General features: G+C 31.0%; 1 protein-coding gene across 5 annotated transcripts; it reads left to right on the forward strand.

The window, feature by feature from the left end:
* Positions 1–7959: 7959 nt before the first annotated feature.
* Positions 7960–47452, forward strand: LOC125077773 (venom dipeptidyl peptidase 4-like). 5 transcript variants are annotated; one of them, XM_047689819.1, is made up of 18 exons: positions 7960–8287; positions 33376–33448; positions 34235–34553; positions 34723–34817; positions 35731–35808; positions 37541–37802; positions 38050–38219; positions 40622–40713; positions 41051–41171; positions 41743–41835; positions 42250–42383; positions 43156–43363; positions 43908–44092; positions 44230–44424; positions 44773–44930; positions 45301–45386; positions 45960–46085; positions 46809–47452. In XM_047689819.1, exons 2-18 carry the CDS (start codon positions 33398–33400, stop codon positions 46896–46898), a joined length of 2463 nt encoding a protein of 820 aa, XP_047545775.1. In that variant the 5' UTR covers positions 7960–8287; positions 33376–33397; the 3' UTR covers positions 46899–47452. The 5 variants fall into 5 exon arrangements, with proteins under 5 accessions (XP_047545775.1, XP_047545776.1, XP_047545779.1 ...); XM_047689820.1 differs by lacking the exon at positions 7960–8287 and adding an exon at positions 29330–29377; XM_047689823.1 differs by lacking the exons at positions 7960–8287; positions 33376–33448 and adding an exon at positions 33769–33851.
* Positions 47453–72089: the final 24637 nt, after the last annotated feature.

Here is a 72089-nt window from a genome sequence, read left to right on the forward strand (position 1 = left end):
ACTAATTTTAATTAATAGTATTTTAATAGAAGATTTTATAAAATGCATAATCATATATTATATTCAAAATCCTAATATATACACCTATATTATTGGAACCGATCATTGTATGTGAATTTTAAATAAAACTTCTCAATGTAATGAGTTCTAGAAACTTCAATAAGTCTAAAAAGTATTTCAGAAAAGCAAAAGAGGTAGTCTAATAATATGTTAGGAATTAAACTCTGAACGCATTAAACTTGCTATATATGCTATAGTTGTCTCCTTAATTTTATTTCATGACTTCTCAACATGCTTATTGAATGGATATTGCTTCTTATATCTTTGTACTCCAAGGGTTACAAATGCTGAAACAATGAAAAAAATCAATGAAGATGCTTTAGCCTACAATATTCTTAAATCCACGTTTAAAAATGTAATATAGCCTAAATATATAACATCTTTGAAGAGTGACAAATTACCTGATATAACCAAATACAGGCCAAATTCTATTAGTTCTAAGTTTACACAATAATGTTCTTTATTGCAAGGATATCATATAATTATTTCGAACTTCGATAAATTAAAAGAAACATTTACCAAAAGAAATTGTTGATATAACCATCTTTCCAGGAAGGGTCTTATTCTTCCAAGCAGTGTTAGCAAGATAAGCACCAATTCCAACGAGACCTATTGAGCTGACTATCCTGCACGCATCACAGTCTTGGGTACGGTTTTCTACGGCAGTCGTCATGTTTAACTATAATTTTCTTTGAGTTATTTCCATGAAAAAGGTAATTAAATAGTACCCGGCTATTTTTGCCTTCGTTTGACTATGCTGTCATTTGCTATTGTCAGTTGTCAAGTATGAATAAATGACATTTTTGTCGGATGACAGTCAATCGTAGTGAATATCTACTCTGTGGTTGGCAAACTAAACATGTCATATTTGTTAGGCAAGAAGCACACTTCCAAAAGTAAAAAAAAAAACACACCGTTCGAAATAAAGTTAAGTGATTGTAAAGTAATATTTAAATTGTTTATTATCACTATTAAATTTTTGATATTCTTAAACTACTAATTACTTTATAGGTACTTATTATTATAACAGAGTTTTTCACTTCGGTTGCTCGAGCCAGCGTGTACTGCGAGGCCTAGGGCTTATTGGAGATACAACACAGAGATAAGGACAAGAATTGCTAAGCAAAGGGGCATGTAGGCTAATTAGGTAAAAAATATTACTGTAAGAAAATGATTACCCAAATAATAAACACTTAATTTACTATTCATTAGTGAAAAATAATATTGAGGATATGACTCAATACCTACGTGAATAATATCATTTTTTTTTTATATACAATTTCATTAAGGGTGTTTATTTTAAAAGGAACCTAGACAGCAGATATGTACCAAGCTGTTGTCAAACAATAATTACAGAGATAGACTATCAGACAGTTATTAATTAAATATTTACATACTATTATATACAAAACATCTCCAGCCTTAATCATCTACTAACAAACCTCTGTTGTGTTTAGTATTTGTTCTATCCCTCTCTTACATAATATCTTATTCCATTTTACTAATATGTAAGGTTTATACCTTAATACATATAAAACATTTAGTCCAGCTTCATAACAAGACGAATAAAAATGTAATAATGTTACATCATAATTATGTCAGACGGATGACATCCCCCCCGTCCCCCGCCCACAAAGGCCTCGAGGATTTGCACCGTTATCTTGTAATTTGTTTAATAAGTATAATCTCAGAGTTATAAAGGCGCCAAGAAGAGTCGCTGCCTGGTAATAAAAACTTGCAGGCACACATAAATAATTAAAAAAAAAAAAAACGAATACAAGATACATATACTAAAGGATGTCTGTGGAGATATAATAAAAAAATAGCCTTAACAAGAAAAAAAGTAGTGTTTATTAAGCCTCAGAGATATATATGAATATTTTATTCGAACAATGTAAGTGGTTCCTATGGCCCGCGGCTACTTTCTATTTCTTTTTATTTAAATTTCCGTTTGCAGTTGATATATCTTATTACCTCCACTGGTGAATGGAGAGATATTTTTATCCCAGTAATAGGTGAAAATTAGAAACATGAACGTCGAACATACAACCTCTCAACCTCAATGGTAAAATCCCGTTTTCCTTTGTAGAAATGTTTAATGGATGACTCACTAAACAACAAACGTTCATATAATATCACAACATACCAAACGCTTACGCATAACTTAACCGTTTCCGGGGATTTACCGAAACTGCGCTCTCATATTAACAGTATTTTTTTTCTGTTGAACAACTATAGCTTTACCACTACATCAATGTGTTATTATTTTTATTTTATCATGTAGGTGACCTAATTTGATTAAATACATACACGTATGACGTATGAATACATACACAATTATCATGTGTGAACTATGAATATATTATATCTACAGTTTTAGTCTTAAAACCGGTTGCGATTAGGCTAAGTATTCGATACATTTATTTTAGTAATTAATTATTTTATCTAGATAGAGAAGCAACAATCGGTCTATTCTGAGTTTGAGCCGATTAAAAAATTATGTTTATTCAAACTAAATAAATAAAAATGGTAGTGCGTTTGACTAAGTATACCTAATTCGTTTTGATAACTCTTCACTCAAACGTATGTACCTATATATACATATGTAACTGTATGTGTATATGATTGATGACTTCGATGATTTATTTTTGTTTGTATTTTAGTAGATTAAAGGATGGTTTGGATTGGACCCGGTTGGTACCGTAGTCTACGATCGGGAAGTAAAAAATATAGTCATTATTTTTTATTTTTGTTGTTTAATACGCGTAATATGTGTTGTTGAGTGTTGCCATTATTTTTAAATCTTATAAAATATATAAATATTTACATGCGTGATTTAAATTTTAGAACCGTTTCTTGTTATTATATTTATTAAATTCCTCTCAAATGTTTTCTTATGTTTGTATTATTTAAACGATATCTACATAATTATTATATAATTACATAAGAATACATATATATACCTATATATTTACATAAGAATTATTGACATCTTAGTTCTCGAGGTTGGTGCCGCATTGGTGACCACTTACCATCAGAAGGGCCACCTGCCCGTTTGCCAATCTATAATATTGACTTTGTTGTAAGTACCACACCTACCCATACGGACACCCACATCAACATTGTACATAACATATTAATCCCCAAGTTGGTGAAACATTGCTGATAAGATAAATGGTATATAGAAAAATTACAATTTGGTTGTGACGGTACAGGCAAAGAAAATGTTTTTACCTTTTCAATGACTTCAAGAGACATCACTGGCAATTGGAAAAAGCTTTGATACATTTTCATCATGTGTATATGAGGCAGCTGTGGTACTTTTCTATTGTACATTAAAGTTACATAAGTTATTTCGTCTTAAGCAAGTAGGATCACCTTGTAGGAACGAGGTTGCCAGCAGTCAAGTAGCGGTTTTATACTTTAAAAGGCTATGAATATTCTATGGGCCGAGCTCCATTCATACAGTTGACAGGTTGGTATTGTAAAGGGCCGTGCATGTCGTATTTCACCAAGTTTATCACTGGAGAAAACAGTTCAGTCTTTAAATACAACCTTCTTTATCGCGACGTTTAAATTATTTTTTATATATTTATAAATAGAAAATACACAGCCTTTTCCTTCGTTCTTCATTGGTATCTTTTAATACTTTTATAATGGAATAAAAAATCTTTTTGTGCGTTTGTTTTATGAACGTGATGTTTAACATAAATTATTATTTTAAATGCAAAAGTCCTTTAACTTTTAGTTGTATTGAATTCGATGCCTTAGCGATATTTTTAGGCTGTTTTAATCCTAGATATTGATTAGGTAACAGTGAGAATCTGAATTATCTTGTGTGTCTTCCACGCGTGATATCTTAATGAAAGTCTAATTAATTATGATAAAAATCATTTGTCAGCATTTGAGTGGGTGAATGGGTGATTTACATCGGATCTATAATAGGTGATACTGCGATTAAGTTCCAGAGTTTTATTCAATAAAAATAAATCGAAATAGACACGGACAGCTATTAATAAATATATTTAAGTTATTAATATTAGTTCTAATATTAATAACGTAAATATATATTATTTTATTTCATATCAGTATAGAGTAACGTATTTTCATGTATAGGGTCTCTTAGACTGTTAGATAAATTAAACTTTAACCCAGATGATATACTTCATATATGTGTCATGAATTATTATGACTATGTTAGTGTCGATTTTTACAAAAACATAAAAGCTTTATATATATTTTAATATAATCAATACATATTATTACTTTAGGATTATTAATACTTATGAGATTATTTTAATTTTATACCTAAATTGATGTTAATTAAGCATTTATAAAGCTTTACAACAACAATGGTGTACACCAAATAATTTAGTATTATAAATATTTATAAAGTTCATAGACTCAAGTGTAGTAAAAATCAATATAATTTTAGTTTTATGAATAGGTACTCGGTACTTATTGTAAATATTTTATATAAATAATTGTTTATAGAAAACTATGCGTACACGAAATAACTTAAATAAAGTTAAGTATAGTAACACAATTACTTAAAGGTAAACTCCTAATAAACAATTATCAAAAAAACAAATAAAGCAGCAGCGACAAATTCACATCATTTTTACAATAATAAAAATATATCACTATACAAACACAATTATCTTTTATTACGTTAGTCATTTATACATAAATTCATAAAAAAATAATTCAGGTTTACTTAGTGGTATGGTTTTATGCAAACCGGTGCCCTTATCCCAATTTTACTTGGGGTCGGCTCAGCATGTCTTCTTCTTCCATATTTATCTGTCGGACGTCATCTCACAAGTAACATTATTTTTAATCATATCGTCTTTCACACGATCCATCCATCGTTTCTTTGGTAGGTACCATCGACTCACCATGTATTCTATCGCAAAGTACTACTTGGTATTCGGTATTTTTGTAATCCGGATAAAAGTCAGTGAATGTAAATACAAGGGACTTAACATCACATTTCCTGACTTTGGTTGATTATAGAATAAATAATTAAAATTTCAAACTGCGTATAGTCTAGGGGCACTGGTGACTTAATATCACGTGGCCCATGTTCCTGTCCACCTACCGATACCGTTAAAATAAAGACTGTAAATTTACAAGATTTTACAAAGTTTTGTGTATGAATAAACCATTTTGTTTAGAGGTGGTCTGAGGTGTGTAGTATGTTATTATTAAGATTGTTACAAGAGTGTAAGCGTGCTTGCACTATATGCAGGGACAGGGAGAAAGCTAGTGAAAGTAAAGATCACATACAATTAAAAATAGGCATAGAGACGTTAACTAATAGCAAGTACGGGCTATACAAGCCTGTCAGTGTTCGCTAGATATAAAATATACATTTTGTTTCCTATTGATTTGTGTTTAAAATTCATCTCGTGCTCGGCGGTGAAGGAAAACATCGTGAGGAAACCTGTATGTGTCTAATTTGAACGAAATTCTGCCACATGTGTATTCCACAAACCCGCATTGGAGCAGCGTGGTGGAATATGCTCCATACCTTCTCCTCAAAGAGAGAGGAGGCCCAGCAGTGGGAAATTTATAGGCTGTTAATGTAATGTAAACTGGTCCACACTACCGATTACTCAAGAGCTAGAGCGTTTAGCTCATATACTGAGTTTAAATATTCGAAAAGTAATAATTTTACTATTTGACTTATTTATAGATCATTAGCATATTTTTTTGTTTAGTATTGAATTTTGTTTACACAATTGGACAACGTCGATTTTTATTCTTTATTAGTTTGGTTGATCTTTTGTTTAATAAGTACCTATTTGTTTTATAGGTACAGTACAGTTAGTGATACAAATGTTAAATGTAGTCGGTAAATTGTCTTTGGGAAAAACTTAATGTATTTGATTAGTTGAGTTAGTGAATAATTAATACGTTTTAAATAAGACCAGACTTTATAGTGACGTTAATACGAATATATATTTAATGCTTGTTGCCCAATAGTTGAATCATTAATAAATATATTATAATAAGGGAAGTACGGACAAAATGACAAGTATGGACAAAATGACATAGTCACCTTATTTAGAAATTGGCGGGTTTTAGTTACGTCTCCGCTACTGTATTACGTGACGGCAGTCATATTTAAAATCCTGTCAGATTTTGAGCGCCATTGTTACAGTCTCGTCGCAGTAATCAGTTCAAACGTGTTTCGCGCCTTTAAAAGTTTATTTTACAGATAGCTCTCTCCTATTTTCTGGTAAGTTATTTGTTGTTGTTTGTAATTATCTCTATTAAAATCAATGAACTATGCCAGTAGTCTATATATATAACTATATTGCGATCATTAGTTGTTAGATAGAACTATGACTATTTATTCGTTTTTGTTTACATTTGGACAAAATGACATACCATGTCTTGGAACCAAGAGTACATGAGTATGGATATTGAAGCATGGAAGCAGAAAAAAATGGAATGGGAATTGGTCGCAAAAACATTTAATGTTCCTCAGGTGAAGCTTAGAAGACATGCACTCAATATAAACAAAACCTTGAATTCTAACTGTACAGGATTAGGAAGATTCAAGAAAACATTTTCGTTCTGAAATTAGGCAGGAGTTAGTAGACCATATATAGTTTTTAGAAACACGACTTTTTGGTTTGACGCGTACATCAATCCAAGAGCTTGCCTTTGAACTAGCCGAAATGCTTTTGATCACCCTTTCAACAAGAAACGTGCTGGACAAGAATGGGTTGAAGGCTTTCTGAGAAGAAATAGAAAGTTGGGTACGATGTATTTCTTGTTTCCTTTGGGCTCATGCATAATATGCTGATGTCCCAACGATTTATCTATGAACTGTGTTCTTAAAAAATAGTATGATACAACGGACAAAATGATATATATGGTAGTCCTTACCATATGGTAAGGACTACCATATATATCATTTTGTCCGTACAACATGGTCAACATGGTTTTTGTAATTAGTTAAATTTTTTCTTAATATATATTTTATTATAGTTTCTACTTCATGAAAAGACTGTGTTACTGATAGTCAATAAACCTAAGACAAATAAAAACGATTGAGACAGATTATAATACCATTAGTTAAATAAATATGATTAAAAAACAAAACACCCTGTCATTTTGTCCGTACTTCCCCTAAGGAATTATATAGAATCATTATTTGTTATACTTCAGAAACCTACAATGGATCTTGATGAATTACGCTTCGATTATTTGTTAAGTCTTGCCCTAGATTTAGTTATTTATGAACTTAATTACCAGTTAATACATATATGTTTTGATGGATAGAAAAGTAAATAATTATGACGTAATTCGAACCAACCTTTAAACTATTTAGTATTTCAAGCAACACATCTTATTCGTCACTAATACCTTGTTTATGTTTTAATATATAACATAAAAACATAGCCCATTATTACGTCATCTACAGCAAACTTTGAACTTATGAACGTAATTTTGATTTTTAAAGTTAAGTAGAAAGTACTAATTCATATCTTTGTTTACAGAACAATAAAAAACATCAATTTCATTTTAATAATTCCATTCAATCATAAATGAGAAGGTTTTTTTTTGGTAATGCCGATCGGAATATCCTTCTAAATCAATATACATAAATACCAGAAGCTTGTTACGGAGTAGGTTTTAGTATATAATATTATGATATTATAATTTGCCTTTCTCAGTTTCGTCCGCTTTAAATATAGATTAATGACGTGTCAAGTGAATTTCGTGTTCCTGTGTTGAGTATTTCAAGTGACGTGAACGACTTACCCATAACAAATACCTACCTTGTTTTCGGATTAATAAATATTTCTGTAAGAAACAAGATTCTGTTACGTCAAGTACGCTAATCATTCTATGAACTATTCGGCTTATTCAGTTACCAGTCCGCGGACGGCAGTGTACGAGTGACTGTCGTACGCACAAGTACTATGTGGTAGCTGATTACAATGTTTATTTACAAACGTACGAACTACGAAGAGTCGTGTAAAGTGGTCAAATGAATTTATCAGCTGTGTGTGAATAAATCGAATGTTTAAAAAATAAATTATTGCCGTAATATGCTCTTGCTTTTTTATAAGAAACGAGTATAAATAATATGTATGTGAAGTATATAGTATACAACTTCTTGTGATTGTAGTACATTTTTAAGTGATGTGTAAAGTTTTATATGGATTGGTAGACTTGATGAACTCGAAGCTGACGCTTTATTATTAAGGTAAGTTGTTCTATATATTATTTTTAGGTTTTGCCACTGATTACTTGTCTGTCTCTGTTTAAGTTTTATATCTAAAAAATAAAGTATTTATGGGTTTATTATTTATTTATAATTACAATCATTATTAGTGAAATATCTGACTCGTATTTTGAGGGTAAAATGTGTTACAAAGACAGAATTTAATTTTCTGACATAAATTAATATTTGAACATTATAAAAGAGATCAAAGAGAAACCACATAATATATATATTTACAAGTATATATGTTGAGTGTTATTGTGGGTCACTCATATAAGATTAAATTTGACCCTCGTGGATAAAGAAATATAATACATCCATATTATAAATTACTATTGAAATAAGGCAAAATTAAATAAAAATTAAATAAAAATTGCTCTCTGTATTAAAGCAGTACTTAAGTTTTGTTGGTCTGTTATTTTGATAATACTAAATATATTCGCATTTCGTTTTTATTATATACATATATTATTAAACGCGTAGTTTTATTGTTGATTGCTTATATTATTCAACAATTTTAATTACTGCTTAACATATTTCTCTGTAAAATTTCTGCAGCTAATTATAGAAAAAAATGTCGTTTATCGATTATTAGGTATTATCTGTACTTGTGTATGATGTCATAAAATAACTTAAAGATACATTTCTATATATTTCAGATATTTGTAGAAATAAAAACAATATCATATATATCACGAAAGGAAATCCATCTCAACATCCGATAGAAAAGGTGAAAAATCTCTATATCGAATAAATCACGACGTAGGATTTTATAAAGGCGTAGTTATTTATTGTTTGTCGTACTCAAAAATAAAAGTATATTTCGTTTGATGTTTACCATAACAATTCAAGTAATAATGTCATAATATATGTTAGTAAAAAATATTGTTTGTAGGATACTATTTAATAAAAAATATATTAACTGCTGAGTTTCTTACCGGTTCTTCTAGTGTAATAATTTGCATTTCGAATATTGTTAACTTTACATTCAATTTTAAACCTAAATGTAACGACCCAAAAATTACATATAAGTAAGTCTACTTTATATTTTTTACGCACGTTCATTGATATTTTTAAACCCATAAAAATACTATTATTTACTAAAAATAAATCGATGATTTTCCCACATTATTCTTAGATTCGTTATGAACTTAAAAAGACTGACTTCTACATTTATTTCATCAAAGTATTTAAATATTTTATTTTAAATAATAACCAATTAAGTATTATATTAATGTATAGTAGGTTATATCAATTGTTTTATAATCTTGAATATATAAAAAAAATCGAGGGTCTAAAATGAGAATACCGTTTTTTATATTAATTGTATCCGTCAACTAATTGATTGAATCATTAATAGTTATCTAACATAAGAAACATCTTACACTGCGGGAATTAAGTAACTCGGTATACTTTTCTCGTGCGCCAACATTGACGCTGCAAGAAAAAATAACAATTCCTTACATCGCCAAAGCGCCACCAACCTTGGGAATTAAAAAAATTATGTCCCTTGTGCCTGTAGATACACTTGCTAACTGACTTATCAAACCGGAAGACAACAATATCAAGTTTTTGTTATTTTTTTAACATTAGAATATATAATAATGAGTGGTATCCAGAAAATATTTTTTTGTCTTTGACTGGTTCGAATATTCAATTAGCATTGAATGTAATCGTTTTCTTGTGTCGTTACAATATCGTATCTAATATCATATAATCGTAACCAGAGTAACTGCAGGCACAAGGGACATAACAACTTAGCTCCCAAGGCTGGTGGCTGGTGTAAAATAAAGAATGGTTATTATTTCTTATAACATCAGGTAGCCCATTTGTCCGCCTACCTATTACACAAAAAAAGAATGTTAATCAGTTTAAGATACAAAATATGAATCGGTCAAGTTCAAGTCATAATTAAAGTCATGTTAAATATTGTTTATGTTTTTATGATAGTTGTCAAATAGCGCATGGTTAGTTGACCTCTCATCAAATCATTAATATCAAGTTAATTCTTATATGCGCTTCAGAATCGTCATTTCTGTTAGTACAGAGTAGTTAGTAGTAGTACTGTTAGTAGTAGTGTTTTAAACGTAAATTTACCATAGTACGAGTTATCAGCACTGCTTAATCCAGTTGTAAGTAAATGGTAACGAGAACTTTTTATTTTAAAATTGAATTGTAGGCAAAATCAAAAGATATTTAATTCAATAAGGCTTTCAAGTACACTCACTTGCACTTAAGCACTTTTGAATTGTCTTTTTACAAAACTGTATTAAGTGTAGTGCTACCATCGGTTTTAAATGTAGATCGACCAAGAAGAACCGGCGAGAAACTCCGTAGTTAATCATTTCCAAAATTTAAAATCACAGTTGTGTTAATTAATTATATATGTAATTAACATATATATAACATTTATTTAACAAATTATATATATGTATTTTGTATATATAGTATATTATATCCTGCCCGAAAGTCAACAAGTATTAGCTCCACATTTTTTATCATCTATATAATCTTGTGTTGAATAATACGCTTTATTTTTTTTTTAATAAATGATTTGTTTTTATGAAAATTTAGTGTAACCGTTTTAAAAATTATCAATCGTTATTATAACCGTACCAATAATAAACGTAGGAAACATAAAACATTTAAAGATTTTAGTAACAAAAAAAAGAGGGAAAATCTCTCTCAATAAAGGAATTTTCTTATTTTCTCTGAAGTTGCTGAACGTACGTGGGAAATAAAAGCGTGTGAACGACGTAGCACCCAATATTGAATGCTGTTTGCGTAAAAGGTATTCTCGAAGAAAGGTTTACATGGAACGACACGAATTGGTTACATACACGTCTTTTCGCTGTATTCATTGGAAAAAGTAGCAACCTGTATATCCTATTTATGTATTTTAATATACAACCTTTCTCTGGCATACATAACTATTATTATTTCTGGTATACTTTCTAATATATGCTTGGTGGTACAACGTTGTGCAAACTTTTGTAGGTACCACTCATTATTATATGTTCTAATATTTAATCCCGGTTTGATTAATCAGTGAGCAAGTATCACTACAGGTACAAGGGACATAACATCTTAGTTCCCAAGGTTGGTTACGTATTGGCGATGTCATGAATAGTTGATATTTCTTTCAGGGCCAATGTTGGCGCATCTATGGGCACTGGTTGTCATCAGGTGGTCCAATAACCAATCCGCTTAACTAAGAATATATCACATAAAAATTAATAGTTTATAGTATCATACTTCACGATATAAGTAGATTCATTGGAGCTTAATTTTATCGGGTTTATCGTTTTGTGTTCTCTCAAGATTTCAATAAAGATTACCTTTGTGATTACAACAGTGGCCATTGTTAATCTGACAATGGTCTATTTATAATTTTATTACGACGATCAAATTTTGAAAAATAAAACGTAATGTACTTAGATATTGTTTTGTAAACTTTTAGTAGTTGTTAAGTACTTAGTATTATAGCTAAGAGATTATTAAAATATTTTCTTCGCATTACTCTAAAAAAAATTGTATGCTTTAGTATATTTACGTTCTTGAAGATTTTTATAACTTTTAATTTGAATGATTTAGATAACTTGAAATTCGAATATACGTAAATAAAACCATTGTTTACATGTATTAACTACGTTATAGGACGCGTAATTCAAATGAGTTAATTATTTTTATCTTAATAAGGTATATAAATATTTAACAAATCCCCGATATTTTAATATAAACTCTTACTATTTATGTGTAAAATAACTTTCTTGTAAAGGCAATGCATTTTAAGTAAAGCGGTTATCCTTGACACACTACTAAGACTGGCCACTTTAAATGAACTGTGTACGATACACGTACGTAAATATGTACGCGTGATCTTTATTAGTACATATTATATTAAAAACTTAGTTAAAATATTATTTTTGGGAGTGCTGTTTGGGTGCGTTTCTATAAATTACGTTTATCATAATAAATTTTCGCCTGAGTCACATGTAGTATTTTATTTTTAACTACTTAGCATAAAGTATTAAAAATTACACGTAAACAGACTCAACTATATGAGTATTTTTGTAAATTATTATTAAAGACTGCTAGTTGACGTGTCATTAATTCGGTGACTAAGATGTAATATTCGTAATTGCCGATAATTGTCATACAGTATTAGCACATGTTGTGTATATATATATTTTTATATATTTTTCCGAATTGTATTGTCAAACAATAGATCAACACTTAATTGCAATTCACTGCTGGACATGGGCCTCTCCCAAGGTGCGATAAAGCTCACGGTTGTCCGTCTTCCGCATTCCGTAGGGTCCACCTTCTTTGGAACAATTTAATAGATCATTGTGAATGTTTAATCTAAAAACACTGTTTAAGATGTGTTTGCACTCCACAGTAGGCTGTATCATAATAAGTAGATATATTCACAATGCTTTCCGTCACTAGCGAGCATGAGATTTATTATTATTAATTAATTTATTAATATACAGTATTCTCGTATGTTAACCTCCGGGGCTGGACCAATCTTGCTCTTTTGTGTGAACGTTCTTTGTTATCAGTATACTGATGAGTTAATGAATATTCCAAAAAGCTTCTTCACTTCATTCGCTTGCGGTCATTCATTAATCTGCAGGCGCAGTACATATGTTATTTTATTTATATGTTATTTCATCTATTTCCTTGCTCGTGCGGTGTGGTGGTGTTAACTTTTTGGTGGCTTGGTGCAAGTCCATCTTAATGGGTATCACCCACTCATCAGATATTCTACCGTCATACGACAGTACTCAATATTGTTGTGTTCTAGTTTGAAGGGTGAGTTAGCCAGTGTAACAACAAGCACACGGGACATAACACCTTAGTTCCAAAAGTTGGTGGCGCATTGGTGATGTAAGAAATGGTTAATATTTCTTACAGCGCCATTGTCTACGGGCAGTAGTGACCAATTACCATCACGTGGCCCATTGGCTCATCCTTTATCATAAAAAAGAAACTTTTCTATTCTCTCATTTATATGAGAGAATGATGGGTGAAAATATTGTTGGATTATTCCAACAATATTTTCACCCATCATTCTTGTGCCTTCAATCTACATAATATTATAGACTTATATTATTTTTTTGCATTACTATTATTATAATTTTTCTGCTTTTCTATTCCTAATTCAAACAGCATATTTCTATAAACGCTTGAATCACTGTTAAATGTCATTACTTTCGTTTTTCAAACGATTACTGGCAGAACTATTACGACGTGTATCATTTCATTACAATACAATACAAGCTTTGTGATCTAGTTGAAGAGTTCGACGTGTCTCGAATAAAAGCAAGTAATAACACGTCGACCCATGTTCTATATTTCGATCTTCACCTTGATCTAACATAGAATTGAATGTGTTTGTTAACGTTTTATTAATTAATAATTTTATATCCCGCTGAGTTTCTTTCGCCGGTTCTTCTCAGGTCCGAGGTGCTAAATTCCGAACCGGTGGTAGATTTTTGACAATCAATAAGCAAGTGTAAACACTTCTTTATTGAATATAAATTTTTGACTTTGACTTTAACTTTGATATACGTAAAAATAAATGAATAATTCGTTAAATAATATCACAGATAACAATTTTGTAAGAAAACATCAAATACTCGTACCAAGTTCATTGTAAGTATTATGTTAAGTAAATTACTACGAACATAAATGGGAAACACCTTAATTACCTTAGATTCGCTGATAATATAATCAAGAGTCAAGATCAGCTAAGCAATTAGAAGATTATAACAGAGCTATACGAAATAAGCAACTTTATAAAAATATAATTAACACATCAAAAACTAAAGTAACGACGAACGCTATCCAAACTCCTATATTAGCTGACAATTAACAGAGTTAAGAATATGTAAAGAGCTTAGCAATATTTAGTTAACAAAATGTCATTCAGTTATTCCAAAAATAAAAATGCTAATTTTTTCGAAGAATAAAGAAGACAGAGTAAGTTCCCTTGAAACTAAAAACTTATGGATGGTTGTCTGCTCCCTGCTTGACATACGGATCACAAACTCGGATATAAAACAAATATGCAAGGGGCATAGTACAGAAGACCCAGCGTACGATGGAAGGAGCATCTTGTATGTTAGAATGAAGGATAAGCAAAAATTAGAAGAAATTCGCTAAAACCCAAAGTGATATATACTCTTAAGCATATGAAAAGATTAAGGTGGAAATAGGCTGGTCAAGACAAGACAAGACAAAATTGATCATTAACCAGAACAGGCCTTAACAGAATAATCTTAAATGAATATATACTTATGATTTTACTTTTCTATGTATGTTAAGGAAATACAAAGGCTTTATTATTATTATTTCAATGGGCGGTGGTGACCACTTACCATCAGGTGACCCATTTGGTCGTCCACCTACATATACAATAAAATAAGGCTACCTGCCTGCCCCCACTTCAGGTCCAATTATTAAAACAAAGGTTTTATTTCAATCAAGAGATTACGTGAACATCCTTTCAAAACGCTTAGCTTAAAATACGATTCCGACATAAAACGTTTAAAACGAATATATTATTTATTTCGATACGGAAATACTCTGAGATAACTAAGCTAACCTACAGTAGTACCTACATATTTTTTTCTTTGTTTTCTAAACATACTAATAGTTACTTTTATGTAGACACATTGAAGACCTGCAAATCTCTTATAGAAAATGATCGTGTATTCGACAGTTCTGGCAACGCTCGCTTCAAAAGCGGCGATAAAAAATCTCGTCGTCAAATATTCTGACATACCTATCTCGAAAAATATCTAAGATATTAACATACTATATTGCTTATGTCAAACTTGAAAATATAATCTAAAATAATACGGATGTTCTATAACCATTGAATTAGTAATTATTGCTCGAAAACCAGAAAAAAATTAACGAACAAAACTCCCTCGGTAAAATTTTAGTATGACAGAGGAAACTCTTCGTTTATAGCATTAAACTTGTATGTACTAGATGGTTACGTACAGAAACAAGGTTAAATGGGTTAACCTCATCAGTTTAGCTCCAGTGAACAATAAATGTTTACAGACACACTTCGATCATGGAATTAGCGTGAAAATTATATCAATTACATAACACTAAAACTTCTGCTAGATCTAGTCCTATATGTATATTCTCACTAATATTGTAAACTTGAAAGATTTTTTTTGTTTGTTAGGCCGAACCCGCGGACGGAAAATAATTCGCTGATAATCGAGATTTATACTATGTATGTTAAGCATTCTTGCTTCAATACAAAAACATTCCATTTCGAATTAATTATAAAAAATAATAGATATTTCTTACGTATTTCATATAACATTTTATTGTTTATGTTATATGTATTTATCGCACTATACTAACGAGTATAGTGGGATTATTTATATAATATTATATTATTATATTTTCCTTGTTCTCTGGAATAATACGCAGATCGCATACCATTTCTAGATTAGTATAGGATGAATTTATTGCAACGAACTGTCTCGAAATCATCATTTTCATCTTAAATATTTAACAATTAATTTTTAATTTATAACAATATCCATTTTTTTAAACTAATTTTCTGTATATAACAATGGTTCACACGAACAAAAATTATAAATATTTTTTATTACGACTATCGGATATACAGTGATAACATGGAAAGCAAGTAAACTGGATTACGGCGGAAGTGAAGTGTTTTGATAAATATGCAAAACAAGAAGTTTTATTAATTTTAGCATTTTATCTGTGACAAACTTAGAATCTAATTATTGAATATATGTTTCTATAATTGAACTAAAGTTAGTATACTTATTAGGCTAGCTAGCTTATGAGTGTACGTATACCGATGTTCTGAGTTTAAATACCTGGACGGGCCGATAGGAAGTCTACATAAAGAATTTCTTAGTAGAAGCTCGAAGTTTGAAGGTTCATTTCAAATATGTAGAATTAGAAAGTAAAACCATTCAATAATATATTTTTATATTAGATTATACACGAATATAATACCACTACTGAGAACTTTTTCCTTTTAATTATCTTGGTAATTTTTTTTTTTTTTATTTGATTCCATTAAGTTGAAAAGAGTCGTATCTAATAAGGTCCTTGTAAATAAGATAAGTGGCTTAATTCAAGTTTACTCCGAGATGTCTAAAGTAATCAGGCTTGCTCTGGTGAAGAAACCTAATTGCGAATTCTAGCCCAATTACTTTTATAGCTACTTTTAAGGAATGGGGACCTTATGCGGGTATATAGTAACGCAATGCTGAATTTAAGAAATTCAGAGATTTGTGAAAAGGTCGAAATATATTTTAAGTTAAGAATTTTAATTCGATCCGAATGCGTGTATTACGTTTTTTTTATGAAAATCAATCAATTTTTATTACAACAGAACTATTGGATTAAAGTACAAACAGTTTGTTTTTATTATCACTGCTTGTCTAAGGCTTCTTCTCCTAAAAGTATAGCTCATACCAATATATTACAATGCAGATGTGTTGATCCACGTGTAGCAGATTTTCATTAAACCCATGCAGGTCATTCAGTTGTATTCACTGCTGACCACGATATGATTGATAAACACATTGAAATTCAGTGTTGTTTGTCAATTTCGATCCGCAATCTTCGGTTAAAATGTATATGTATTAATTATATTATTGTGTGAGTCAACATTAGTAAAAATTCACAAAATTAACGTTACAAGTTACTAATTTATATACCAATTGACGTTTGATTCGGCGAGTTGTGAAGGTCGAATCAGTTAATATCAGCCTAATCACTTTAACCGACGGTAAACTGCAGGCAGACGGTAAACCAACAATGACAATGAATTATAAAGAATATTCTGAAATCATAAATATTTAACATAATGCGTCGTGCTGAATTAACTTGTAACACTTTTCTCCGAAATTACAGGGAACAGGCTGTGTATAATCGCGGTATATTTATCTTTTACGGACGATCGACCACGGTCAAGGATGTCTACCTCTTTCATAGTTAGATTTATGTATAGGTTATTTAATAACAGTAAGAGATTATTTATTTTGCTTAAATAATACCATCAAGCTTAGCAACATTGCAGATGAACAAATGTCTTATTAAAATCTGTAAAGGACATAAGCTACATGGAAGACGCTGCCAAGAAATAAAACATTCAGATTCATTAAAAATATTGTAAACCAAAACAATAGAAAAGATGCCAGAGGACAACAAGTCTCTGAATATTTTATGACTTTTATACTGATTTTGTGTTTAATGTATAGTCTATTCCAGTCGAGGAAGGAATAAATATAAACAAACTTTATATATACATACGTATGCCAAACAATATTCTAATAGATATCTATATTGTTCACTACTAACATATCTTGATTATTACATTTTTACATTACAGCCCGTAAATTTCCCACTGCTGGGCTAAGGCCTCTTCTCCCTTTGAGAAGGTTTGGAGCATATTCCACCACGCCGCTCCAATGCGGGTTAGTGGAATACACAGGTGGCAGAATTTCGTTGAAATTCGACATATGCAGGTTTCCTCACGATGTTTTCTTTCACCGCCTCGCACGAGATGAATTATAAACACAAATTAAGCATATGAAAATTCAGTGGTGCTTGCGCCTGGATTTGAACCCGAAATCCTCGGTTAAGATGCACGTGTTCTAACCACTGAGCCATCTCGACTCGATCTTGATTAATATATCTTTATTTATAATATAACACTATTACACTAAAATACTTATATTCACTTCAATTTTACTTCCAAAGTTCCGATAACAGTTTCGTCAATGTTCAAAACGCAATATTTTTGAAAATCCTCGATGAACATCACAGTTTATTCAAGCTCTCGACCAATGACGTCAATTCGACGGTGAATTTGTTTGTTTGGCTTTTCTTGTGGTTGAAATGGACTATATATGTTATTTTTAGATGTTATTATTACTACTACATTTTTCTCGTCTCCTATCATCACGTTGGCGTTGGTTATAAGATTATTACTCTTATATATTAATAAAATTTAAACGAGGTATGAACGGTTAATACCGTCAATTAAAAAAAATTAAGAAGTATTAAATGAAAATGTCAATACGAAAAAATGACTGAAATCATCTATATAATATAGATTATTTTAGTATCTTTTTCATCCTTAAAGATTTCCTAAAAACAATTCATGATTCAATATATTTAATGAATCTTATAAATTTTTCGGTATTGTATGTAGGTACTTATTACACATTGGAAATCAATTACATTGTACGTAATATGGTAGCTAGTGTTCAGATGGATTAAATTACTTTATTGTTAAAGTCTCATTCAATTTAATGAATATACTCATTAAAATTTCTATCTCTTATTATTATTGAGTACGAAGCTTGAATAAGGGTTCAATGTACATTAAATATATTGCTTTACACCATGACGTAGGAGTGTTTATAAGTTCATTTTTATATCATTATCTAGTTATTTAATATATAAGTCATTCGGACTAAATTTCGATGTTCTTGCTTTGTGTTTTTAAATAATCTCTGGCTTGCCGGTGAAATACAGCTTTGAAAAACTTGCATGTTTTGGTTGGAGATGTCGTATTATTTATATAGTGCCATTTGTAGTTGTCGTGATATACGTCTCAAAACTTCTTCTTAGAAGACTACTGACTACTGCAAATCTGTTTTATTTTGTTATAATTGTGAAATACTCATATAATGTCTTTATGACTGATTTAAGTAACTGCCATTCTCAAAGGGACGTATTATAGTGTAGAAGTGTGGGCGCAACCATTAGTACATTTTCTATTCCGTTACTCTCAGAATCCAACAGAACCGAAAAGATAGCAAGCAGGACCGTCTACGTAAGCATTGCTCACTTCCGGACTGTACAACTTTTGTACTATCGTGAAATGGGGTAGAATTAAGGATCTAGAGAGTTGCAGCCATATACGCTAGCTAGGTTACTAGACGAACAAGACAAATACGTTCGTAACAGATTAATGTCATAACGTATATAGTATTCAATCTTATCTTAATGCCCTTCTTTTGTTTCGCCATAGTATTATTTCCGTATAATAATTATAACGAGTTTCGTTCAAACTCTACTGTGGTATTATACGTACTTTGCTTTGTCTTTAACAAATTGCCTTTTAGCAATAAAGCCGTCTATTTGAACAGCTCTTTAAAGATTGCATGTTTGGTAATATTGTTTTTCTTTTATTTAGTGTAATGTTTTATTAATAACATGTTATTACTATGTACGCTTCAGAGCTATTTATAAGTACAAACTCGAAACTCACCGCAGAACGTGATAGTGAAATGACAACAAGATGACATGCGACATTGCCAGGCACTGGAGCTGAGTTGTGAATAAACTCTACTAACCTTCTAAAGATGAAAGGATACTAATATCTAGCACTGTACCTACCTACCCCACCTACCTACCTACGGTACAACCCACTCATCAGGTATTCTACCGCCAAACAGCATGTTGTGTTCCGGTTTGAAGGGTGAGTGAGCCAGTGTAACTACAGGCACAAGGGACATAACATCTTAGTTCCCACGGTTGGTGGCGCATTGGTGATGTAAGGAATGGTTAATATTTCTTACAGCACCAAATTTTATGGGCGGTGGTGACCACTTACCATCAGGTGGCCCATTTGCTCGTCCGCCTACCGATAACATAAAAAAAAACCTTGAAGATTGTGGGTTGATGCCCTATCCATATATTTAATTTCCTGTTCAGTGAAGGAAAACATCGTGAGGAAACCCCCACCTCAAAAGAAGACCCGGCCATAGCTTAACAGTGGGTCTTTAAAAATATAATTTTTACTCACTTTACGTTTTCTGTCATTTGTTATTTGATTTAACATCTCATTACACGATACCATTACACGATAGTAACGAACATTACAATAATCCTGTTAAAGAAAGGAAATAGATTCCTAATATCATTTCTACTATTTCGTATTGACCCCCTTTCGGTACGTCTAATACATAAGTGCTCAGTTCCTTAGTTCCGCTTCGAACACGAGGGACTTGTAAGTAATGTAGGAGAATAAAGTATTATTTCTTTGTATCTTTTGTTTTTTGTGAAACAGACCCTTATGGCAAGGGCCTTTGTTCTGCGAAACACGGTATTAAGTAAGGCGAGGTTTTTGTCAGGAAAAAATCTTTATCTAGTCAGTATCGGATGAATTGAAGCGCGGTTGTTATTCATTGAAAATAGTTATCATCGGGTTATGTTTATGATATATAATTAATTTGTATGTTTAGATAGAAACATTAGTCATCTAAATCATGTTTAATTTAATACTTGGCATCTAATATTTTATACATATTTTAATAAATATAATATAATGTTAATATTTGTTCTGGTTAAATGAAAATAGAAACAGATCGAATCGAAGATCAAAAAACATCACATATATTTTAATATATGTGATGTTTTTTGATTTGATTTCGCTACGTAATTAGAAGCAAGTGAACGATGATTAGTTATTATTAATGAAAGTAAAGTTAAATAAATAAAACAAGTACCATTACTTTATATTGGACGTATTTTACCTTTTATATAGTGTGTGGTTACAATGAACTAATAATATTTATAAAAAAAAAACTAGTATAATAATGTTTAAGCAAAATTATTAGAATATACATATAAAATAAATAATAGGTTTGTGTGTTTGTATATAATGTTAATGAAATACGTAATAACTTTTACAGTACTTATGTTTTGGCATCGTAAAATAAAATACTTAGTCAAAATATCATATAAGTATTAATATATACAAAAACCGGTTTTGTAAGTAAAATACCGATTTTCTGCTAAATTTCTAACACGGTATATTTACTTCGTTAATTCTATGATTTGTACATTTCAGAATATACTGAAAACAGCACGTACCATGTATAAAATAATATTTAAGTATTTAAGTACGGCTGCAGATTTTCAATATTCTTAGAATGGTAATTAAATTAGCTGTAATTAGTTTTGTTACTAACTTTCGCCTTTACTCAAGTAAAAAGATTTCACTTTAGTTTATCTTTGTTTAATATCGATTATGTAAGTTCAGTATTGTAATTTTAAAATTGATAAAAGTTAATTTAAATTGAGTCAATTTGAAATTGATTGATCTGTTTTAAATGCTTTTAGCTTATGACGTACCCAATTGAACTTTGTAAGTAACGTTAGCAGCAACTAAGTAGATTATTTATTATAAAAAAAGTCAAAGTTAAGGTTTGGTTATTTTTTTTTTATTTATATATCTGGTCACTTACGAATGACTAGATATATAAATTAAAAAAAATAACTATACCTTAACTCCGCCCCTCCATGATAAAAAACCTTATTAACGTGCATTCAAGTGAGTGACGCCCATGATTACTCAAGATGTCATAGCGTGCGAAAAAAAAACACAAATTAGATTGTATTTGTTTATTAGGTTCTATAATAAACAATAAGTTTAGAGTAAAAGGTGGATGAGTGAATCATTCTTTACCTATCTATATATCACTTGTAAAAATACAAACTACTGCAGACAATTCTCCGATAACACTCATGATATGTACCTACGTGTTTGGTTTAATTCACTTGCAATGACTAGTAAATTTAAATGTAATTTAATCTCTAATAGAGGCTGTTGTGGTTTTCCTGACAAAATCAAAAACTGTTGGTATTTAAATAGAATTTAAACATACGTAGTTTCTTACTCTTATTTATCTGTGTGATGAAGACGTAGATATCACTACTGATTTTAATGCAACTCAACCTATGAAGATCAATGACATTTTGAAGACAAAAACTCGAGATTTTCTAGTTTAAGAAACAGAAATACAACTTCTGAATTTTACAATCTTTCCAAGTTACTTCGGAGCTATTTTTGAAAAAATAATGTCTTCAGAAAAACGTAATATCTGTTTAACCTGAGTTTTGAACCCAGCACCGTGTAGTCTGTACACTTGGTCACTAGACCAAAAACGCAGTAGACTAAGAGGTGACAAATACATTTACAATGTCAATGAAGTGGTCACTAATTCCACAACATTAACGAATGACGTAATTGCGAGCTTATTCGATAGTCAGGCTGCGCCACCAGAGATGTGCGAAGAAGATGTGCGAGGAAAAAATAAACCTTTAGTATCAATTTAATTTCGTAGCTTCGCTTAGCGCAGCTCCGGTGGACAAGACCTTAGTAGAGTGAGGTTTGATATACAAAACAAGCAAGGAATGTAACGAAAAACGCGAGCAAGGAACGTGTGCGATATGGCTTCAGCTGCATTCACTCAAAAGACAGTGTTAAAAGGTATGAAAAATAGACGTGGATCAGTCCGTCTGCAGGTCCGCTCCCCAATCTCGCAACGCTCAGCTTCGTACTAAATATAATTCGGATTTTAAAAATGTATAAATGGGTTTCGCTCATATGGAATATAGATGATAAAATCGTGATTTTATGACAAACTCATGTTTGGCGCCAATCTTAAGTAAATCCGATATTAGGAGTATAATTCAAATAATGACAATACTATTTGTATTGTCATTATTTGAAGGCCATATTGAAGTGATAACTTCTTATGGGAGGGTAAACCGCTTCGTTACGTAACGCGTTACGTTTCCAGTCTGTTGGCATCACTTTCTCTTATATATTCTTAGTTACAATTCTTGGATATGTGCATTAGAATTCGGTGTATTTACATACACAAAATTGTTATGTACATATTAATATATTTTATAATCAATAAATATTTTTATTAATAAATAACTTTTTCTTAAATTATCACATTAAAAGACATAAAATTTAATTAATAACTTAAGCTTTTCAATTAACAATTTCAATATTAAGTAGTTCAACGTAGGTTTAAATTATCACTTCTGTTAATTATTAATATTTCAATACAAAATATCTTAGTAGATTCGAATGTTGATCATATTGTTTTAAGAGAGAATTATTTATGTGACATAGCATATCTATTGTATAAATAGACAAAGACAAAACAGTTCAGTACCCTTTTCTGCTCTGTTTCTCAACCGATTTTCCATTTTTTTTGTTTAGTAGCTATCAACGAGCTTCAGTGCTATGAATAAAATAAATACGATATAAGAGTGGATATAAATGTTGGAAACATTAATATTCTAATGTTTTTTTTTAAATGTAATAATGATTATGTTCGAATTTTGACTACTGGGCGTACAATAGTATGGAGAAATCGTAAAACATTGCCAAAAATTCAACCTCTTACGTAAGTTTCCTTAGACGCAATATATTTGTTATTATGTTACATTACGTGCTGCAATTAAATATTCAGGTCACTCGCATTGACTCGTGAGGAAAGTAATCGTGAGCTAACGATAAATGGCTCTATCAGACATGACATAGAGTAGGGGAGACCAGACGACCAGATAATTATAAGTAAATTGTTTCATAATTGGAAAATTAGAAATGATAATTTTCAAGGTCAGGCGTTTAAATACTAGTAATAACAAGGATATCCTAGAGATATACTAAAGAAATATAAGGAGTACATTTCAATATAATAGGCTCTAAACGTTGTCAAAATGTTATTGAATAGATTTTGACAGCAGCGTCTAGAGTTGCTTTGTTGAATCGTTATTGTACGAAAATTTTTACTTTTTTTCGAATACATATTAAAGTAATTAAAAATAAGTTGTAAAAGCTCGGCGGTGAAGGCAAATATATTTAAGAAAAATTCTGTGTCAGCTGAAATTCTGCAATATTTGTATCGACCAACACGCATTTGAGAAAGATGGTGGTACTTCAAAACGATTGGTACTTAAATGCAATGGGACATTTACAGGCTTTTATTTACTGATTTTACTTTTTACTTTTATATAATGCAAGAACTAAAATGCATACTTGACACGTTGGTGGTTAAAATTTAAAGTGGGCGATACTGGGAAGTGCTGAAGACATTTTTTTATTATATTTAATTTATATTAAAAACTTTATTGTTTTAAGAATATGATTAAAATTTATTACTCTCTGTGACGATATTGTATATGTATATTTCATATGTCATATTAGCTGCTTTTTATTAAATTTTATCTGATCCGGTTCAATGGTTTGGTCATGAAAGAGCAGCGATCAGACAGACAGAATTTCTTCCGCATATATAATATTAGTATTGATAAATAGTTTTTAAAATCTAGAGGTTCTCTCGAAGGTCTTTTGTAGGAGATAAGTAGTCCTCCTTAAATATTTCCTCGTTACGTTAACATACGATGACTTTTACGGATATATTTATACACGAATAAATAATAATTATTCGCTTTATTATATTTAAAATATTATTTAAGATATATTTTTAAGTTGTTGCGCCTACTAAAATCCGAAGGCAATAAAATTATGATACATATTTGCTTATATTATATAAAACAAAAAAGATTTAACAACATAATATTTGATAGCTTGGTTATGATATAGTTGGTAATGATAAAATGTTATGCCTGTATTTATAGAACTATATCATGAAGTTATTTTATCTTTCACTCTTATATAACAGCTGTTACGAAGAGCTGTGATGGCCAGGGGCTATGAACACGCGAATTTTAATGTGCGTTAAATGAAAATAAGAGATAATTTCTAATAGATATTGTATTATAGATTGAGTAATAACAAAGTATGAATTTTGAAGTAAAATCACCGAAAGAGCTTACGACATCTTTCGAACTAGTTATCTTATATTCGATTTTTAAAATACACAAGTGTATATAATATTAAAAAAAAATACTTTTCCTTTTTTTCCATAACCATTTGTTGCACATTTTATTTTAAAAAAATTGAGAAAATAAAATATTTTTTGATTTCATAATAAATACGTAATTTTATGTATCAGGTGATTAGTTTCAAAGTTGCTTAAATTGTTTTTCTTTTTGATAAATAATAATGAAGACGATGCGTGCGAAGTCGGCTAACGAGTTAATTATAATTGGTTTTTGTTTTATTATTTTACATTTCAGAAAATGTACGAGAATGTATGAGAAGCGTACGTAGGAAAATAATGTTACCACATTAAACGGAAGTCGAGCGACAATTTGAAAACGGAAGCTGTACAATTCCGTTTTGAAATAGCTTTAAAACAATTTTACTACTAAAAGTACTCTATATATGAAATATAAGTTATTTGTACACATTTCGAAAATTTTAAGTCCAAGTATTAAGGGTACTCTTTTTCGTTTTATTATCAATATTACAATGAAATTAAAAAAAAAAAAAAAAACAAAAAAGTATGAAGACTTAAATTAATTTCTAATTCCTTGTGATATTCGTGTTTTTGTGAAAAAATTCAAAGTACAGTGTTTCATAGAAATTACGTTTGTATCCATGATTAAAGAGGAATAAATCTGAGACGCTTTAAAACATCGCGAGGGCAGGAAATGAAAACGGGGGGAAATTGAAAGACCGCCTTTATGAGATTTTTTCGGAAATTGGAATTTCTGTTCCGTTTTACGATTTAATGATATGATATTTCTTTTATTTATGATAGATAACGGTTGGACAGGCAAATGGACCACCTGACGGTAATTGGTCACCACCACCATTAGAAATTGGCACTGTAAGTAATATTAACCATTCCTTAGATCGCTAAAGCGCCACCAACCTTGGGAACTAAAATGTTATATCCCTTGTGCTACAGTCACATAACATCTTATTTACACTGGCTCACTCACCATTTATACCAAGTATTGCTGTGTGGCGGTAGAATATCTGATGAGTGGGTGGTACCTGTCCAGTCGGGCTTGCCCAAAGTCCTACCAAGGTACATTATATAAAGACAATTACAGTATTTTTTGTTTTGAACTATATAATACGTACTTGAATAGCTTACCAAGTTATCTCCATTAAATTTAAGATATGAAGGTATTATCCATTTTTCGAATCGTATATAACGCCAATTATTTAAAGTTTTTATTTATTTATTTCTATCTTTGTGCAACCATCGCGGAAGATCTGAGACATTGAGAATTCAAAATTGATGATTATTAAAATAATTCATAATAAAAAAATATACATTATACAATACAATATATCAACGAAGTAAAACTATACACGCTCAACACACAAAAGTTCGTATAGAGCGGCTACGTCGAAGGGGGAAAAGAACGTGACGTCATAAAAAAACGTCATAAAGTTTGCCCAAACGCATGCTCAGCACAAGAGGCGGGACTTATCGTTTAATCCCTTGTCTTATTTGCAATAATTTCAGTAGTTTTCTTTGAACTATTCTGGTAACAGAACGTTGTATTTTAACGTCGGTATGATAACAATGTTAGCGTCTCACAATTACAAGTATCTGGAGAGAGGTGTATTAATTATTATTAACATTAAAGTAATTGCTCGATTATTCACACTCGAAATATGAATATATACTCAAATAATATGAGTGTGTTTATATGAAAACATTAGCATATTAAGGCTTGAATTATTATTACTATATTATTTGAATACTTAACTTTTCAAAGTGAAACTTTGTTGGGTGAGTCCAAAGTAATATTACAATGTCGCGTCAAGTAACGTCATAAAGGACAGAAGATTAATAATTATTTATATAAAAAATATGATCATCTCAATATGAGCGCAATTAGAATATAATTTCAAGATTGATATAGTGTGTAAAGTTTCTTTAATAAATATCATAGTTAATATTATACGGATTACTTATCATGATTTTAACTATTAAGTAAATTGGAGAATAAGACGTGCTAATTACTAAAATTTTACGGTTAGCAACGAATGATGTACATTCAGCCTTATAATAGTGTGTAAGTCATAATTAGCGCTTTCGTAAAACTAATGGCTAGCTCATAAAGTTGGGATCAATTCTAATTTCAGGTAAATAAAAAAAGATAGAGTTCCTTTCAAGAACTTTTCAGTAGCAGACTACAGTTGGTATTACATACGCTTCCGTGCATCGGAAATTACCTTAAAGCTATGGTCGTTGCGCGTGAACTCTTTCCGGTCGTATCGGATTTATTTCCTTCGGATTATGAGAATGAGAAAATAGGGATTGTACCTGAATTTGAGCAGATAATTCTGTATCCAATCTTTTGAAACATTGGCTAGTTTTAACTGAGAATTAAAGCAAGCGCTGCAATTGAGGACGACGACAATAATAAATATGTTTTTATTAACTAGAACTAGAACCTAATCTACCTTTTAAAAAGTAAAGACTTATACAATCTAACTTTTTAATAACAAATAACAATCAACAATATTATAAATAACTTTAATTGGATTATAATTAACAAACATAAATAACATCCAACTAAAACGACAAATTTCTGTGACTCAGAAACGGTATGTCCGAAGCACACAAACTTCCCTCTAAAACGTCAATCTCTGTGGCAAGCGATCGCGCGGTCTTTTTTATAAATGTTTTACGCTACAAGGTATTGATGTATTAGGCGGTAAAATATTTTAATTTAATAATAAGTTAAGACAATACTCAGTACTGAAGGTTCTGTGTCAGTCAATCATTTTAGTTCCAAATTGCATGTTTATCTGGTTGTTTTATTTTCAATTGAAAATAAATTTGTAAAATTTATTAATTATAATATTGAAAAATGTAAACAAATTATTCCTTTGGTTCTTGTATCTTATTTTGATTTGGATAAGAGCAATCATAAATTTTGCAAACATAAAGCAGATTTTCAATGTATATTGTCTTCCAAGCATGAGAAGATTAAAAATTCCCTGTCAAATATTTTTATGGCAAATACGTCTTTTATTATTACGTATTATATTTTAAAGGGAATCGATTTACTGATTCATGGCTTTTCAAACTGAATAGTATAATATATACTTGAATAACCAAGATGTAAAAGGATGTAAAGTTCATTGACCCTATCACTACTTGTATAAAACAAATCGCTTCCCGCTGTCTGTCCTTGTCCTATGTATGCTTAGATCTTTAAAACTACGTAACGGATTTTAATGCGGTTTTTTTATTGACAGAGTGATATAAGTGGAAGGTATATATGTATAACACATGCATAACATAGTTGAGAAATACTGATAATTTTGAAGGTTTCTAATGTGATGTCGTAAATGAGCACATTTTTTGCGGGCCGCACCCTACGAGATAGATCAAAATAATGTACTGCATGTGTATTGTACACCTTAAAACATTCTATAAAAAAGTCCACGATAATATTTCTATCTCTTAGGGATAGTCCAAAATAACCATCTGTATTATTTAATTTTTACGAGAAACAATGGATATTACAGTTTTAAAATGCAGGGACATAGCGGTTTATAAGGACAAAAATGTTGTGAAGATTTTATATAAAGACATTCTGTAGTAGTTTTTTTTATTTATTTAGTATCAGCATTGGAAACCTGTTTGAAACCGGGGCGGGGTCTCTAGTATTTAATAAATAAACAAAACGAATGACGGTTTCAATTCATATTAAAACGAAAAATATGTATAAATATATAGGAAGATCTCAATTCATGTATTTAAATACACTTTAAGCTTCCTCCTTCCTTCCGTATATTTATTATGTATTGGTTGAAAAGTTTTTACGAAAGATGTAAAGTATGAAGCACAAATACATTTTCACCCTTTTTTATTTATGAAATTATTTATAATATTATTGTGTTCCGGCTTGAAGGGTGAGTGAGCCTGTGTAACTACAGGCACAAGGGACATAACATCTTAGTTCCCAAGGTCGCATTGGCGATGTAAGGAATGGTTAATGTTTCTTACAGCGCCTTTGTCTATGGTTGTGACCACTTACCATCAAGAGGCCCATATACGTCAAACTATACTAAAAATCGATTTAAGTATTTAGAACTATAGAATTATGCTAAAGGCATAGATTGTGCAAATACTAACGAATTACCTATTGAGATGGCTTTTTTTTTTTACATTTATCTAATTTATTTGCATTTTATCATTCGCCTTCTATTATATCTGATTAGTGATTATTAAATTTCATTGTTATCTCTATTAAAGATACGGATATCTTAATCTCGCTTAACACTGTTAAATATCAATATTTAGTGAGGCGGAAAGTCGGCCACGGGCCGGTGTTGAATATTTAATTGTCGTGGTAAGTGATCTTAATTATATTTCTTGCGTATTTCTTACCAATTTTTTTATTTTTTTATTGTTTACCTTACCGTTAACCGTGATGGTACTTACCGAACGTATTGCTTCTTTTTATTTATATTTTTTCATTATCCGAATATGTTTTATTATGGTCTGAATAAAGCGTAATGGTCATTTTCAAAATATCATATATATCACAAAGTCCAGTCGGACATTTGTTTAATAGTCCTCTAGGATAACTAAAACTACCCAACTATTTACCTATGTCAAATTAGCAAAAGGCTAATTTGTATAGCAAAATCTATCAAAGAGGCAATGAGCAAATGTTCTTATTTTAGGCGTTTTAATAAATACACGAGGTGGTTGTGAATAAATAGACAACAACAAAAAAAGGACAACGCTATATTTTAATTTACAATAATATTAAAACTATACTCTCTGTTGCGTTATTAAAATTTTTGAAAATGGAATCAATCTTGTCATCGTCTTTATAGTAATTCGATCTTTTATCAAACTAATATATATATGATCTAAATGTACCATTACTTTATATATTTTTCGTTGCTGAATTTGATTGCAACTTTTCTATATGTAACGTTTCCACATGAAACGGTTATGACGTAAAGGGAATCTATGCTATACAACGCCCTGACTCTTAAGTAGTTATTTTGTTTATATTACGATTTGTTTATAACTTATGAAATCTCTTATATGTATATATTTTGTATCATATAATATATATATATACATCAATTATTACAAATTTACATCTGCGGTTAAATAATTTGTAATCACACCTCTCAAAACATTTTGAAGAATTTATAATCTAATTTTAATTATTATCTAACTATACGATAAGATAATGACAATAAGATGCAATTACGCCATTTAATCTTTAGACATTGACAATAATAATTGTCAATATGACATATCTAGTAAGACTTCGTCAATATTAATAAAGAAAAGTTCTCTGACTTATTATTTTGTAGAGAAGAACTTGGTAGTAGGACTTTGTGCAAACCCGTCTGCGTAGGTATCACTACTCATCAGATATGCAACCGCCAAACGGTAATACTTAGTATTATGCTGTTTTAGTTTGAGTGAGTGAGCCAGTGTAACTACAGGCACAAGAGACATAACGTCTTAGTTTCCTTGTAAGGGATGTAATATTTCTTAATTACCAATTCCGGCTTGTGACGCTTACAAACTGGCTCATTTCCCAGAACGTGTACTGTTTCTATAAAAATATTGTAGGTACTGCTGACGATGCTTTACAATTTTCAAAAATAGATACATTTATATATTTACTTAAATTTCAATTATCCAAATGTTGAATATTAAAAAAAACTTTAATAATAATTATATAATTGCATGAGTATAATAATTATTTAAAAGCATAACTCAAACAAATAAAAAAGCAGCGAAACAAAAAGCTTTAAGCGTTAAATGATTAAACATAATCCAACTAAAACGCAGAAACTTTACATATATTTTAAGATACATAAGGATCTTCTTTGTACATAAATTTGTCGGTTAGATTAGTTCGTTAGCGATGTTCAAATTACGTTACGCCATTTCCCATTAAGAACAGAGGTTAAATGACAGCCCGAGGCACGACATACAAATGAGCGAATAAGATAACCGAAGATCTTCTTACGTAATTATAACAGAGGATATTTTTTATTCTTTATTAAGGAAGGCAATGAGCCAATTGCAATTAGGGTGTGCGATTGTACCTGATGAACACGTTCGCCCATATGCCATTGTAAGAACGATAGATGTCTCCTTAAACGTTATTCGTCAACATGATAAACGGGATTTAAGATATTATGTTTCTTGTGCAAGGACAACATTGAAAAGTATTACTCTGTGGCAATATAATAATTTTCGAATGCGCGATGCTCAGCTAGGCAAATCTTCGCGAAGCCCTATCACAGATGCTATGATTACTCCAACTGAAACTAAATCAAGAGTATCGAACTTGGATACGTAGTATTGATACGAAAAAAAACGATCAATTATTATGGTAAAAGATAAAGGAAATTATTAATGGAAGGAAGGAAGTAATGTATAGGAGAAAAATATTCGTATTGTACCGACACGCTAAGACGATTGCTTCTTTCTAATCCAAGTCAAAGTTATTTCCAGAGAACAATTCTCGTAGGTTCAATATATTTTTGGTCATCAAAATCATTTTTTTTTTTGGGTGACTTAGGAATCAATTGCTAAGATTTTTTTTTTTAATTTAATTTAATTTTTAAAAATTGTTTGTATTTAGCCAGAAGATAGATTATTTATTGCTATTCATACTTCTTGCTTAAATTAGATTATTTGTGGATTACTCACAAAATCGCAGATTAGAGGACTTCGATTTAGAATTGATGATCAATGGTGTGTAACGATGAAAATATTAAAAATTGATTTATAAAAACATTTTCTTAATCTGTTAACATTTTTAGGGTATTTTTTTTCTAAATAGAACCTAATAAAAATAACAGTATATAAGATAAGCTAAATATGTAGTGGCGGAGCTACGTTTGAAAATATTATCTTTATATATACATTTATGGTAACATTAACTGATACCGATACACACATAATAATAAAACTTGAATTGTAATTTACGTTACGGATTAATAAGATAATAATATAATAAGATAACTGGCTCATATCTATTTTTGACAACCAATTGTAATAATCCATTAATCTGTTACGTTTTTTGGCGCGAGTTGTGAATGGTCCCGGTACGACATTGGTTCGTTCAGTTCTTATTTTGAAAGTGGAGTTGTTCTAACTGTTGGAGTCGCATTGGGGTTTGCAAATTCCGTTTTGCATTTTTAAAACAACTGATTATTTTTTTTAAATTTAAATATGGCATGCAAATGTCCTATCGTGTAGATACATAGAAAATATAAGACGCACTTTAATTACGAAATAATTATTTTGATAAATAAAAATAAGCTAGCGAACTGCAGTAACATGTATTCGTTCCGCTTGACGAGTTTTACATGATACAAGGAGTTCGAGAATTTGGAAGTATTAACAGTGAGGAAAACTTTTATTTATAACAAAAATATTTATTTGTATATATATTTATTATATATTTGCTTAAACTAATCTTAACACTATTATTGTAAATAAAACCTTTTTTTTAATTTAAATAATTTCTGACTTTTTTTTACGACGGTGCCTTATTGAGATCTCTTTTTACCATTATTGTTTTTAAAAATTAATGACTTTGTTACTTTCTTATTAATAGTAGTGTAAATATATTCTATTATAATATTTGCATATTAAAATTCGAAAATAATTAAAATAAAAACGAATATTTCAATCTAAAATTATTTTTATTGTTCCTTTTTAAAAATTAGAATACGTTGGTTTTGTCAATACGTTATGAATATTTATTTTATTTATAAAACTTTTTACAATATTATTATTATATATTTATTTATTTAATTTTAGAGTCTCCAATAAAAGATATATATTTTTAACATAAATATATATTTTTAAGATTGTTAATGAATTTAAGTTTTAAAACTTGTGTGCATCTTTAATTACAGGAGACCACAGCGTGCACTATTAAGCAAAAACTATTTATATACAGTTACGATAAAAAGAGGAAAAATAATACATAACAGTAAAAAATCAAATAAAAATTCGATACATATTTTTTTTATGATGTCGGGAGGCGGACGTGTAAATGAGCCACTTGATGGTAAGTGGTACCCACCACCACCACCGCCCATAGACAATGGCGCTGTAAGAAATATTAACCATCCTTACATCAACATTACTTCACCACCTTAGGAACTAAGATGTTATATCTTGTGCTTGTACAACAATACTGAGTACTGTTTGGCGGTAGAATCTCTGATGAGTGGGTGGTACCTACCCGTACGGGCTTGCACAAAGCCCTACTACCAAGTGATATATTAATAATATTAATAGGTTAATAATTTAATACTTAAATATTAATACCCAATCATTTATTTACAGGTGATCTTTTATCCGCTTCACCATGGCACAAGATAACGGCAACTCGACCATGGAGATGGGCACCAGTGATCAGGTAATAAACGCGATGTTACTCATAATTTTCCCTGAAAGAAAATAACAAAGGCACAAAGTTTATTTTAACAGTAGTAACATATTAATAATATTTTATAAATCTAATTATATTATATTTTCGTTATATTTTTACGCTTATACGCTTAACCAAATAATACTTTAACAATTTTAATTTAATTTATTACTTCGATATTATTTGATAAGCAAGAGTAAAAGTCTACATCATAGTAATTACTACTAATACGTAATAGTGTTTATATGTCAAGTAGATAACCCTTCTGATAACTGTGAATCATTGACCACTAGAAAGGAAATCAAAGAAGTAAAAATCTTTCAGTATTACAAATCACAGGCGAGCATGCCTTAGTTTTAGTGACAAAAATAAGACATTTTAATACATAAGAGTCAGTAAGGATTTAAATTATTAATTCTCATGATTTTATCAAAAAATCAAAGTGATATCGTGACTTTCAATAAGTTGTTAACCTTGCTCAACGATGTTTAGGATGATATAAGAACTGATCTGTTTTTATAATTGTCAGTTTGTTTAAAGTTTTCCTGTAAGGTCGGTGTTCGTTCTGTTCATATTGAATTGATTTGTACGAGATTAGAATCAATATGATTGAGATGAAGCACGTGTTATCAGTTATCTTAGCAACAGTGCTATATCTTTAAAACACAATGATGCTATCTATGAGATTAGTTTTAGTATTTTTTATCTATTTGGAAAAAAAGTGATATTGTTTTCAGTGAGTGTGTAAGTGGTTCTGTTGTTGTATTTTCGCAGGTCCTGGTTGCGAGTAAAAAGTCGAAGAGAGTGACATATGGTATCGGTTTTGTCGCAATGTTGGTCGCGATTGGTGTTGTTATTACACTTGTAGTATTACTAACAGGAAACGATGCTGGTTCAGCTGATCCTATTATATCGACGACAGAAGGTCCAACGTTCCCAACAACTATACCCGTTCCATCAACGACGACGACGACAACAACGACGACAACGACTGAGGCACCACCGTCGACGCCGGGATTGGGAGAGATAAATTTGGAAGATGTTATAAACGGGGAGTTTGCTTCGCCAATATTCAATGGGACTTGGACATCAAGTGCGTATTTTTTACTTTGCATTACATTGATTAGTGTGACACTTTAGAATATTGATAAAACATGTCATGATATGAATAGCACATATTTCTTACAATCAGTTAGAATTGTAAGTACCGAAGTAATTCTATTCTCGTACGTGATAATAGAATTAATATTGAATTATTTCAGATGGAGAAATATTATTCAGAAATGCGAATGGTGATCTGGCGCTGTATGATGTTGATTCCAAAAGTTCAACAATCATTGTATCCAATACATCACAGGTTTACCAGTTTATTGCAATTCATACTTTTAGTTCTTTCGTAATCACTAACGTTAGGAACAAAAATATTCCCTTAATACATACAGACTCAAATAATATAGAACACTGAGCTAAGTTAAGCTAATAACAATCTTACTATGATAATAACAATACAATTAAATACATTTATTTGATATAGTGTTACTAAAGGCACAAGGGTCTTAACATATTGGTCCTAACCTTGGGGCGCATTGGTGATTTGGAGAATGATTAATATTTCTTAAAGTACCAGTGTCTATGGGCAGTGGTAACCACTTTATATGAGACCCATTCTTCAATCGCCCTACCTATACGACATAAATCATAAAATACGACATTATAAATTTTGTTACGGAAATTATAAGACATTTTGAGCATTTTTTTTTCATTAGACTGTTTCCGTTCTTCGATGAGAGAAAATGATTAATGTAATTTTTTTCGTCATCAACTTACTCGCTAATTGAATAAGTTTTTCAGGCAAAAAATAATGATTATGTAACAAAATATGATGTTCCCGTTGCTATTTGTCGGCTTTTGTTCTAGTGTATTTATTCAGTTTTTAATGTATTGTATATAATCACAATCTTAATGGTTATGACTTTTTCTTGAATTATTTATTATATTTATATTATTATTTTTGCTTCTTTTAATGTATACAATCTGAATCTTACTTAATCTTGACAAACACCTTAAGCGAAACTTAGTTAATTCACACGTTATACACGAGTTCTAGTTGAACTTAAATTGTTAAAGTTGGTACATAATTTGAAACATTGTAGTTAGTCCAGTACAGCTCAGTTATACATTAAATGTTATAATTTATGTAACGTCAGTGTATAACTTTTTTTTTAAACTTCAAGTAACAAGACTTTTCATTAATAAGTTATTATTTTTAGATCCTACAACAATCTTTCCGAGTGACAGAGCTGTCGGCTGATGGGAGATATGTAGTGCTTTCTTACAACGAAGAATCGGTTAGTATTTTGTCTTTGGTACTTTTATTAGCAGCGGGGAAACATGTTAGTTGGCCCTACTTAGTTAGTACTTTAGTTTTAGTTAGTGTACATTGCTGTGTTCCGGTTTTAAGGTTGCATGCATTAGGATATAATCTTTTCGATTGGTTCTCATTTCCAAGCGGCGTATTGTTCTTGTAAGCATGTAAATATTCTCGTTACTGTTTCTTGCTGAGCAGATGTCTATGGCGGTGTAATACCAACAAGTGGTACTTGACAGACTAAACATGTCATACCTTTTGATGTCTAATGGCATGAAGTACAAGTAGACTGGTAATAGTTCTCATTACATTAATAAAAATATGCTATATCTAATGCCACATACAATGTTTATGGAAATAGGATCTGATCTAACCGATGTTAAGAAAAAAACATGTGAAAAATTATAACATTTTCTTGTCCTTTGAATAAATATCGTTGAAATGTAAAGGTGCTGACGTTATAACAAGAAAAAAAATACTTCATCGAACTTGATCACTACCATCGCGTAATTTAGTAAACAAATGGCTTGAAGTAAACAAAATTAATTCACGACTCGCGCCTCTAAAAGCTTTGTAGCAACAGACGTGATCTTAAATAATGTTACGCTCCCAGAGGGATCGAGGAACCTAGTTTAAAATTTATATTTACATTGTCTATAAGGGTGAATATTGAGGTTGATGAACGTAACGTAAGTAATACATACCTACTATAAAAATATCAGTTATAACTACGATGACTGGCGTTAATTTAGTTATTTTTATCTGATATCTTAAAATTCGTAAATCATGTACAATTTTATGCCAGAATCTCATTTAGAAATTTTTGCTGATGAATTAAATAACGATCACCAAGACCAGTTTATAATTAATAATTCTTATATCAGCGAGTTGATACGGTATAGATTGAGCGAGGAATTAAATAGGAATATTGTTGTGAGAAATAATTATTGCACTTTAATAGACCATAACCGAAACAAATCGAGCCTTGACACTCCAATTAGTCACATTATTATTATTATTTGGTATTGCTGACTCAAATGTTTGGGCACTTGTCACAATTGCGTTAAACAATAAAATAATATTGAACATTTTTGTCATTGATAGGCTAAAACACAATGGTATACAAAAATTATCGCTAGGGTTTAATGAAATAATATCCACTGTGTATAATTTTGTATTCTTTGTGGATTATAAATAATCGGTACACGTGATGCTATTTACCGCTACTTGAGTTTATGGAACCATATATCAGTTAAATATTTAAATACTTTATAAAAGTTTAAGTCATAAATGTTCAAAAAAAAAAACACAAGCTAATATATTAGATTACTACAGTATTCAAACTAAAGTAGCTCACTAATGTAGACATCGTTCGGCATCATTGAGAAATAATATTGCGACAATGACATTTTTCAAATCCTATAAATGTATTCAAGAAAAATATAGTTACTTATCTCAGCCCAACAAAATTTTGTTGCTACAGGATCACCTTATCAAAACATAACAAATTCTATCAGGACATAGCAACATGTCCTGATAGAATTTATTATGTTTTGGTATTTTTTTATATTTTCGTTCTACAATATTGTGTATACCGTGACTTAATTAATTGAAAAAAATAAAAAAATAAATCATTGATATACATTATATACATTTGTATATTAATATGTGATAGTCCTTAAGATTAATAAACACAAGTCATATAATTGTAGGTTTATAGGCACAGCTTCGAGGCTCGGTATTCAGTGATTGATATCTTCACTGGTGAAGTTACGCACATTATACCTCCCGGGGTTGATCTTAACGAGGCAATTCTCCAGAACTTCGTTTGGGGTCCATCGGGTACAGCACTGGCTTACGTTTACTTGAATAATATTTACTACCAATCGAATTTGACGAATGCTCCTCAGCAAATCACGACTAATGGACAAAAGAATATTGTTTACAACGGTGTTCCTGATTGGGTATATGAAGGTAAGTATTTTTTTATATATTTTTATTGTTACTTTTGCAATTATTTAGATTTTAATTGTTCTTCTTATATTATTGTACACTTTATGAAATTTGTGGTGGAGATATTAAATATAAACATCATAATTATGACAAACAGACGAACATGGACAGCTATAGGACTTTTCGAATGGGAACGGAATGGTAGTTCAATTATCGTTTACGTGTTTTTTTAAATATATTACGAGTAATTTATTTTTATCCCGTGTAGAGGAGGTCTTCAGTTCTAACAACGCGCTCTGGTTCTCGCGTGACGGTGCCAGGATGGCGTACGCGACCTTTGACGACACAAACGTTAGAGTAATGCAGATACCGCACTTCGGCGTACCAGGCTCCGTGGACTCTCAGTACACAACTCATCGCGATATACGCTACCCGAAGGTATGTCAAACTTATTGGTATCAATAAATATTACCCCATATTTTATGTATGATTTTATCAAGGTCGTCCCACATTAAATTCTCACAATAATTTTATAGTTTCATAAATGATAATATTATTGATATAATTAAAACTGCAATCTGTGTTTATTGCAAGACAATTAAACTAGGATCACATGAATTTGAGGCTTGTAAAAATTAAAAAATCTCTATAATCTGTAATGTATTTATCTGTATCGCCTATTTCTTTATCAGTATTTTCTTAAAACATCGAATTTTTTTATACTCAAGCATGAATTATAATACTCGTATACAAATATGTCTATTATACGGAATGAACACGATATCTGTCATTAATTAAATATTTAATTGACGTTTACTAAGTAACATACATTGAAGATTTGGTATTGTTTTCATTAAAAACGAAGCTTATTAAGCTTAAATATAACATAGTAAGAATAAAAATTATTTATACACTAATAGTTACGTAAGAAATTTTTTCCCTGTTACAAAGAAAAAAAAAAATACTAACATTTTTAGTTACTTTAATGTCGGCGAGTTATTTTGAAAAAGTTTGCTAATTTTCAACATTTATTCCAGCACAACTTCATACTCGTGTTTACGCTTGGATTAACTTTGCTAGCGGTGTTTTTAAAAAAGAAAAACTAAACTCAATTTGACATTTTTAACAATTTTACCTTCATAAATTAACATTGACAACAACATATATTAACAAAAACATTTAATATGCTATTTAAAATTTGTTTTCGTATATTATTATATTTTAATCTTCATTAATTTACCTAAGTTTGAAACACAACAAGTTTTCTGGTCTTCCAGAATGGTTTCATTGAAACTTGATCATGATTCATTGCATTGCACTAAGTAGCAATGATTGTGTATTTTTGTTCGATTTTTGCGTAATTATACGACTATCTGACATTGTGCTTATCTCTAATTATCATTTCATCGTTTGTCTGTCTCCGTCGCGCGTTGGTCAAGTTTAATATTTCTTTTTATTGTAGTACTTATAATACTAAGTAAAATAATTATAATACTAATCATATTTGGTCATTTTGGACTTTACATACGTTGTTTTTGTTTTTCGCCTAGAAAAGTTGAAATTATCTCCTTTTCTCCGTTATAATATAAAAAGTATAATACATATAAACCCTTCTCTAGAATCACTGTTTATTGATGAAAACCGCATTCAAATCCAGATAAAAAGATAGTAGTTTAAAAGATCTAAGCGAACAGACGACAGGAAGCGTTTTATAAATATGTAGAGATTTTGTACAATCAAAAAATCAATATATTTTTCATAATATTATATAATATGTAGTATAATAATATATATATATATATAGAGAGCCGAGATGGCCCAGTGGCTAGAACGCGTGCATCTTAACCGATGATTTCGGGTTCAAACCCAGGCAGGCACCACTGAAATTTCATGTGCTTAATTTGTGTTTATAATTCATCTCGTGCTCGGCGGTGAAGGAAAAACATCGTGAGGAAACCTGCATGTGTCTACGTGTGTCTTCAACGAAATTCTGCCATATGTGTATTCCGCCAACCCGCATTGGAGCAGTGTGGTGGAATATGCTCCAAACCTTCTCCTCAAAGGGAGAGGAGGCCTTTATCCCAGCAGTGGGACATTTATAAAATAATAATAATATAATATTAGATTAACTTTTAAGAAAATTATTAACACCAGCTATTTACCGGTGTTACACATAGTCACTGAATATGTCGATATATTTGAAGTCAAGATATCTAATCATAGCACCATCACATAACATATAATGTTACGTCCAATGGTTTTTGAAGAAAAATACATACGAACCTTTGAAAATGAAATGTATCCAAACTTCACGGATCAAGAGATTTAATCATTTATACTAGAGCGCATCTTATTTATTTGGAAAGGTTTATTCGTATATTTATGTATAAGGGGACTGATCTTTAGGATAGAAGGTATGAGGAATTATTTATGTTGATCTCATGTATTTTTATCATAAAAAACCGGTCGTGGGGTTTTCTCCAAGTCTATTTGGGGTCATTGCCGTAATCTGATTTAAATATTTTTTATAATATTTATAAATAATTAAATATATATATAAAATATTTACAATGATTTCCACTTGTTATTATAGTTTATTGTACACCACAAACATCTGATAATACACGGAATTCTGAGGACTATATATATTTGAGGTGTTGTACAATGGGTGGACTTATGACTCATTAGCCTTCTCTTCCAGAAAATTGCGTTTCAACAGGGAAATAAAGAATCCTTGCTTCTATTCCACACGATCGTGCTTTGTACTATAGAAATTTTTGATTTGATTTGTTCTTTAATGCATACGTATTAAAGAATATTTTGTTTATTTTTATTTTCAGTCTGGTACAACGAATCCAACTGTTAGAGTCAGCATTCGGAACATCGCTACCAACGTTGTCACTGTTTTCAATGCACCCACAGATCTTAACGAGTAAGTAAACACGTATTATATACGATTTACGTCATTTTAGTTCTTTGGAATTTCTTATAGAAAAAGTAACAATACGTGAACTACAGCTTCAAGTGTGTTCTGTTTTCCTTATATATATATGTACCGACATGTGACTGGTTCTCATCAGATATATTACGTTGTTTTTCTTCATTGCTCATAACGAAGTGAATTATGAATAAAAAATGCAGGCGCATGAAAATTCAGTAGTTCTAAACACTGAGTCATTTCATCTCTGATAATCGGTATCATAATTAACTTTATCCAATAATTGATTTGCAATTAAGGCATGTATTCAGTTTAGATTATCTCATTCCAGGCCAATTTTGAAGTCCGTTGCGTTTGTTGGCAATGACAGGATTGCTATCATGTGGACTAACCGAGTTCAAACGACTCTTCGTGTAGTAATCTGCGCTGAGACATCTACCACCTGCACTACGGTAATTAAAATAATATTCATTAAAAGTAACAGGAGTGTATGGTCAGAATTCACTCATTTTTAAAATACAGATAAGCGTACGGGCAATAAAATAATCGTAATGGCACTACGATTGTCATAGAGTTATGTAACAATAAGTCGAAAGTGAAAAAAAATTAGCAATTTCAGTTTTAATTAATTTAATATACAACTAAGATTTCAGCCATCGTATCTTCTGCCAAGTAAACCCTCGACAGTCCACGTTCGTTTCCATTGTAGGCAAATGGAGGCCATCTGATTTATTTTTGCTTTTCGCCCGAAAGGGCTAGTAATGCTACTAGCGACCTGATGGAAAGTGGTCATTACCAACCATAGACTTTGACGCCGTAAGTAATTAAAAAAAAAAATTGTACATCACCAATGATTAATTAATAATAATAATAATTGTAATAACAATGGCTCACTCACCTTTCCAACCAGAAAACAATAATACTAAGTAGCCCTGATTGAAACTGACTAGATTATTTACATTCAGTTAGATTTTTAGATTAATAAATTAATGACGATTAATATTTAAAAAAATATTATTACAGATTTACACATACTCAGAAGCAAATGGTTGGATTGATAACATCCCGCTGATGTTCAACGAGCAAGGAAATTCTTTTATCACTATATTACCTGATGTAAGTCCGTGAAGTTATTACTTTTCTGAAATCAAATCAATAACATTGTACTCAAATTGGCTCTTGAAATAATTTCAACATACGGAATAAATAAAAAAAAAATGATCTGACATAAAAATCACTGTTATTTAAAATATTCATAAGACAATTCATATTATATTATAGTATGCAATGGTAATAAGCGTTTTGAAATTGATATTTAGGCCGTGGTATTCATTAGATTTAGTCCAGGGAAGGTTTGTCTTCCCGGACTCTCATCGAATCTAAACATACCTGAGTAGTATTGTAAGTATTTAAATAACAGCCATTACACATTGTCCTTATATTATTTTAAATGAAAACGAAAGCTATGCAATAATTCGATTAAATATTTATTAGTATACTTTTTCATCAAATATTTTATTTGGTTTTCAGACGGTAAATGGTGTTCGTTACAAGCAAATAATTCAAGTTACAAGTGGTACTGGAAACAATTGGTCTTTTAGACGTCGTACCAACACAGCCCATACTGTTGCGGAAATCTTACTATGGACTGCTGATAATACTATGTGAGTAAGCAAAAGTATTTTACGTAGAGCTATTGTCGTCAAGATTGACTACATCATCGGATTTTGGGACTAGAGAGTACGATTGTGTTGACTTGTACACTATAATTGGCAGTAGGTTGTCAGTCGGCAGTCAGTAATCATAATTATTGTCAGGTGCACAAATTTTCAGCTCAATCAGTTGAGTTAATAAAAATAGAGGTCACGCGGGACACCTAGTTGGAACGAAGTTGTTCTCGCTTTATATCATGAATTATAAATAAAACAGATATTGAAATAAACTAACAATATTTGAGAATAATTAAAGAACAATAAATAAATTTGTCATTAAAATCCTGCGAATATTAGAATTTATGTAAGAATATTAAAGTATTGTTAATATTAATTAATATTACTTTATTGTATTGTTAATATTAATATTAATTATTCTTTCATAAAAACAAATAAAATAGAAAGAGACAGAGATAAAGAGTAAGATCACCTGGAAATACTTATTCCAGGCGTTCGCGTTATGCCCCATAACTTTTTTACGTGACGATTTCTGCCAGTTTACTCTACTGCGTTTACTTTACAGTTTGCTAAGCCGTACAGTTTTCTAAAGAACTTCGATAAAAAAATAATGACAAAGAAGAACAAAAATTGAATTTGATAAATACACTGGGATAGAATTAGGGAAAGTTAAAATGCGCAATACTGACTAAAATTTGATTTATCAAGTGACTTAAATTTAATTGATGCTTAGTTGAAGCTTTATTGATGGATTTCTTTTTTTCAGTTGGTACAAAGCGAATAGTGAAAACGACACATCAGAACAACACATATACACATTAAACAACAACGATGACCTGTCTTGCTTCACGTGTAATATTGTGCGACCCGATGGCGGTCAGTGCCTGTACAACGAAGCAGTGATTAGCTCTGGATCTCGTATTAGTATAAACTGCGCTGGACCAGACATACCTCAAATTTACATTCATGATATCGTAAGTAAAAATATTGACAGTATTTTGTTTAGGTTTAAAAATAAAACATCCATGTGTCGTATAGAATACGATACATAGATGTTTTATTTTTTCGCCAAATCTATGCGAGTTCAAAAACAAATAATCACGTCAAAACTCAATGGGGCGACTTGATTCTCTATATTGAAATAGTAAGTCTGGCAATCTTTTAAAAGTATTAGAAATAAAAAACGTTTCGAGAAGTAAATATCGAGCTAGTACGTATATATAGGAGTACCTCGAAATTGGATCTTTGGTTTGAGTGAATCATTACGCGATACACAACTATTCAATTTATGACAATTTCTCGGTAAAGTCTGCACGAGTCGGTGTGTCGTGTCGTGAAAATTTGACACTTATGTATAAAAAAAAAAGATTTTACTTTTACTTTGACTTCACCTACCCGCATCCAAACAAGCGTGATGGAATAAGGTCCAGATCTGAAAAGGACAAATGGCCTTAGACCAGTAATGGCACATTTACGGGTGATATAAAAATATTTAATTATTTTTGTGATATTTTTCAGAACGGTACTCTGGTGTATTTATGGGATGACAATTCAAGAGTTGCTGAAATGGCGTCCACATACACTGTGCCACTTACTTTACGGAGGACCGTACCTTTGGGAGTTGGTCTTCCTGATGCGGATGTTCTCCTCCAAGTACCGTCCGATTACTTCTCACGTTCAAATGTACCACTTTTGGTTTACGTGTAAGTATTATTTTTATAATATTAAATACCAAATATTGTTTATTTAAACTTGGGAATTGCAGGATCAACCAAGCTTTAACGGACCTTTTGGAAAAAAATTTAAGCTAGATTGCATTTTTATTGAGATTTTCTCTTAGTTATGGTGGCCCCGATACAGCTCTAGTCACAAAACAATGGAATATTGATTGGGGTTCATCTCTCGTGAGCCGTTATGGTATCGCGGTGGCTCGTATTGATGGACGAGGCTCTGGACTTCGTGGAGTTGAACATATGTTCGCGTTGAACCGACAGTTAGGATCAGTTGAAATCGAGGATCAAATTACTGTTGCTAGGTGAGTTATACTTCAATACATAATAATTAGGACTATTAATATAGTTATGACTGTTAATTCATGTATTTACTTAAGTTATGTATTTACTGGTGTGGAATTCTTGTAACAACTCTAGCTATCTCCGTCGAAAATGTGCCATCCTCCTGTTAACAGCGTAGACAATAAGACGAAGTTGAATATATCTACAGTAACTTACTGAAAACTTCAAACTAAACAAAAATATAGCAGGCGTAAACAATGTGATACTAGACCGTTGATCGTCACTGCTAACCACGTTTGTTATCATTTTACATATAAGAGCATCTCGTCTTAGTATTTTTAGAAAATATATAATGTCTAAAAATATAGGTACCTTCAACAACAAACCCATTGGATAGACCGTAATCGTACGTGTATCTGGGGCTGGTCGTACGGCGGGTACGCGGCGTCGCTGGCGCTGGCGCGTGGAGGAGACGTCTTCCGATGTGCTATTGCTGTTGCCCCGGTAGTCGATTGGCGGTTTTATGGTAATTATTGCAACTATATAATTGAAGATATTCTTTACGACTGGAAATCAACAATGTTTATAACTCGTAGGAGATTTTAATATAATTTCAATATTGCTTGGTATGGTATTAAAGATTTGCAAATTTTAATTTGTATTAAAAAAAAAGCAGTTTTCTTTCGCAAAATATTCTAAACCTTTTCTTATCATCTAGTTTAATTTTCGAACCAATTTGTTTTTTTTTTCTGTATTTATTTGTATATAATTGTTACAATGAACTTTAATTTCTGCGTTTATCATTTTTATTTGTTATAATTTTAGATAGAAATTTAAATGATTCAACACTTGTTTTAATAAAATAACGAATATTTAATTTGAGAAATGTATTATAGACACCATCTACACGGAGAGATACATGGACACTCCACAAAACAACGTTGAAGGTTACGCGAACTCGTCTCTACTAACAGAGCAAGTGGTGAGTGTGAAGTTGTTGTGTTTATCGCTAGGTGGCGCTTTTCCTAATATTCGTATTATATATAATATTTAAGTTTTTGTTGTAAAATTTTTTTACAGGATTTATGCGAATGTTATTGTTAGTAATGTAAACGTTTTAGTTAGTCCAAAAAGATATTGATATATTTAAAACATTATTTGGCACAAATAAAAGCAATTACTATATGAATTTAGAATTAGTATCAGTTAATAAATAAGTAGTAAAAAATATATATATAAGAGCCGAGATGGACCAGTGGTTAGAACGCGTGCATCTTAAGCGATGATTTCGGGTTCAAGCTCAGGCAGGCACCACTGAATTTTAATGTGCTTAATTTGTGTTTATAATTCATCTCGTGCTCGGTGGTGAAGGAAAACATCGTGAGGAAACCTGCATGTGTCTAATTTCAACGAAATTCTGCCACATGTGTATTCCGCCAACCCGCATTGGAGCAGCGTCAAACCTTATCCTCAAAGGGAGAGGATAGCCCAGCAGTGGGAAAATTTACATGCTGCTAATTCTAAAAAAAATATAGATTTAACAAATGTTTTATAGGTGGAGGCTTATAAAGACAAACGGTATTTCCTGGTCCACGGAACGGAAGACGACAATGTACACTACCAGCACGCCATGTTGATATCAAGGTTGCTGCAGCGACGAGATGTCTACTTCACTCAGATGGTTAGTTTGTTCAATTTAAATGTTGCCCCCTTTAAATGACGATACTCAAATTCCACTTCAGTCACAACATAAGTACCGATGCAACCTACATTTTTTGGAATTATTTTAATATTCATTTAAATAAAATTTTAAAAACTTCAATTGTTTATATTTGACACGCATATTTTTCAAAAAATCTAAATCAAAATATTCTTTTTTCAAGAAAGCTCATAAAAGCACTTTTGAATCTTCATATTAGTGATAAATTAAAATATGTAAAGCTACCACCGGTCTGAAATTAGAATCTATCGAAAAGAACCGCTAAGAAACTGAGTACCCTTTTTCACAATTTTAATAATAAAGAGTTTATCAGTATAGTACAATTATTTTTTTATATATCATGTCTTGAATCAATAAATACTAGGTTCACACTTTAATTATATTGTATATAATCTCGTATTGAGTATGTAATATGCATTATTTATTAATTTATTACTTTGAGCTTTAAATTTTTACTAGGCCAAGTTAAAAATTACTGTGAAATCTTATTATAAAAACGAATACCGCACGGTACACTCAGGAAGGAATAACTTTTCGAACTATTAATATAAAGACAAATTAAATAAAAGTATACAAAAAACGAAAGCACAAAAAATAAAATAAAATCATCACTGTTTCCTAATTATTAAAGGTATTACTGTGTTACCACTGTCTTAATCTGAAATGTGTCAAAATCTATTACAGAGCTACACTGACGAGGACCACGGGCTCGGAGGCGTGAGGCCACATCTTTACCATGCATTAGAGAAGTTCCTGAGAGAAAACATGTTTTAATCATTTTCATCAAACGTTATAACTATATTTATAAATCTATGTAAACTACACACATTACATTCCAATAAAATATTTAGATAGAATACAATTAACAATCAATTATCTTCTTAAAAACGAATTTTGTCGTATTACGATGAAATTGCACAGATTGAAATTGCACAGATTGCACAAATTGACACATTAGCAAACATATATTTAACACAGTCTTCAAAGCTTAGACCTGAGATATAAAAAGAGCTGAAAAATAGGTGTAATAGAACAAAGTATGTCCAACATAAGTAGGAATTAAATGTTACGTCACGTCAGATATTGACAGCGATTGTGGATTTTTTTTTCGCATTCCCATCCCATAGTAACAATTAACCATAATCGGCTGTTAATAAGGTCGTTTTTACTACACTGAAAAACTGAAATCTACAAATTATTATAAGAAACATATTATATTGATGTTTAATAAAAAGAAAAATTCGACGATAATCAGTGTCATGAACAGTTCTGGTGTTAAATAAAGTCACTAAATATTGTTAAAGGCAATTGTATTTTATTAGTTTATTAAGAAGCTATATTTAATATGGCTTCTTATTAATATAAAATATTATGTCATTTTTATTAAACCTCGACTTTGTAAGTATTTTTTGTACTTAACATTTTTAATCTTTATTTATATCGATTTTAAATAAATTATTGCTTTATTTAAAAAAAAAAACGTACAACAATGAAATAGGTATTGTAAATATATAATGTTATATATATATATATATATATATATATATTTAATTTTAATGTTGCCAAATACAGTCAGTATGACAGGGTTGTCCGTATAATATGTTGAATTTATTGAAATTATAATATCATAGATACATAAATGTATTCGCCGATAATATAGCAGATAAATAATAGTTTGTTTGTAAATATCTATATAATCTTAATTTTAAGTATCAATTCCAATAAAAATGTTTTCTATTATTTTCTATCATTATTTTTCCGATTTAGTTAATATGCCACTAATCTATGCATTTCTTAGATTATTTTAATATATTTCTATGTTGTCTTGGGTCTGGGTGTCTGTGGTACCGTCGTTACTTCTGATTTTCCATAACACAAGTGCTTTAGGTACTTACATTGGGATCAGAGTAATGTGTGTGATGTTGTCCAATATTTATTATTTATTAATATATAATTTTAAAGAAATGAATTAGTAAATGTCAATACGAGTTTAATAGAGAGTTTGGCGGGCGGATATATGGAACACCTGTTGGTAAGTTTACACCATAACCCGTAGACATTTGAGCTGCAAAAAATATTCACTATTGCCTTCATCGCCAATGCGCCACAAACCTTCTCCGTTTTACAAACAATTCCCGTTGTTTACCGACATAAAGTGAACAAAAAAATCAGTAAATGTCCTACTGCAAAGTTCTCAAGGAAAAGTCTTTGAAGACTTGCACAACTTTGTTCTAATGCGGACTGGTAGATGAATTCAGCGATGCTTGCCTGGGCCTGAACCTGCATTTTCCAGTTAAGATTCACGAGTTCTAATCATTAGGCTATCATGTATCTTTGAATAGATTCTGGATAATAAATAAAATATTACCAAACCTTAAAACTTATATTTTGATAATATCGAATATTTAGGAACTAGTGATCTTGATTAATATCATACATTATATTTACTTTACAAATTTTATTTGTGCACGGAATTAAGGAATGTTTGATTTTTGTCAATTTACGAGTTGGCTGTACATTTTTTACCGGTTATTGTTACTTATATTAGTTTCATTACCGATTATTTCCATCCTTAGCAAGTTATAAATTAAAAATCTGGCTATAAGGGTTAGGTCTAAAGGTCAAAGTCATATCGCTGTTTGCGTCCCGCCTCCTATAACTAAAAGCTCCTGTAGTCCATTAGCCAAGAAAGACTTTTTTATTTAGAATTCATTACAGTGATGTTATTGTACGCCCATTGCTTTATAATGTTAATGAATTGTTTTTTATTAAGAAAAAATTACGATATAAAAACAGTTCTTAGTATAAACTTAGACACTTGCTACATTTTTGCTTATTTTTTTAAATATAAGTATATCTACATAGTATATACGTCGTAATTGATCAACAAAGGCCAAAGGATTTTTTCTGAAATCTATCTCTTCCTTTTTGTATATATTATTACAAAACAAAGCTATGATTGTTACGTTATTTTGTGCGGCTGTATGCTGTATGATATTTTTTTTATCTTATCAAATTAGTTGTTTTACAATGTACATATCACTTAAACTCCGGCAATTTTACTATGAGAAAAAGAGTATTAAAAAAAGAAACAGTATAAAAACTGTATTAGTATAAAATACAATTTATTCCAGAGGTTTAATGTCTCGAGTTAGTTTTATCAATACAACACTAAGCGCGTCTTGTATTTTCTACGATTATAGGTATATAACACAAATAATTGTGAATTCTAATTAACAATGAATTCCTCAGAATATAACTAGGTTACATTATTATAAAAAAAATAATATTTCGATTTAATAATTAAAACTAATTTTAAGTATTGTATACATTTGCAATTCGTAGAGCTAATTTATATTATTCTACTAGCTGACCCGGCAGACTTCGTACTGCCATAATCGATAAATAAAAAAGCTAAACTTTCGTATAAAATAAATTTTCAAACAAACAATAGAAATTCGTAATTAATAAAAAAATACTTGATATAAATGAGGTTTTACTATTTTTTTTTCAATTAATTACATGTGTAAGTATATATTACACATGTAATTAATATATAATTTAGTATTATATTATATTTTTGGACTACTGTATTTGTCTTTCATGGATCACAAATGGAAAGATTCGCCAAATTGCTTCGTTGCTACTAACATAGCGACCCATCTGGTACTGTGATACTTCATAATTTGCATCGGTTATAGCGAAGACGGCCATATCGCTACCTTTGCTAATATATTTACATATGTACTTTAGACTTCACAGAGTTACAATGTTCTACATTAATAAAATTGGCGAGTATGGCACAATACAACGATTGTCTACATCAACATTTTTTCCTTTTACCCTCACAACTACCAATCGACCATTGTCCGCAACTGATCGCCGACGATACAATGAGTATCCATCATTTCCCGTGATGGTTTCAGCAATCAGGTCTCTTGGGAATCGCTTGGAACACGTGCCGTCGACCATACAGTTGAAAACTCTGCAAGGTATAAACCTTGCAGAGTTTAGATACAGATAGATACACGGGTATCATGTGTTTGGTAACTACTGCATGCAATTTTGGGTCGACTGTTTCATAGCATTTATAATTAATGTATTTTTCTGATCGAAGCTGTCTTTGGTTCAAACGGATGTATGTCAATAGTTCAGCCTCAATTTTGACATGCATGTGAACTGCAAACTGATGGAAAAGCACCTCAGAATATGATAGTAATAAGATTTACTTCACCTACACGTATCATGAGTCTTTATGAATAGAAATTCATAGCAATAACTTTTTGTGGGCATCTGTTTGGCATCAGCGCCTGTTACTTGTGTAACCATTTTTATATTAAAATGGTACCCATCTTCCCCCTGCCAGACGATCAAAGGAGATTGTAACACATCATAAGTCCTGTGTGTTTCAGATACATGTTTCAAATCATTATTCCGACGATATCAATATCTCTAGACTGTAAATTTTCTGTGAGCGAATTAAACCTCCTTGTGTGTCATCGGCCTCATCGGCATCGGCTCATCGGCAGGTGTTTTGTCAGCTCGAACGACAATATTATGGCTTTCGGATGGCATTCGATCCAATGCTATTTTGAACATGTTTACTAAATTGTTGTTCCGATGAAGAAAATATTGTAATTCATGGACAATAGTTCTCTTCACTGTTGGATTGTGAACACAACGCTTACCAACTGGTATTGTAACATCTTATAATATTTACCAATTATTGTCATTTCCCCAATTTTTACCTATTTGTCGGCACAATAATCTATTGCTGGATCACAGTGGAATGCAGGATCGTTTCAGAATCACAGGAGCACTGAGTCTGCGAGATCTCTCAATTTCATTATGCTACTAACATTTAATTTTATATGACTATTTTCTCGATCTGTCTCTTTCTGGTCATTAGTACGGTTAACACGTGAAGTAGCTCTTCGCATATTTGATTGACTGCGACAACCTAAGTCAGCTCATGTTCTCCTCAGCATCGTACAAAAAGTAAGAAAAATTCTCGCGCCCTTTGTAATAAAGTGTCATTATCACAAAGGTTAAAAAAAGAGCACATCGCAAAGGATCACCGAAGTAAAGAAAGTTCTCGCGCACGTAGTTGTAACCGTCACTCATAAAGATAGAAGCAAAGAGTAATAATATATAGGGGGATAGAAGGATGCAGAATGCACTCTTTGTCATAAGAGGAATCAATCGTCAATAAAGGTTCGATTTATTTGTTAATTGGTTTGTTGGTTACCATGTTGCAAAAACATGATTATGGCGTCGATAATGACATCGATACCGAGCATTGATACTCAATGTTTATTGAGCACTAAACATCGATGTTAATTGATGTTTTTTTGTAAACTTTGCGTCGTCTTACTAAAGGGAAGAAATTATTAAATTTGAGAAATAGATGTAACGATATTTTAAATAAAGCAAAATCAATTTTAAAACATCTATGTTTTATTGTCTAACATCGATGATCATCGAAAATCAATAATAATCGACCATCCCTATTTCTAAGGAAAAACAAAGTTGTTTTTATTAAATTCCTAGCGTTATTATCATACTTACTTACCTTCTAAACCTTCCCTGAACTTCCACAAATAATTCAAGACCAAAATTAGCCAAATCGGTCCAGCAGGTCTCGAGTTTTAGCGAGACTAACGAACAGCAATTCATTTTTATATATATAGATTTTTAAATTAATCATTTACAATATTATTTATATCGTTAGATGAACTATGATATATATTAATAATTTAATTTGACTCAGTTTATAATCTGTCAGTTGCAAGGCGTTCATTAAATCGTTTTTTAAAATGCAAATGAATCCAGTGAAATGTTCCATTTTCCTCAACTAGATCGTAAAAAGTCTTTTGGAGTTTTATTGTGACTGTCATTAGACAGTTTTATACCATTTTTTTATTACATTTACTAATAGTAGGAATTCTTAACATTAAGCCCTTAACTATATAAAAATACGAATTAAAAATAGTTACTTTATAAATCTTGACCGCTTGGAATGGTGGCAACATTTCACCTTTGAATCCAGCCCTCCTGTCACCAGTGTAGACAGATTTTATACATTTAATGAAGATTTTTGCACTACTACTTCAAGGTCCAAGTGTTTCAAAAGAAAATGGAACGAAAAATAATTTGACATAAGACATTTGACATATGGTTAGCAGAATAGTTAGTAGATGTTAGTTCAATTATGTAGAATGCTTATTAGAAATGTACCCCGTATAGTATAGTAAGTATATCATTGATCTTTGTATTATAATTGACTAGTACGTAGTTCGATTTCTTTATAAGTACCTCTGGTATGTCAACTTTAATTTAATCCATTTAATTAAATAAAAAAAAAAAGTATACGACCTTTTAACTTAACACAACAATTTGTTAATTATATTCTTAGTACTATTGAGCTATTGAATGGTTTAACTACTAATTACAGTATATATTAACAATTACATATTACATATTGCTTTGGCATAGACTCTAATCATGCATAGGCCTTTGGCGAAATGTCTAATTAAAGACAAGATTGACCATAGACAATATTATTGCTTTTTACTAATTGATACAATCAAAATATCAATAACAATTATTTTACGACGAGGATGTCTTAATTATAGTTAAAAGTTAAAGCATTTGAGTTAAGATTTAAGTAACGGTTTTTTAAAAAATTAAACGTATTACATTTTATTATTAAACTTTTCTTTACTTATGATGTGGCAACATTGTTAAATATTTTCGTACATATTTGCATATTTTCGTAATATTTAAATTATTTTATAATATTGTTCAGTATATATATCTCTAATGGCTAAAATAAGTCTATGTATATTAATGATAAGAAAAACAATTTCTTTCGGACACGCTATCAGATAATTTAGTAGACTCATTAAAGGAATGCTGAGTCATTTGACTCACCTTAATTTTGTAACTTTTAAACGAATTGCTAGAATAATAGCAGTCTAAAAACTTAACGAAAAAGCTTTGTTTCTTTACAAATGATTGTTTTTAAAGTAATTCAACTTTTTAAGGTTCCGTAGACAAACTAAGAACTCATAAGCTTAAATACATACGCTCTGTTTCAACTAATTGGTAAAAAATCTCAAAAGATCGACATTTGTAATTTGATTATATTTCTTAACTTCTAATGCACTTAACAATAAGAACTGATTTAACATGAATCACTTTGTCACACAAGTGTAGAACACACTTGCATAACAAAGTGCTGCATAAAAATAAAATATTTTTTTTAAGCTGCGGAACCCAAAATCTTTTGCTTGTATTTAATTTGTTCCTTCATTTAACTTTTCTCGTTAATTTTATAAGACGATGTTCATCGGAAGATCGCCTTAATACTTTTACTTACTTCTTAGTTCTACTTTGCATCGTTATCGGACCATTTTATTCCATTAACAAGTATTAAATATTAACAATATGTTACTTATAATATTATAGTTACATCATAAATTCTAGGAAAAATCTTCAATAGAGAAGTGTTATTTTTTTTCTAACTATGCAACCTTAGAATGATTTAGCTTTGCCAACACTGCAACCCATATAGATTACCATACAGATATTTTTTGTGCTTCGGAGGGTATTGGACGTTGGTAATAATAAGTTTTAGGTTATCTTATAAAAATTGCCATTTTTCTCTTCGTATTGGCGAAATTTTTCAAGATGGTATACTAGTGAGGAAAAGCATTTGAATGATAGGCAAGAATTATCAATATCACACAGTAGAAGTTTAGAATATGAAATAGTTGATACAATGAAAATATGTACCGCGGAAGGGCTGGTCTAAGAAACACCTCAAAGAAATTATCTTGCATCACTTTGAGATTCAGGGAATTCAAAATGCTGATTAATAGTTCAACTAGAAATTCTTTTTGACACTCTACCTACTTCATAAAGAGATAAAATAGAATTTTATCCGTTCTATATTGTAAGAACGTTCGAATCATAAAAAAGATGTCCTATAAATATACAGTGGACTTCACAAACAACCCTCGGTTGATTTCGTCTTTACCGCTCGAGTTCTTGTGTATTCACATAAATCCTCCCATATTGACTCACCACCGCACCCTTACACGAATACACTCGTATCTTTTGTTGAACGCTCCCAAATATTACGAGAATACTAAAATGCCAAGCTAAGATTTAATACCAGGGTCTGGTCACTTCGGGGCTAAGAATAATGAACGATACTGATTTATGTGTAAATTTTTATCTACAAAGTCGGATATAACATATTTTCAAAGTATAAAAACAGTATCATGTTTTGTTTTTATGAATTTTCATGTGTTTATAATATATCTCGTGCTCAGCGTCAAATGTTAATCCACCAATTTACTAACAGTCAAAGGAATAAAAGAGCTGAGTATCAAGTACACATTATTGTTGTTAAAGATGTATTATAAATTACTCAATAGATCGAAATTAAATATAAAAAGGCAAAATACAAGTTACTTTTAAATATTGAAAAGTACGTATCACTCAAACGACATTGACGGTTGTGTAGATATTGCGAATTTTTCGAAATGAATTATTTTGTTGCAATCTACGGCTACACCTGTTATTCTCACTCAGCGATCCTCCGATGCGACGACGACGCTTGGAAAATATTGGAAAATATTTGAATTTACATAATATATGCGACGATAATAATTTTATAATAGGTATAAAATGTGATTTGTTAGTTTTTAGAGTTTATTTTTTGTGTCGAGTTTTTTTTAAATTTTTAATTTTATTTTTATTTTAATTTGCCTCTTAGGATAGATATATTTGAAACTTAGTGACATATTAAATTTACGATTAAATCCCTATAAGTGTTTTTGTATATTAAACTATTTTATTCTGATATAAACGTTATTTGTGTTATTATAAATTTATTAAAATTAATAAAATTATATTAATAATTAGTATACTAAGCTTGAAGCAAAATGACATTCAGTTATATTAATAATGTATGTACGTTACACGTTTAATTTAGGTAAGCTTCAGCTGTTCGGTCACAAGAAGCCTGGTCCCCTATCGTAGAACATAAATTTCTTTCTTCATAATTATTTTAATTAATAGAGCCAAATAAAATGCGAATAACGAGTATTATATAAGGTATTTTAATTAAACCTTAAAACATGACATCTCTCACATTTAAAACACCATATTGTTACGAATCTGTAATTGATTTCATAGAATATTCATGATCTGCATCACCAGTGGTATCAATATAGTGTCAAAGTTGTTTATTTGCGTTTATTCCTCTTGTTATCGGAATAGGCCATTTGTATATATAATAGAATATTCATACCGAATTCGCAGTAAAATTCAACCTCCTTTTCAGGATAATGCTTTCACAAATTTTATTCAATTGTGTTTTGACATCTTCATAACTAGGGTTCCGTACTTCTAAAGAAAGTATGGAACCCGTATGAGATCACGTCGTTGTCCGTTTGTCTGTCTGTCTGTCAAGACCCTTCTCAGAAATGCGTAGAGGTATAAATTTGAAATTAATACCAAATATTGAGGTCTGCGGGCCCTTGGAGAATCCTTTTGCAAATGTATATCAAATATTCGGACAGGGAATCCAAACCCATAGAGAACTTCCCGAACTTATTGACCACAATCATGAAATTTGCCAGTAAATCTTTCAGTACCTTGTGTGGTGGTACAGATCCCTTAGTGCACAAGTCCAACACGTACTCGCCCTTTTTTTTTAAAGTCTTACATACTAGAACAACCGCCTAAATTTTGTTATGTATATATACTTATATCTGATCCACAAGTATATGGATCCTCCACAAGGCCTTTTTCTTCCATAAATCCCAGCTGAATACGAAAGCAGGTTTAATCTTACTTCAATTGAAAGCTTTATCTGCCTCTCACGAGGGATTTATTTTAAATGTGTAAATTAAAAAATATATATCCAAAAATGTTTTGTGTGTCAAATGTATCAAGTTCTTTTTAAGACTTGATTCGTCGAGAGTAATGACATTTTAAGCAAAATAAATAATATCCTAAATGTGGCTCTCATTTAATCTTGAGTTTTATTATACACAGACAGGTTTAAAAACATTATATAATAAAATATAAACACAATTATGTTGCATTGAGCCAGTAACTGGTTGAGTCATCCTTAAAACCTCAACCTAATTAGAATTTAAGTTGTAGAATTTAAATTGCAAACAATTTCCCTTTGTATAAAAAATATCCAATTATACTGGATGGGTTGAATGTACATAGGTAATTTTAAAAATTAAATTTTAATAATCCAATCAAATTTTTTTTTTTTAAGTAGGATACATAATTAATTCTGAGTGAATCGTTCTTTTGTTTTCTAGGTAAAACTATACTCGAAATTTTTATTAAATAACAAAAAAAAAATTGTTATTATCATTTTTTTACGTCAAAAATACTTAGAAGTAATATATCGTAAATATGTATATCGGAGAAGTCAACAATACGGGAGTTGATTTGACGAGTCTAGAATATTGTTAACTTCATTAAAAAATATTTAATATTTTAAATATATTAACAATAGCAATAAATAATAAAAGTTTTGACTGAAGTTATTTAATCAAACTTTTAGAAAATTCTACACATGCGTGTTGAATTCGCAATGCGAAGTAGCCAAGTATTGAAAGAACAAGTTACACGGGCCACTAATCTTAAGAAGTTCCTGAACAACACTCATTAACCATACATACAGGTGTTACTTCAGATAAACCTGACGATAAATTGCTGGATGTTGGCGAAAGAGCTAAAAGTTTCACCTTGTTACTAACTTACTTGGCGATGTATGTACGGTCAGAATGAATAATGTGTTTTGATATTTAGCACCCAGTGAAAATGTTCAAACTTTGAATTAGTTCCTCTAAAAGTTGAATGTGAATCCTGTTCATATTTTGGCTTAGATTTCAAATTATACAATAATTTGAATTACATGTTTTTGGGTCGTGTATATACATAATTATATTTATATAATGTTAACTCTAAATTCGATATATACATTTCAATGGTCTATGATTGCTTTTCATAACTGAACAACTTTTCAAATGAATTCGAAAGAAGTATTTAAGAAGCTTGTCAATATTAAATTTAATGATTTTATCTCCACAGTCTAGTACTCTCTTAGTATAGTACTTCTCTTCTATAATAAATTTAATAAAATGTTCTGATCACATTACTGAATTCCCATTAACTATGTTATCCATTGATAACATAGTTAATGGGAATTCATTCATTCATCATCAGTCATTACACACGCCACAGTTATCCTTCTAAAAAGTATTACATTTTTTCCAATATTGCAGACTTCATAGAAGTAAAAAAATCCTAAAACATATACTATAATGGATTAAACTCTTAACTTTACACGAACAAAGCCGTGACTGGTAGTGCTGGGCAAATGTATGAAAAACACGCTTGCTTTGGTTCGTGTATTCAAGTAACGCTCATACCGAGTTGAAATTTTGTACTCGTTGTTGGCTTTTGTGTAAAAGTTTCTGACAGAAGACGTCAAGAACAAAAAGCGCGAGAGACAAACTGCTTAATAATAACAATGAGGCTTTTCTACGATAATAATTACTTCGATTCAAAAAAAGACTTTCAATTATTGCCTCTTTGATGTTTTTCAAACAACTTTCGAAGTAGAGGTTTCGTAAATGTGACAACATCTTGCTCACGCTACTTTTACTTTGAAGGCCTTTGTTTTTCTCACAAGCACAAAACAAAGAAGTGGTTGAAAAAGTGACAATTTATCGATGTTGGGAAATTTATGCGGGAAAGTTTCTGTATGTGGAAAGAAAGTACGAAATTACGAAAATATTATGGTTCGATATTATAAGAACTTTTCAGAACAATGTTATTAGTATACATTTATGAAAAAGTTTAATAAAGAAATAGACAGATAACATATTCTTAGTTCAGAAGGTTGATGGCATATTGGCGATGTAAGGAATGGATAATATTTCTCATTGCCATTGCGCAATTGTCTATGGGCGGTGGTGACTTACCATCAGGTGGCCCAATTGCCCTTCCGTCTACCTACCTATATCAAAAAAGTGTTTATAACAGACAATTATTATAAATAAATTAAAAACATCTTTTATTTTATCGAACAATTTGTTATTCAGATAGACATAACATTTTTCTATGCAATTATCGTTAACTTGGTATACTCATTTAATTACATAATAAAGAAGAAAAATAGCGTCCGATTAAAATGAATACAATTTGGAATAAATTGTTCGTGAATTTTACATTGGAAGGAATTCATTGATAGCTCTCAATACAGTTATTTTTCGAAGGAAATATCTCCCTCATCTGTTAATTGGAATATTTAAATTATTTCGTAATTCATTTCGATTACAGGAGTCAGTCATATTGCTTTTTTAAAATTTAATACAATTTGGATCTCTCATAGGAGGTTTGTTCAAAAAAATTGGAGTAATATGCAAAGATTTATCGGCGTCCATTACTTTGAGTGACGCACATCAGTAAAGCACAGGCTTACGATATATCTTAGTGTGCGTGAGATGACTAATGTACGACAAAGACAAAAAAAAAATTATACTAATTTCCACCTGCAGCTTTGCCCGAGATTGAAGGAATGGGGACATATGTTAGGTATAAAAAGTACCCTATTTGTGATTCCAGACTATAATCTATGTATTTTTATGCAACATTTTATTCGGATCCGTTCAACGATTCTGGCGTGATTGAGTTACAATCATCCATTTATACAAACTTTCGCATTTATAATATTTTAAAACGATATAAGTATGAAGTAAAATTATATTTGTTAATGCACGCTGATAATTAAATGTGGAGATTGCCTTAGTGAACAGATTTATAAATCAAAGTTCTCAAATGCAACAAATGAAGTGTTAACCAATACCCGAAATGAATTTCAATATAGAACTTTGCAACCTCTTGTAGTTAAGAGTTACACTTTAACATGTAAAAATCATTGCCCTTTAACTACAAGTAAGCGAATTTCGTATATCTTTGCTCATGTCATCGTCATTAATCATTCGCTTGCTTTTATCCCACAGTATGTTGTATGTAAAACTGCAAGAAAAAGAATTTGGTGGATTTGTATAATCAGCCGCCTGCCTGGCGCCAATCATATTTAGAAACTTTGCAGTGAGAAAATAATACCAGTTTTCGTCGCTGAGGTCTATAGTAATTTACAGGCAATTTTAGCCTAACTAGCATAAAGACGCCTCCGAAGATTTAGGTTCGGATTCCAACATAGGATACATTAAACAATATCTGTGAATACTGACATCTATAAATCTGTTTTTTTTTTTTTTTATAAAAAGCAGTTTCTTATCGTTTCTTCTCGCTGGAGGTTGCTTTCTGAAATAGTGGCAGAGTTGGAATTCTGAAGTTTCGAAAATCCTTTATTGTAAAGTTTACTTTACTCCACAAAAAGGCGATTATAATTTATGATAGTCAAAGACGAAGAATTCCGAAGACATAAATTCAAACGGCGAAAATATAACACGGGAAACGTTTTATCTCATTTACAATTGTTTGCTTGGCAATTGAAAAACTCTGTTTTGCTTATAAAGTCCCGCTGTTAGCTTGAGTGTACCTAAATTAGATTAAATAATGTTATTTGCCTTATTCATTCATATATTTAAATTAATTCTCTATTTTCACTGAAGTGTTTGTTTAATCTTATTAAATAAAAATAATTTTCTCTAAGAACTAATTCGAAGAACAAACAAAACACGATCGTGTAATAAGCGAGCCTAGAACTTAAAAGAGACTACTCACTGCAAAATTATTCCATTTTATTCTATGAAGTACATTTACAAATTCTGCTTGTGGTGCTGAGCCGTGCAGTTGTACGAACTGCTTAACTTGAGAACTGATAACTTATAACACGTATCGGTACTGAGTGAACTCTTACTCTTATGTTAAATTATATTGATAGTATGAATAGTAAAGGCGTAAAGAAAATATTATTGTTTTGTGCAGTACATTATACAGTAAAGAGAAAAATATGTTGGAATATTAGGTTCTGTTTGGAGAAAAAAATTCCTACTTTGAGAATTTCTTGAAACATGTTTTAGATTATTCGACAATTTGAATATTCTTACTAAGATCTAATACTATAAACATAGTATTGGTCAAGTGGCTAGCTTATTACGAGATCCTACGGGGAAAGGCCAGAGTTGAGCCCAAAAAAATTGGTTTATTCCGTCGAGAAATTCAATAACGGTCTGGAGTCCAGAAGTTGGTAGTTATTACATTCCCATGCATCGGAAACGTCAGGCCGTCCATCCTGCGCTTAAACTCGCGTAAGCGTGTCGGATTAAGAGAGAGTGTACACGTCTTGCGTTTGCACAGTTGATTCGCTTGAAAAGTACGGGAGGTTATCGATAGTAAAATCAACAACTTTAAATGTAGGAATTATGAAATATAGACCATCAAATTTTTTAAATATATTTATAATGAACATTATATTTTAATCTGAGGTTATAGTATGAACCACATTTTACTACTGTAATTTTAGTTCGTCTATAGTTAACCCGCACATTGATGACTTATTAAATAATTAAGGATAATATAATGTTTTTATACTTAATACTATAAATTATAATGGAATCATGCTTTCTAAAATAATAGAAGACCATCTCATATGAAATACGAAGTATAAGCGTGTAAGTTAACACATACAAAACTCCCTGTTCCGTCACTTTTCGCTTTTTTGTAAATATACTTGCTTTACCTAATTCTGCCGAATAAAAATTTATTTTTATTTATTAAGTTTTAAATTAAAAAATTTGAAGTTGCGAAAATCTGAATTTTGATGGTAATTTTTTATGATTTTATGATATTGGTAGAATAAACGGGTGAATAAACTGGAATAAGCCAACCTTCAGAACTAAGATATCCACTTCGTTGGAGAATACCATGCACTGGAATAAATTTATTTAATTAAGAAAACATATTAAATTTATTTTCTGGGGCAGTAAACGCCTATAGATTTAAAAAAAAATACTGAAATATTGTTTCTAGTGTACTGTCCCAAAAATATTAATTAAAATTATTAAGTTTAAATTGATATTTATCATTCCGGTATTCGTTATTAAATCTTGGATGTGTGCCCTATTTGACATGAGGTCCAAAGGCACTAATACACTCGTGAATGATGCAAATTTGAAAAGTAGATTACGGGCTTAATTCCGTATTCGTGGTGGAGCGTGTCCATTTGAATGATTCGCTTCGTTAGCACATGAAGTAGGCAACTCAATTTAAAAAAAAATACCTAGTACATTTCTAAAATGAATAATGGTAGGGAAATTGTATAATCGGTTCAGATTACGTTTGTGGTATCTTCTGAAATAAAAGAATGGATTACAATGACATAAAAAATAATAATAAATTGGTAGTAATGTTTTTTGCAAGGACGTCCGTGGTACCTAATCATTTATTCTACCACCAAAAAGCATGACTTATTGTTATGGTATTCCAGTTACAGGCACAGGAGACTAGCCGTCTTTCTTTTGTAGAACTATGTATACTAATTTAGGGCTGGCTTAAAGGTTAATTGAACAGCATTACTAAACATTTTTATAGAAATATTTGTCTTTTAAAAGCCTTCGAATGTAACTATAGTATATAATTTAGTCAAGAAAGTTATAACGATTTAAGGCATGCTTACTTCAATTGTTGCAAGGAACACAGTCGACTAATCAACTAAGCTATTCCAAACTATAAGACTTTGGCTTTGAGACTAATTAGGTCTGATGCAATCCTCTGGGAAAACGTAACACAACGGTTGCTAATTGCATTTCACGAAGCGATAAGCTATTTCTTAATCAAAGAGTTTTCAATAGTATTTAAGCTACGATTACTGTAGTATGTTAACATTTTAGCTTTGCGTCACTAAATATAGAAATCAGGTTTTTATAATTATTAATCTCATTATATTTAGAAGTAATGAGTGTTTAGTTAAAACTATTTTTATTGCTATTTAACTTGTCAAATTTTAAAAGGAGGTTCATTGCATTGATTTATTTTTATTTTAGAATTTATATTTAAAAAAAATCATCCTCTGTCAAATTTTAAAAATGTTGTTTATATACAATTTTATGTCACAAAACTAACATCGTTGTCTTTATTAATTTTCACAAAAATATTTCTTAACAATCAGTGACTTATTGTAGTATTTGTATATTGTAGTAAAAGTGCAAACAGTTTTGTTAATAGCATAAAACCTCATCTTATTGCCTGTGCTGGTGACAGGAGGCTGGTTCGTTATCCGCGTTGAGGATCGGAATAACAATTGGACGGAGAAATACTGCAAGCGTTCCAATCGGTCAGGATTTGTACAGTAGTAGTTTATTTGTAGATACTTAGTGCAAATATTTTTATCTTAATTATTGATGTATTATATAAAAATATTGTAGATAAAAAAGGTTATATAAATGCCTGATTTATTAGTAAGATTCACGGCCGAAGACAAGGTTCATGTTCGAATCCCAGATTGACCGATGAGATAAGAACTTTTCAGCAAAATTGTCAAGGCTAATAAAAATTAATTATATTAAAAAATGGCCGTTCATTGGCGATTTTATCGCGCTATACCCCGAAAGGTCGTCGTTGATTGGTTTTCACACAAAACACTCTGTTCAAGAAGCACTGTGATTGGATTTTCATCGATCTACATCGCCTTCAATATTCAAATTTGCAATGGCATTAACAATTTGGATTAAAATTAATAGTTTGTTTCGCTCTAGCTTTATTTTCATTTAATTCGACGTTCGTTTGTATTTATACCAGAAATAATTTACAAACTGGCTTGAATTTACACTGAGTGGTTGCAGCTGCCTTCTGTTTTCATTCAATTAATTCATTTAACAATACGATGAGTTAATTTGTACAATTACAGGACACATAACGCTCTCGTTGTGCCGAAATTTAAAAGTAAATCATGTCAAAAGATTTCTTTTTGTAATTATGTAATTAATATTAACTTTGTCTTTTATCAAACTATAATAACGCTTAATTATTTATTATTATAAGGCATGGTATAAAAAATAATTATTTTTTTTATCCATCAGAATATGGCGTAATAAATCGCGTGATATGTTCAAAAATTTTTATGCTAGAATAAACCTCACCTAGATAAAATTTGTTAAATACTCCTAAGAAAATAAAATGGTTATAATTTTAAAACGTAGTGCGATTAAAACCGTGCATCGGGTTGACACTTTGAAGTATAACAAATATTATAATAAATCTACTTGACTTTTGATAATTCTATTCTAAAATTAAATAAGAATCAAACTGTGTGGAACTGAATAACGTATTCTGATATAATTATCTAATTTAGATCATTTGGACCCGTCGGCGCCCAATTGGTTTAATTTACTATTTGGCAAATAGAAACTGAAGCCGGTCGTATAATCGGGCAGTTAATCAGCTAGGCCTATATCTAAAGCGAGACTGTAAATTGAAAATGAATATTTAACGCTTGCATAATCAAAGTAAATATAATTTTATAACACGTACAGAAATTTATATGTTAATACTATAACTAACAAAACATTTAGCTATCATAAACGCCCAGTAGACGTGAAGCATCGCAATCGATGGATATTTTATTCATGTTTTTGCAAGCCCATCTGGGTAGGTACCAACCACTCAAATGGCGAATGATTCTATAGCCAAGCAGCTTCAGCTTTGTATTTCTGTGTTCCGGTTACGTGTACAAGGGACATAACATCTTAGCTGCCAAAGTTGATGGCGCATTGCTGTGAAGTAAGGAATAGTTATTATTTCTGTTTATGGGTGGTGATGACCACTTACCATTAGATGGCCCATTTGCCCGTCTACCTATCTATAATATAAGAAAAATAAATGTGTGCTTAAAGTATTTCTTACGTTTTTATAAATGACTGGATGAATGGCTGTGAGATATAGGTATCACTGATATTAGTAACGGCTCAGTATAATGAGCTTATATTATTCATAAATACTTAATGATTAAAAGTTTTACAGTAATTAATATTAATAACTGATTTACGACGGTAATTAATTAGATGACTTTTTTTTGGGTTAACTTGAGAGTTAAGGAAATATTTAATTTGTATTTTATAACATATTATGACATTAGAAATTTATTTCGTTGAAAACTATTCTGATGGAGTTTCGATCATAGGCTGAGAAACACATAATGTATAAGGCAGACTTGATTACACTACAAATGTACCTTCTGTAGTTGAGGAACTCTAATGTCTATATCAGCTAAAACGTGACTAAACTACTTGATGGTAATCAAACGTATGACTGTTTCGATCGCCTAGTACCTCGTTCATACACCCGAATATTACGTCTTTATAATATATATAGCAATGCATACATACATGACTCCGATTCTTTATTACATGTATTGTATTTGCTGAGATAAGAGTCGAATGTCTAATACAATTGAGCAGATATCCGATGGTAGAAGTTTTTAGCATTAGCATTAGCATTAGCAGCCCGTAAATGTCCCACTGCTGGGATAAAGGCCTCCTCTCCCTTTGAGGAGAAGGTTTGGAGCATATTCCACCACGCTGCTCCAATGCGGGTTGGCGGAATACACATGTGGCAGAATTTCGTTGAAATTAAACACATGTAGGTTTCCTCACGATGTTTTCGTTCACCGCCGAGCACGAGATGAATTATAAACACAAATTAAGCACATGAAATTTCAGTGGTGCCTGCCTGGATTTGAACCCGAAATCATCGGTTAAGATGCACGCGTTCGAACCACTGGGCCATCTCGGCTCAATGGTAGAAGTAATAAATATATATTTTTTTCTTTGAATTAGCATGAAATCATTATTCGAGATGTAAAACTATTTATGGATCATACGTTTTTAAACCTATTTTGGAAAATTTCACTTAAACGTTAGTTAAGAAACAGTGTTGTTTTGTAAACAAATATACACTAATGTTGTTTGTGTATAATACAGCAGAGAAATTGACAAATCGTTAATCGTTGAATCGAGATGGCCCAGTGGTTAGAACGAGTGCATCTTTACCGATGATTTCGGGTTCAAACCCAGGCAAGCCACTGAATTTCATGTGCTTAGTTTGTGTTTATAATTCATCTCGTGCTCGGCGGTGAAGGAAAACATCGTGAGGAAACCAGCATGTGAAATTCTGCCACATTTGTATTCCACCAACACGCATTGGAGCAGCGTGGTGGAATATGCTCCAAACCTTCTCTTCAAAAGGAGAGGAGGCCTTAGCCAAGCAGTTGGAAATTTACAGGCTGCTAATGATGATGAAATGTTTAGCAAATCATATAGAATATGTTAATCTAAGCTTTGTTAATCTTTACTCCTACCATGCCATGTGCCATGGAATATATTAAGCTTTCCTTTCACTAGTTATTTCATGACAATGGCAATAAAAATTCAAATAACGCCTGATTTCATCTTCATACCCTTTGACTATTGATCACAGGATTGAATTCAATGTAACCTATTTCGGAAACTATTTAAGCGAGTATTTAATTGAAAACAGTGTTATTCAAATGAAAATAAACCGATGTAGCTCTAAAATACATTTCGTAATAGAAATCACAGACATAAAATAAATATTAACGTTCAAGGATTTGGATTATCAAATACTATTTATTTGAAATTAAAATCTTAATTCGTTTTATTATGATTAATGCGATTTGTTCTATTTTTTTAATTTATTATTTGTAATTTTATATGTTTATTTGAAATTAATTCGAAATTTGAATACTTTTTTTTTCTAATAGACTTCTTTTACAGTCACAGTAGTCTTTTTTCTGTTATTACATGACGGGTTAGCTTGTAAGAGTGGTGTACATTGTAATACTTCTAAGACTTGATGTGTATGTATAGAAATAGGTACTCTGTATACCACGTTGACTTCCCAAATAAATAAACAAAAAGGTATTTACTTTTTAATTTATTTCGAGCATTTACTATCAGCGTAAAACTCAACCGGTTTAAACACATGCAAGGACCGTTGGATTCTTGGCGACGAAAAAAAAAAAACACCGCGAGGAAACTTTCATTTGTTGAATGAAAAGTTTCTAAAATCCTTCTTAAAAAGAAATTCTTTCGTCTTAAGCCGACCATATACATTTACTGGGTCATTTACAGGCTTATATATTTTTTATTTAGACCTACAATAAATTACCTGAAATGCCATTCGAGTATTTATTTAATATACGCATTAAAGCCCTTGTTAGGGTTCCGTACTTATAACTAAGACTCCTCAGTCGCTCGTCTGTCTGTCCCTTAGTCACCAAGCTGTATCTCATGAACCGTGATAGTATTTATTTTGCCGCTGTAACAACAAGTATAGACTATTATAAATATTTTAAAAGGGCTTCCCATACAACAGAAATGTTTTTTTGCGGTTTTATAGATAATAAATAGGACGGCATCCTAGGCTGGATCCATGTGGTTTCTTTTTTCTTGTTGGTGTACACTAAAGTACAAAATAAAGTACCTAAGTAACCATGTATCATGGGCTTTGTACTGTCACTAATACATTATCTACATTAAAAAATACTTACAAAACGCTTTGTCTATAAAAAGTTTTAATCGTACATCTACTCGTAATGTAATCTGAATAGTCTTTCGCATTCCATTTACTCCGGAAGATATTCCAGCAACACCTGCGCGTAATTTACCACTGTCAAGCTGAAGCTTGTTTAAAATTATACTCATTTGATTTTAGACCGTACTTACTATATCGATGACCGTACGTATAGTACGTAAAAGCTTGAACTACTTAAGATTTACCGATTATGAATGGTAAATGTCCATAAAACTTTGGGATTCGAACTTTTACCATTATTGACTTGGTAAATCTTAGGATTTACATGTTAAGTTAAGATGGAATGGTAAAAGTCCGAAAAAGTCGTCCCTTTAGAATAAATACTTACATTTACCAACTCATGTCGGTAAATCTTAAGATTTAACAAATACACTATTACTTTGATGATGTAATGTTTTTTTACGGAAACACGTGATTTTATTTTACCGGTCTAAACCTAGCGTGTTGTAAAAGATTAACTTGATTTCAAGAAAGGCACGCCTCGCGGTGAGTGACTTTCATTCAGTGACTGCCATTGAGATATGTATCTCTATAATATATTCTATTTAAAGGTTTATTTTATTTTATTTATTTATTTAAACGTTAAATAATAATTTCGTATAGTAACATATTTATGCGTCGTGAAATGAAATCTGTTATCATAAGTCATTTTAAAATATATTCCAATTGGAGAAGTCAATAGCAACTTTACACCGTGCTATTATCACTACATAGTATAAAATAAAGTCGCTTCCCGCTGTCTGTCTGTCCATGGGTATGCTTAGATCTTTAAAACTACGCAACGGATTTTGATGCGCTTTTTTTTATCAGATCTATCTGATATCACTCTAGTGATTCAAGAGGAAGGCTAGTATGTATAATGCATGCACAATATAGCAGAGATACACAGATAATTTGACAGGTTTGTAAAGTGATGCCGTAAATAAATAATTTTTTTGCGCTTACATTGCAAACTGTGGCTGAAGCCTACGAGATAGATCAAAGTAATGTACAGTATTGTACAACTTGAAAATGTCTACAAAAAAGTCCGTGATGGTATATGTCTATCTCTTAGGAATAACCCACAATAACTTTATTTTTTTTTATTTACTTTACTTTTTACGAGAAATAATGATCTATTTACGAAGTGATTTTAAGCAATATAGCTTTAATACTTATTCAATTAAGTACCTTAAATACATTGTTCATTTAATATAGATTCATTTGGCTCTTTACAGGCAGGGACATAGCGGTTTGTATTGTCTAATGACAGCTGTGAACGTTGTATATAAAGACATTCTATAGTATATTTAGTATCAGCATTGCAACCATGCGAAGGCAAGTCGGGTCGCTAGTAATTACAATATACAAATAAACGATGCAATATTTTTTATAAGATGATTCGGCTATTTACTTCGCTGCCGTTTACGTAACGAGAAGCTAATACTGTGATGTTCCCGAAAAATTTGCAACATTTCTATACACATTTAATGTAACACTATTATAAATAAAAAAAAAATCAATTAGGTAACAACAAAACTTTACTTCTACTTACTAAACTATACATAATGTATAATATATTTTATATTTCTCATATCAAATAATATTCATAAGAAAATTTAAGAACTTTGATGATATTCTAATTTAAATTCTATACTATTTCAGAAAAAAATACGTTTTAATATATGTTGTCTTTTAAAAACTATTTAAATAAGTAAGTGCATTAAAATTTCCATTTCTGTTAAGTTTAAAATAGGCAGCCGCAATTTCGCGTTATAGTATCGAAATTTATTTTACCTACGCTTCGCTTACCAGTTTATAGCACCTGGTTTAACTGTAAAGGTAGAAACACTCCATTAGTTTTTTTTTTTTTATTTGAAGGCATTAAAATCTATCAGACCATTATCTAAGGAAAATATATTTATGTTAATAATTATCTTTTTAAAATTTCAGGACTAAGATTTAATATATATTTTTTTATTTAATAAATTAAATTAAATATACTCGACTACTATAAATATCATTAATTTATTTGTGTGTAGTATTTCAGGTAAATCGGTTGCGTGGAATTGGTTTCAAATTCAGTCTAATATTTTACTAAAACGTAGGGTGCGTCCACAGGCCACACATACTTGTTACGTACACACGAAACTTGTAAGATGATATTTTTTGTAGAGAACAAAACTACAAATGATGGCTAGTAAGTATTATTAATACATTTTATTTAAAATTATAAAAAAAAATATCTCAACATCATTTTCTCCTTTTTTTGCTGACAGATTTTTTTTTTGTTTAGCATCTATAGAAGTGGTACTGTTAAAAAAAATTGAAATTATATTTATAATAATAATATTCTATTAGACTTAGTAACAATGAAACATACTTGACACCTCATACACCGGCCGTGCTAATATTTCTCGGGAAAACGTCGAAGAAAACCGGAACAAACTTGTGTCTGAAATCGAGTCTTCTTTAAACAAAGTCTCGAACTGGGGTCGGCTAAACCTAGTCCATTTCAACCCCAAAAAGACGCAAGTTTGCGCGTTAACTGCTAAAAAAATACCATTTGTCGTATTTCCACGATTCGAGAACATTCCGTTAGCCGCCACAGCTAGTATCGGAATACTTGGCGTCGATGTTTCGAGTTTCGTTCAGTTCCGCGGTCAATTGGAAGGCAAAGCCAAATTGGCATCAAAAAAGCTCGGTGTGCTCAGCAAGGCAAGACAGTATTTCACGTCGGCCCATCGTCAAGTCTATACAAGGCGCAAATTCGGCCTCACATGGAATACTGCTCTCACCTCTGGGCGGATGCTCCCCAGTACCAGCTCCTTCCATTTGACCGTATCCAACGTAGAGCGGCTCGAATTATCGACGATCAAGCCCTTTCCGATCTGCTTGATCCTTTGTCTTTGCGTAGAGATGTTGGATCGCTCTGCATCTTCTACAGAATTTATCACGGGGAATGTTCCGAGGAATTGTTCGGATTAATCCCGGTTGCTGAATTTCACCTTCGGACATCTCTTCAAAATTCCAAATATCACCCGCACCACCTAGATGTCCGAAAATCCACAACAGCGCGAATTTTAAGACATTTTCTGCCTCGCACAATCACTTTGTGGAACCAGCTTTCACCGGCGGTTTTTCCGAACCGATACGACTTGGGAACCTTCAAGAAAAGAGCGTACTCTTTCCTGAAAGGCCGGCAACGCACCTGCAAGCTCCCCGGTGTTGCAGATGTCCATGGGCGGTGGTAGTCACTTTCCATCAGGTGAGCCTCCTGTTCGTTTGCCACCTTTTGACATAAAAAAAAAATACTATTTCTAAGAAAAAAAAAATTAATACCATGTATATAGACTTCAGGAAAGCTTTTAACTCTATACCGTAAAGCTGGCTTCTTTACATATTACAACACTATAAAATTCACCCACAAGTTATTTATTTACTTAAAAACTCTATGCTAAACTGGAAAACAGCTCTTAAAATCACGGGACATGGTAATACCGAAACACCTGAACATCTTAATATGTCGAGGAATCTTTCAAGGCAGCGTCAAACCCTTGGCTGCGGCGTGGTGAACTGTTTTCTGAAACGTCAATAATAAAAAAGTAGAAAACATACAAATTCATATTTACACAAGAGTGAATAAATAAGTCAACACTATTTTATATAAAGGGAAGAAACATTTGTAACATTTTTATACAGCTGACACGTAACGCTCCTATTCATGACATAAACACGTACAAAGTGTATAGTGTGGCTCTACGTTTTGCACATGGAACGTGGAATGTTCAACTTTACGACACTATCTAGGTGGTTCAGTAATTATGCTGTTTTAAGACGGAATTTCCTCTTCAACAAATTCAAGAAAATCTTCGTCTTTATTTCTTTTCTTAAATTTGAAATAAGAACAATAATAAAAAAAACCAAATTCGGTAAAAGTTTATCATATTTAATATATAAAATAATTGTCACAACATATTTTGTGTTATTATTTCGAAGAGCGTTTTGCTATTGGTATATTTTAACTGCAATTTTTCGCCAACATTGTAAGAAGTATAAACAAACGATGAATAAAACAAAGCGAGTTCTTGAGGGACTGTTTATACAAAAATAATGTAAGTAATCGTGACTGTCTCGTTGTCCCAGTGGCCATATATAAGGCCACCGACCCTAAGGTTCTGGGTTCAAAGTTCAAGCAAGGCAAGCAAGATATTCCGGAGTCTAAGTTAGAAGTGTGTACACTGTCGCCACTGTTTTTCCGCACACGTGTGTTTTTTAATATGTTCTGCGCAATAAGCTGATCTCGCTTGAGATTAGTCGCCTTGACCGAAATCGGTCAGGATGACATCATCATCATTATTAAGTAATCATTCGTAATTAATAAAATAAATGTATATTAATTTATCTCAAACTGACCGATTCATCCAGTAAATAAACATATCTAGGAAAATACGAAACTATCCGCACGTGAAGTTATTGGAAATTGAATTCGCCTTGACGGCAAAATGTGGTTCCACGTTTTCTGCAATTTACCGTCTGCGTTTTGTTTTGTACCTTGTATAACAGTCGTACAGTCTAAGCTGATTTGTAGTAAAAAATTACATTTTCTGTTTAACGCATTCTTCTTAATAACACTGCATTACATTAACAGCCTGTAAATTTCCCACTGCTGGGCTAAGGCCTCCTCTCCCTTTGTGTAGAAGGTTTTGGAGCATATTCCACCACGCTGCTCCAATGCGGGTTGGTGGAATACACGTGTGGCAGAATTTCCTTGAAATTAGACACATGCAGGTTTCCTCACAATGTCTTCCTTCAGCGCCAAGCACGAGATGAAACACAACTTAAGCACATGAAAATTCAATGATGCTTGCCTGGGTTTGAACCCGAAATCATCGGTTAAATTTAAAGAATTTGTTTTTCGCATAGATGACCTTCGAACCGTGTGGTAATTTATTTTCCGTAAATGAAAAATTCTGCTTGATCTTTGTAAATTGCAATAACGTTTCATGTAAAGTAATTAAGTTTGCATAAATCGCGGGTGTTTGGTACGATCTGCTCAAATGTAACATTTAAAACAAAAATCTTTCGCGTGTTAAATCGCATTAGTCTGATAATGAAATAAATTGGTGGAAATTCTTGTACAGCGAAACGTCAAAGAAATTCTAAAAGCAATCGTGGTCTATTCAAGTAAAAGGTTGGCTATTGAAGAAATGTATCCAAGGACTGTGACTGAGTGAGTCTTTTCAAGTTTTCGATATCGTTTGTTGTGAGCTAACAACCATCATTGAAAATCTGAAAGGTGAAAGAAACCTGCAAGTCGTAAAGAACAGATCTTGTATATAGATTTTGATTGGGAATTTC

The sequence above is a fragment of the Vanessa atalanta genome, chromosome 4 (genome assembly GCF_905147765.1).
Source record: "Vanessa atalanta chromosome 4, ilVanAtal1.2, whole genome shotgun sequence".
Classification (NCBI taxonomy): domain Eukaryota; kingdom Metazoa; phylum Arthropoda; class Insecta; order Lepidoptera; family Nymphalidae; genus Vanessa; species Vanessa atalanta.

Coding starts and splice junctions, on each gene's coding strand:
- LOC125077773 (XM_047689819.1), top strand. CDS start 33,398: ATGGCACAAGATAACGGCAACTCGACCATGGAGATGGGCACCAGTGAT. Junction 38,220..40,621: donor GCGATATACGCTACCCGAAG/GTATGTCAAACT, acceptor TTTTATTTTCAG/TCTGGTACAACGAATCCAAC. Junction 41,172..41,742: donor CATCTACCACCTGCACTACG/GTAATTAAAATA, acceptor ATATTATTACAG/ATTTACACATACTCAGAAGC.